This window comes from Ursus americanus, chromosome 11 (assembly GCF_024610735.1).
Source record: "Ursus americanus isolate L20-20 chromosome 11, mUrsAme1.1.p, whole genome shotgun sequence".
NCBI lineage: Eukaryota > Metazoa > Chordata > Mammalia > Carnivora > Ursidae > Ursus > Ursus americanus.
In genome coordinates, this window is record NC_142137.1 from 7,961,396 (window position 1) to 8,033,484 (window position 72,089).

At 36.2% G+C, this 72,089-nt stretch overlaps 1 protein-coding gene across 2 annotated transcripts; it reads left to right on the forward strand.

The window, feature by feature from the left end:
* The first annotated feature begins 16,895 nt into the window (after positions 1 to 16,895).
* Positions 16,896 to 37,285, forward strand: SPACA1 (sperm acrosome associated 1). Of its 2 annotated transcripts, none has more exons than XM_087865293.1 (7): positions 16,896 to 17,121; positions 22,388 to 22,444; positions 29,000 to 29,101; positions 29,783 to 29,889; positions 30,553 to 30,688; positions 36,471 to 36,591; positions 37,129 to 37,285. In XM_087865293.1, exons 1-7 carry the CDS (start codon positions 16,896 to 16,898, stop codon positions 37,283 to 37,285), a joined length of 906 nt encoding a protein of 301 aa, XP_087721419.1. The 2 variants fall into 2 exon arrangements, with proteins under 2 accessions (XP_087721419.1, XP_045663038.1); XM_045807082.2 differs by having other exon boundaries at positions 16,896 to 17,115.
* The last annotated feature ends 34,804 nt before the right edge of the window (positions 37,286 to 72,089 follow it).

A 72,089-nucleotide genomic window follows, 5' to 3' on the forward strand; every position in this document is an offset into this window, starting at 1 on the left:
TGATGGACTAATTCTTCACATCATAGAAATGACCAGTCATGAGGAGTTGCTAAAATCTTTATTCCACAGTTGAACAAATGAACAAGAGTGAGGGTAAAGTTTTAGACTCCCAAGTTGCTTAGCATATCTAAGATACTTTTCTGCAGTTCTAATATTGATCTAGGAGTGTTTTTAAAAATTACTATGGCAACAATCCCTATTCAGTGGGGGAAAGCAATGCATTATGTATGCAAAGAAAAGTGAGAAGAGTATTTCAGATGCTGCCTTTTTACACCCTGCAGATGTGCCCTGGCCTCTCAGCATTATTTTTGCTGAGGACAGTGTCTGGAAAAAAAAATCCATGAGAGTTACTCACTGACTCTGGAAGATATTAGCAATTCAAGTGCTATGTCATAGAAAACAGCATCTCACTGATTTAAGATTTTCCACAAAATGAATACTTTCATTATACTTGAAGTCTATCAGGTTATCATTTGAGAACACCATGAAAAAAAAGATGTTTTTAGCCAGTAGCTGAAAATTGCTGCATAGGATACATACAAAGATATAGCTGTAGGTGTTCATGTGGCATTCACTGAACAAATGTTAATGGAGCAGAGTCTATGAGAAAGAAGAATGCTAGATGTCAACTCCATCAGCAAGAGTGATAAGAGTCTACTGATGCTTTTTGAACATTTACAACCAAATTTGCTTTTATCATTGAACAAGTCAAACCTCTGCCAAGAATGATCTGACTCAACCACATTTCATTTCTCTTCTTTCCACAGAATTTAGGGATAGTAGGTAACCCACTATTTATTATCTTCGCTTAAAAAATAAGAAAACTAAGGTAACTAAGTTGTCTAGATAGCATTAATTGCAGTGTAAACTGGGCAATTTCCAAAATTTGCTTGATGTTGATGGCCAAACCTACAGAACACTTAAAATATACGTGTATGCATGCATAGGTATACACATATACATAGATACATATATAAACATATATACATACATATATGTATGTATGTAAGTACATGACTTATCTGGATGAACTAGGTAAGTAAATTACTCAAATGCTTTATGATTTGTTACTCAAGAATGGTCCTTGGACCAGCAACATCACCTGGAACTTGTTAGAAAGGAAGACTCTCAGGCCCCTCCCTAAATCTACCAAACCAAAGCACCTTTTAACAAGATCCCCAGGTGATTCACATACAATTAAACTTTGAGAAGCACTGTTGTAACATATTTTAACCAGCAAAGTGAGTTGAGAGTTGAGACAGTTATCTATGGGGGAGAAAGCCTGTTTCAATTATCTGTAATTTTTAAAAAGTGGTGGGAGGGTAGATGAGGGGACGGGCAGGATGTTAAATGATCTGAAAAAGTACCTCAGTTTTCTGGGTTTTTTTTTGCCAGTGTTGGTATTGCCATGATAACTGTTCAAAGGTGATCATTCAAGTATCTTTAATCGCTAATGGACTGGGAGAGTGCTATGCTAGATAGCACTACTAATCATTTAAAGATAAATTATTTATTATACAAGCAATGATAAAAATTTAAAAATTAAAAAGAAAACCTAAATCTTACCATGTGGCTTTTCAATTTCAAATACTTGTTGGTATTTGTATATTCACATATGATGTTTACATAGTTTTATTGTACACTGATTTGTTTATTCCAAGCTAAGGGGTGAGCGTGGACAAACGTGGAGGTTCAATGAAAAGAATGCGATATTTAAAGTTTTTGTATTTATACTTTTTCATATACTGCTATGTTGAGCTAATTGTAATCATGATTATTAACAATTCCAACTATAATCAAACTTCCTAATCATGATTTGTAATGGCTGTGTCATATTCCATTGTGTTGATGCACAAAGATTATTTAATCACTCTCCTATTATACGGATATTTGGATAGTTTCCATGTTTTGTTATAAATAATGTAGTAACAAACATCTTCATACAATAATTTAGTTCATTAAATTCATTTCCATAGCATAAATTACCAATATTGGAATTACTGGATTCAAGTATATACAATATTATAGGGTTTTAAAAACTTGTGGATTTTAGAAAAGGTCTAAAACATTTTGAAACCTACATTGTTCAAGCATTCCAGATTCACCATATCCTGCCAGCAAGAGAAATAATTATTTCCAAATTTGCTAATTAATCAGTATGCAGCTCATAATTTTTCACAATGATAATTAAGACTATCATCAAAATTCACTTTTTCTCTCATTTTCTTAGAGCAAAATTTCCCAACAGGTGTTCTGCAGCCTAAGCCATAAATGCACTGCAGGTGTGTTGACATATTGTGATCATAATTTTCTGAGTAAGGCTGGAGGTAGCTAAAGCCTCTTGGATAGTCACCCCCTACCATGAACGGGTTGAGAAAAGTTTGGGAAGTATAACCTATGCTCACTGTTTTCCCTACTTTGGCTCTCTTTCTCACTCTTCTTTTTAATAAAAAATTAATGTAATTATCTTTTGAGCACTTTTAGGTTTACAGAAAAATTGAGCAAAAAGTATAGAGAGTTCCCATATGGCAAGGGAAACTCCATCCTTCCGCTCACTCTCTACCTCCACTTTCACCTATTATTAACAGCTTGCATTAGTGTGGTACATTTGTTAAACTGAAGAGCCAATATTGATACATTAGTATTGACCAAAGTCCTTAGTTTACATTAGGGTTTACAGTGTTTGACAAATAATGCCACATATCCACGAGTGCGATAGCATACAGAATGGTTTCCCTGACCTAAAAATCACCCGTGCTCCCCCTATTTATCTCTCCCTTCCTCTGAGCCTCTGGCATGATTAACCTTCTTATCTTCATAATGTTATATAGTTGGAATTATACAGTATGCAGCCTTTTCAAACTGGCTTCTTTCATTTAGCCATATGCATTTAAATTTCCTCCTTTTTTTTTTGGTGGCTTGATAGCTCATTTCTTTTAATTGTTGAATAATATTTCATTGTATGGATGTACCACAATTTGTTTATCTATTCACCTCTTGGTTGCTTCTAAGTTTTAGCAATTATGAATAAAGCTGCCATAAACACATTTTTGTGAAGGTTTTTGTGTGGATGTAGTTTTCAGCTCATTCTGAGAATATACCAAGGAGTTCAATTGCTGTATGATACGCTAAGAGTATGTTAGTTTTGTAAACACTGCCAAACTGTCTTCCAACGTGACCATACCATTTTGCATGTCCACCAGCGATGAATGAGAATTTCTGCCGCTCCACATTCTTGCCAGCATTTGGTGTTTCAGTGTTTTAGATTTTAGGTATGTAGTAATATATCATCGTCGTTTTAATTCACAATTCCCTAACAACATGTAGTGTTGAGCATCTTTTCATAGGCTTATTTGCCAACTGTATATCTTCTATGATGAGATGTCTGTTCAGATATTTTGCCCATTTTTAAATCAAGTGGCTTGTTTTATTGTTGAGGTTTAAGAGTTCTTTGTATAATGTGGATCACCAGTCCTTTACCAGATATGTGCTTTGCAAGTATATTCTCTCAGTCTGTGGCTTGTCTTTTCATTCTCTGTTTAACAGTGTCTTTCACAGAACAGAAATTTTGAAATTTCAATGAAGTTCAACTAATTAATTTTATCTTTTATGGATCAAGTTTTTTGTGTTGTATCTAAGAAATTATTTTCAATATTTTCATCCAAGTTCCCCTAGATTTTCTCTTGTTATCTTCTAGTGGTTTTATACTTTGCATTTGACATTTAAGGCTAAGATCCATTTTGACTTAATTTTTTTGCATGTGGATAACCAGTTGTTCTAGCACCATTTGTTTAAAAGGCGATCCTTTCTCTATTGGATTACCTTTGCTCCTTTGTCAAAGACCTGTTGACTGTATTTGTTTGGGTGTATTTCTGGGCTCTCTTCTGTTCCAGGAAGGGTGAAGCCAATCAGAGCCTAGTGGACTCCCTGATTTGAGGAGATGGAGTTAACATTACATAATCATTAACAGGTCAATCTACCACAAAGACACTGCAATTCTAAATGGGTACGCACCAAGCAAGAGTTGCAAAATGTGTAAAGCAAAAGCTAACAGAACTGAAAGGAGAAAGAGATGACCCAACATTATAGTTGAAGACTCCAACACCACTTTCTTAGCAATATATACAACAACTAGACAGAAAAATTAGCAAGGATATAGAAGAACTCAACAGCACCATCAACCAACAACATATGATTGACATTTATAGAACATTCCACCCTACAACTGAGTACAGATTCAAGTACCAGTACAACATATACCCAAACAGACCATATCCTGGGCCATAAAACAAAGCTCAAAAAGTTCAAAAAAACTGAAATCATACAGAATGCGTTCTCTAACCACAGGGTAATAAAACTGGGACTCAATAACAGAGAGGTAATAGGAAAATGTCCAAACACAAGGAAACTAAAGAATACATTGATAAATAATCCATGGGTCAAAGAGGAAGTCTCAAAGGAAATAAGAATCTAGAAAAGATAAAATAAACCTAAAGCAAGCAGAAGAAAAGAAATACATAGGAGTAAAACTCAATGAAATTAAAAACAGAAAATAAAATTAATGAAACAAACAGCTCATTCTTTGAAACGATCAATAAAATTGACAAACCTCTAGCAAGACTGACAAAGAAAAAAAAGAGAAGGCACAAATTATTGATATCAGGAATAAAACAAGGGATGTCATTACAGACACTGCGGACATCAAAAAGATAATAAGGGAATTCTTCACCCATAAATTTGGCAGCTTAGAGAAAATGGGCCAGTTCCTCAAAAAGCACAAACTACTAAAACTTACCCAACAAAGAATAGATCATTTGAAAAGTCCTACAACTATTAAGAAAATGGATTTCAAAATTTAACAATCCTTCCCCCCAAAGAAATATCAAGGCACAAATGGTTTCATTGAAGAATTCTACCAAATGTTTAAAGAATTAACACCAGTTTTATAAATCTCTTCTAGAAAAAAAATACTTCTCAATTCATTCTGTGAGGACAGCTTTACCCAGATACACCAAAGACAAAGACGGTACAGAAAAAGAAAACTATAGGCCAATATCCCTCAAGGATTTCAATTTTTAAGTCCTTAAAATACTAGCAAGTAGAATTCAGCAACATATTTAAAAAGTATATACATTATGATCAAGTGAGGTTTATTCCAGGAATGCAAACCTAATTCAATTATCAAAAATTGATCAATGTAATCCATCATATTAACAGGCTAAAAAGAAGAAAAATCACATGATAATATCAGTTGATGCAAAAAAAGCATCTGACAAAATTCAGCACTCATTCATGATAAAAATTCCCAGAGAAAGAGCACTAAGGGAAACTTCCTCAACTTGTTAAAGAACATCTACAAAAACCTATAGCCAACATTATATTTAATGGTGAAAGATTTCATGCTCTCCTCCCAAGTTGGGAACAAGGTAAAGATGTCTGTTCTCATCACTTTTATTCAACCTAGTACTGGAAGTTCTAACCAGTGTAGAAAGGCAAGAAAATAAAAGCGATACAAATTTGGAAGTCAGAAATAAAACTGTCCCTACTTGCATAATAATGTGATTATATAGAAAATTACAAGAAATTCGCACAAAATTTCTAGAACTAATAAGTGAGTTGGCAAGTTCATAGAATGCAAGATAAATATACAAAAATCAATTGTATTTCTATACGTGAGCAATGGACACACAGAAACTTAAATTGAAAACATAGTACTATTTAAAATCATTTAAAAATAGGTATAAAGCTAACAAAATGTACATATCATTTATGGTAAAAACTACAAAATAAATAAATAGTAATTGGAGATAAATACCATGTTAATGATCAGAAAATCCACATAGTAAAGATGTCAAGCCTCCTCAAATTGATAGGCAGGTTTAACACAATTCCTATCAAAATTTCTTATAGATACAGATTAATCTAGTATTTATATGAAAAGGCAAAGGAACTAGTATAGCTAAAAATAAATTTTGAAAAAGGAAAATAAAGTGGGAGAAAACAATCTATTCTATTTAAAAATTTATTGTGTAGCCACAGTAATCAAGACTGTATTGTTGGCAGAAGGATAGACACATGGATCACTGGAATAAAACAGAGAACCCAGAAATAGACTCGCATAAATTTGGCCAACTGATCTTTGACAAAGGTGCAAACACAATCAATGGAGCAAGAACAGCCTTTTCAACAAACTGTACTAGAGTAATTGGATTACTCCAAAGGCAAAACAACAACAACAACAACAACAACAACAACAACAACAACCTCTAAGTCTCACACCTTACACAAAAATTAATTCAAAATAGATAACAAATGTAAACACAAAATATAAAGCTGTAAAACTTGTAGAAAAAAACATAGAAGAACATCTTCAGGATCTAGAGCTAGACAGTTCTTGATACCAATAGCATGATCCATCAAAAGAAAACTAATACATTGAACTTCATTAAGATTAAAACTTTTGCCCTGTGAAAGACTCTATTAAGAGGTTGAGAGGTGCCTGGGTGGCTCAGCCAGTTGAGCATCTGCCTTCCTGAATGGCCAGTGTCAGGCTCCCTGTTCAGTTGGGAGCCTGCCCCTTCCTCTCCCTCTGCTGTCCCCCCTGTTTGTGCTCTCTCTGTCACTCTCCTGCTCTCTCGAATAAATAAATAAAATCTTAAAAAAAAAAGAGTTTAAAAGACAAGCTACAGACTGGAAAAAATATTTGTAAGCCATATATCTGACAAAGGACTAGCATCTAAACTATATAATACACCAAAGTGTCTCAAATATTTTTTTTAAAGTGAGGTTTAAATGTTGGTGAGGATGCAGAGAAACTGGATCACTCATACATTGCTGGTGGGGAGGTAAAATGGTACAACCACTCTGGAAAATAGTTTGGCAGTTTTTTTTTAAACTAAATATGCACTGAGGTGCCTGGGTGGTCCTGTCAGTTGAGCAGCGAACTCTTGATTTCAGCTTAGGTCATGATCTCAGGATCCGGAGATGGAGCCCCACATGAGGCTCTGTGCTCAGGGGGAGTCTGCTTGAGATTTTCTCTATCCCTTTCCCTCTGCTCCTCCCCCACTCACACACATGCTCTCTCTCTCTCTAAAATAAACATTTTTTAAAAATAAAAAAAAGTAAATGAAACATGCACTTCGCATACAACAGCAATTGTGCTCTTGTCATTTATTCCAGAAAAGTGAAAACTTATTTCCACACAAATATCTACACCCAAATATTTATACCAACTTTATTTGTAATAGCTAAAAACTAGAAATAATCCAGATGTCCTTCAATAGGTGAATGTTAAATTAAACTGTGTTATATTCATACCATGGAATACTACTCAACAATAAAAAGGAACATACTTTTGATATACACAGTATACTCAGTAAGAAAAAAGGTTACACACTATATGATTCCATTTATAGAGCATTCTTGAATTGACAAAATCATAGAAATGAACAACAGATAAGTGACTGCCAAGGGTTAAAGGAGCAGTTTGAATAGCAGAGAAGTGGGTGTGCTATAAAAAGGACAACATGAGGGCTTTCTCAGGTGAAGAAAATGTTCTATATTTTGACTGTATAAATACTAAATTATGATTGCTATTTTACTGTAGTTTTACAAGATGTTATCATTGGGGAAAACTGGGTAAAGAGCACATGGAACTTCTCTATATTACTTCTTACAACTACATGTGAATCTACAATTGTCTCAAAATAAAAAGTTTAATTTAACAAATAGCAACTATGTGTTGCCTATCAAAAACACAACTTAAATATTAAGCCACAATTAGGTTAAAAATGAAAGGATAGATAAAGATATACCATTAGTCTAACGTTAGTCAAAGGAAGCTGGCTTAGCTATTTTAACATAAGAAAAAGTAGATTTCAGAGAAAAGAATACTACCAGGGATTAAAAAGGTTATTTAAGAAAGTAACTGGGCCATTAATCATGAAAACATAAAGATCTTAAACATGTATGCTCCTAATACTGGAGCTTCAAAATACACAAAGCAAAAATTGATAGAGCTGAAAGGAACAAAGGGAAAATTCACAATCACAGTTAGAGATGTCAATAACCCTCTCTCAATAATTGGTAAAACAAGTAAACATAAAATCAACAAGGATATAGTTGATTTGAGAAACACTATCAACCAATTTGACCTAACATTTATAGGACACACCACCCATCAAGAGTAGAATACACATTCAAGTTCACATGGAAATTTACCAACTTAGACCATATTCTAGACCATAAAACTAATCTCAATAAACTTAACAGCATTCAAGTAACACAAAAAAATATGTTTTCTGACCATTATACAGTTAAATTAGAAACCAATAATAGAAAAAATATCTGGAAAATTCCCAAATATTTAAAAACTAAATACCAAACTTCTAAGAACAACTCATGGGTCAAAGAAGAAATCAAAATAAAAATTAGAAAGTATTTTGAACTAAATGAAAATGAAACAACAGCATATCAGAAACAGTGAGCTAATGCTAAAGCAGTACTTGGGAAGAAATTTAGCACTGAACACCTATATTAAAAAATTAGGAAGGTCTCAAATCAATGACCTCATCTTTCGTCTTAAGGAAGTAAAAAAAGAAGAACAAATTAAATTCAAAATAGGAACAAGAAAGAAAATAAAGATTAAAGCAGAAACCAATGAAATAGAGTATAAAAATCATAGTCATTGTAATCAAAAGCCAATTCTTTGAGAGTATATTAATAAAACTGATAAACTTCCAGCCAGACTGAGAGAAAAGGCATAAATTACTAATATCTGAAATGAGAAAAATGACATCACTATTCTACAGATATTAAATGGATAATAATGAAATATTATGAACACTGTAAGGTCTGTGAAATTGACAACTAAGATGACATGGATTCCTTAGAAGATACAAACTGCCAAAGCTCACTCAAAAAGAAACAGATAACCTGAACGGACCTATATCTATTAAAGAGATGGAATTTGTAGTTAAAAATCTTCCCATGAAGAAATATCCAGGACAATAATTCACAGGTGATTGAACCAAATATTTGATTTGATTTGATTTTAAGATTTTATTTATTCATTTGAGAGAGAGAGAGAGAGAGGCAGAGAGAGCACAAGCAGAGGGAGAGGCAGAAGCAAACTCCCCGCTGAGCAGGAAGTCCGAATGCAGTGCTGGATCCCAGGACCTGGAGATCATGACCTGAGCTGAAGGCAGATGCTTAACCGACTGAGCCACCCAGGTGACGCTGAACCAAATAAAAGACAATAATTAAAATTTACCAAATTTTCCAGAACAGTGAAGAGGAAAGAATATTCCCCAACTCACTCTATGAGCCCAGCATTGCACTAAAACTAAAACAAAGATATTACAACAAAAGAAAACTACAGACTAATATCCTTCATGAACATAGACATAAATATTCTAAACAAAATATTAGCCAACTGAATGCAACAATACATAAAAATGATAATACATTATGATCAAGTAGGTTTCATTCCAGGAATGCAGGGTTGGGTTAACATTAGGTAATCAAACAATATAATTCATCATATTAACAAACTAAAAGCAAATCACCTCAATGACACAGGAAAAAACATTTGACAAAACCCAACATACAGTCCTGATTAAAAAAAAAATATTCAGCAAACTAGGAACAGAACCTGATAAAGAGCAACTGTAAAATATGTACAGCTAACATCATATCTAATGGTAAAAGACTGAATACTTTCCCTCTAAGATCAGGAAAAAGACAAGGAGGTCCACTTTCACTACTTCTACTTAACCTTAGAATGGGGGTTATGGCTATTTCAATTAAGCAAGAAATATATCCAGATTGGAATGGAAAAAGTAAATGTGTCTATTCACAGATGGCATGATTGTCTATATAGAAAAGCCAAAGCCATGTACAAAAAAAATCTATTAGAACTACTAAGTAAGTTTAGGAAGATTGCATGATATGAGATCAATATACAACATTAGGTTTATTTTTATATACTAGCAATGAACAATCAGAAATGAACAAATCAGAAACAATCAAAAATAAAAAGGAATACCATTAACAAAACCATTATATATGAAATTCTTCGGGATAATTCTGACAAAAGATATAAAAGGTCTGTATGCTAAAACTATAAATCACTGCTAAGAAATATTAAAGAATATCTAAAGCAATTTACTATGTTCATGAGTTTGAAGATTCACTAATTGTAAAAGGTATATTATCCATAAATTAACGAATTCAATGCAAGCCCAATCAATATCTTAGTAGACTTTTTGTTGGGACAGGTTGACTTTAAAATTCAGATGGAAATGCAAAGACCTAGAATAGTCAAAAAAATTTTGGAACAGGAGAACACAATTGGAGGACTAAAACTACCTGATTTCAAGATTTATTATAAAACCACAGTAATCACAACAGTGTGATATTGGAGTAAACATAGACATTATCAATGGAACAGAATAGAGTGCTGAAATGGACTCACACATATACGGATAACTGATTTGTAACAATAGTACAAAGGCAATCCAGTGAAGATTTTTTCCCCCCAACAAATGGTGCTGGGATAACTGAATATCCGAATGTTAAAAAGTGAAATTCAAACCATACCTCTGCTCATAAAAAAACCTAACTCATGATTCCTGTACAAATATTCTTTAGATAGGATGCCCAACAACATCCATAAAAGAACAAACAGATAAAATGGGCTAAATAGAAACTTAAAATTTCTGCTCCTGAAAAGACACACTTAAAAGAATAAAAAGCCAAACTCCAGACCAGAAGAAAACTTGGCAAAACACATAATCTGACAAAAGACATTTATCCCAGATATATAGAGAACTCTCAAAAGTCAATATTAAGAAATCAATTTAAAAAATGGGCAAGAGACTTGAACAGACACTTCACAAAAGGCCAATTAACACAAAAAAAGATGTCCAACATCATTAGGCATTAGAGCAATGCAAATTAAAACATTAAGATATTTCTTTATAACTATTATAACGGATAAAATTTAAAAGCCTGACCGTACCAAGTTTTGGCATGGATGTGGAGGGATTACAACTCTCCTACACTGCTGGGGGTCATGTAAAATCATACAACTACTTTGAAAAACAGTTTGGCAGTTGCTTACGAAGTTAAACATACATTTACCATACGATTCAACCATTCTACTCTTACTTACCCAAGAGAACAAAGCATATGTCCACGTAGATATATGTACCAGAATGTTCATAGTAAATTTATTTGTAATAGTTCTAAATGAGAAACATCTCCCCAGTGTCCACCAACAGGATTAACAAATGGTGTTAAATCCATACAATGGAATACTATCCAGCAAAGTAAAAGAATAAACTTAGTAACATACATGACAACACAGATGAATCTCAAAATAATATTGCTGAGTGAAGGAAGCCACACAAAAGAATACATACTCTAAGACTCCATTTATATAAAATTCTAAAATAATACAAACTATAGTGACAGAAAGCAAATCAGTGACTACCTGGGGACGAGGATACGGATACAGGGAAGTGGAGGTGATTACACAGGGGATGAGGAACTTTTTGGAGTAATGACCATGTTCACTGTTTTGATTGTGGTGATAGTTCACAGGTATATACATATATCTCAAAATCTCTCAAAATGTACACTTTTGATATGTGCTGTGTGTATTATATGACATATCGCAATAATGCTAATTTTTTAAAATCTCATTTTGGGACAGATTCTTTACTAGCATCTCAAAGCCCTCAGTGTATTTTTAAGGTGAGTATATGTGAACTGCAAAACTTCAATTTTGGTAAGTGTAAAACTTATTTTTACCTGCTTTCTCAAGCTCTCTTCCCCAGAATACCCATCCTCTGTCATTAGCCATGTGAAAGTAAAGTGGAAACCCTAAGATAATATCTTAGGTGCTTAAGATATTTAGTGGTCCCAGGCAAAAATTTCCTACTAAAGACTCTAAAGATACCCAGTTTTATGTTCTTCTCAACTTACATGCAGAAGGGTATAATAGCTCTGGTATGACTGGGCCTGAGTATATCAAAGACTAGTATACGTATTGTTAACATATATCCTGAAACTATGGGATAAAACCATAGTTACAACACCCTGTGCGGTTTGTGCTATGGTAGTGGTAGGGAGTCAACTTAAAGGTAGAACCATAAAGAAAGGAAACTACCGTGGGGGGTAAGCTTTGAGTTCGGAAATTAGGACAGTTTAGACTTGTCACAAAGAAGTCTGTATTCAAAACGCAGAGTGAAAGGCACATCTATTTTGGAAGAATTCAATGAACAAAACAAGAAAGAAGTTGAGTTGGGTTTGGAGTGAGTGTGAGTAAAACAGTACTGAAATGGGATTGTGGGACAGACTTTGTTCCTGAGTAACAAAGGGAAATGAGAGTACTGGTTCTTACCATGGACTCAAAAGTAAAAGAAAGAGGCACTCTACTTACAAAAATTGCAGGGGAAACCCAAATCAGGGCAAATTCTAAAACTGGTTTATGTCTTAATTTGGGGCACATGTAGCTGAGTGGGGCTGTGCATCTACGAGTTGAATAATCACACACAGGGCACCTTTTTTTAAAAAATAATTTTTTATTATGTTAGTCACCAGGGCACCTTATTCAATAATGGAAAATGTGGTGACAAAGCCCTACAAATAGAGGAATTTGAGAGTACCATCTACCTTCTATCAAGACTTATTCACAATGCAACACTTACTTTCACAAAATGAGACTACATTTTTATAGAATATGATTTAATTTTCAATGGCCTTTTCAACCCTTGTTATTAAAATAGAGAAAGAACATCTTTTGGGTTCTCCTCTTTCCCTGACACCTTGTAAGTTCTTATTGCTTTAAGAAGGCCTTTAAAAAGAACGGCCTTTGTGGGCAGCTGCATTAGATGAGAAAATAAAGGGGGAGAGGCTGACGCTGGAATAAGAGCATGAAGCTACTAAAACGAACATGTGATAGTTTGAGACGATGTGACTTTTTGAAACCACTATTCCTACACACAAAAGTCCAGGGGGCTTCCTAGAGTTTCTACCACAAAATCCCTCCACTGTGTAACAATACAGGTCTAACTGATGGACAGAGAATGAGATCACAACAAGGCTAAGGGTGCTGAACAAAAAGGAGAGAAGTTCTGTTCTTAGGAACTTGCTTCAGGAAGAAAAAATTATTCTCTTTTAAAAATGGTAAATAGGATGAAAGTGGTTTGAGGGCCTTCTCTCTGGGGGATTATTATGCGGAATGCTTTTTACCAATTCAAGCATATTAACGCAAAAATAAATTTATCTCCCAGACACCTATTTTCATAAATACAGTAATGTTAGTAACTTTGTAAAGTAATGTAATGTTACAACAATACTTAGAACATTATATTAACTGGAGGTACATATGTATTTTTCATACCCATCTTTTCACTGGCAGTGGTTTTTATCTTCTGGTTGTGTGTGTATGTGTGTGTGTGTGGTTATTTCAAGTTGGCCACTGGACATTTCCACTTGACTTCCTTTTGTACCTCCAACTTAACTTTAACCTTAACCTTTAACCTAACTTAACCTGTCTAAATAAAACATCTACTGATTTTCCTAATTCCCTTTACTTGGCTCCTCTCCCTCATCTCTTTTAGGCAGGTAGTCACTCCATTTTGTGAATCCTTACTTTGTAATTTCATTCATTTCTTTTTTCATTTTTATGGTGATCCTTTATTTAGGGCTTTGTTATCTTGTGTTTATAGCACCACTCTTCAAACTGGTGTTTCTTTTCAGAGCAGAGGTCCTCTAGGGAAGATAAGAGTGGAGATCAGATAAAAGAATTTTACTACCTTGAGGGTATGCCAAGTTTACTCACACAAAGAAAGTTCAAGGCAAAGTCAAACCAATAGAGATGAGATACATTTGTTTGGGTGGAGTAGGGAAGAGGAGTCACAGAAGACTGGCGCAACCTCTGCTCCTTGGAACCTGGAGCTAGGGGTAAAGATGTTTAAAGCCAGGCAGGCTAAGAGGAGCTGAGTGAACTCAAGTGGGGCAGGTCAGAAGACTGAGGATGTAATTCCTGGTCCTTTGTATACAAAGGTTAGAATAGGGTCAACTCCTCTCGATAGTGGGTCTTCAATATTTACCTTTCATTTATTTGTGGCTTCAATGGGAGATGGTGTAAATTTATTGAGGACAGATATACTTTTTCCTGTAATTTAGATGAATAACACAATATTCACAATATTTTATAAGTGACTTGTATTGTTGCTAACAGATAATATTTTAACATTCTTTATTTCAGAGTCAAGTCTTTCAGCTCCTCTTTGAGACCTTTAATTTCCAGTTAGATTGTCTTTGAAACTGTTTATTTGGTCATTAATTTTTCCTTGAGTTAAATTACATACCTTTGAGTTTATGGGACTTCCTTTACCCAAAAAGAATATTTTCAGAAAAATGTGTCCTAAATTGACTTTCGAAGCACTCAACAATGTTGCCTGTGAAATACTATAGACCTTCTTCTCCTCCTCCCCTCCTCCTTTTTTTTTTAACAGAGAGTGCACAGGGGGGAGGGGCAGAGGGAAAAGGAGAGAGAGAGAAAATCTTAAGCAGGCTCCACGCCCAGCGTGGGAGCCAGATGTGGGGCTCAATCATAGGACCCTGAGATCATGACCTGAGCCAAAATCAAGAGTCGGAGACTTAACCAACTGAACCACCGAGGCACCCCACTGTAGATCTTCTTTTTAAAGTTTGACTTGAAAACATTATTTTTCTCAGAATTTAAAAAGGAAAAATTTTGACTTATTAATTTGACCATGACACAAGGATCTTTGTCTCTCAAGATCATTTTTAAATTTCCCATTTTAATTTCCCTCCTAGTCTTGTCAGGCACTATAGTATTTTATGGTATTTTTAGTTAATATAAAATATTACCAGAGACTCCCTCCCAATACCAATTCAAATTTTAATACTGATCATTTTTAGCAGTTCTTGTCTTTTACTTATTTCAACTAGAAGGCTTTGTGAGAAAAATTCAAATAAAAATTCTTGCTTTTGTTTCAAGTAATCAACCCTCCTAACACCTTTCTCAGTTGCTTGCTTATCTGTTAGTCTGCCTTGGCTGGCTATACACATGTTCCAAAAGCCAGAGTGTATGCCTTAAGTTCACTTAAGCTCATGTCCCATAGGAATTGATATTAAACCTCAAAGTATGGGATAATATCATCTAGAAACATAGCCAAATGAGCTCTGTTTCAAATTGCACACATAAACCTATTGAACCATCTATTCATCAATATTCTCTTACTACCACATTGTAGCTATTAGATCTAATCAAACTTGGAATAACAAGATAAAAAAATTTCAACCCTAATTTGTTTTTAGTGCTTGAACTCTTGACTCTCAATTACCGCACTGAATGCTTCTTCATTGTTAACTTTAAATTATATGAATCACTAAGCACTGAATGAGCATTCAGGAGATGTGGTTGTGAGAGCCTGCTTTACAAATAATTTGCCGGATGATCTTACCTGAGCCATTTACTGGAGAGTCAGTTCCTAATCTCCTCACTTAAAAATGAAGGGATTGGAGTATTACAGGATTTCTAAACCTCTGACTCAAAAAGTCTCTGTTTCTATTCCTAAAGAAGGCTGAATTATTTTAAAAAGACTTGTTGAAATTACCACTACCAATGGAAGGAACTTAATGGGATTTCACTTATTTCTATGATATATTTGGGCATATTGATACTGAATACCATTAAGAGGATGGGGGAGATTACACTTACCTCTAGGATTTTCTGATTCAAGTGGCAATGCCAAGGTATTCTTGCTTCTAGTCTGATTCAACCTTAGCAAAAGACAGGATTTCTTTTTGGTAAAATAATTGATTCTTGGGTTAAATCAATGTGTTGATTAATGGATTCTTGTCAGAGAGTGGCCTCTTAGCCCTATTCTTGGCCTGTTACCCTTTCTAACATTTGTGTTAGTGACCTGAAAGAGACATATTTTCCAAATCAAACTTGGGTGAAATACCTAATACGGGTAAGACAACAGAATGAGAGTTCAAAAAAATCTCAATGAGGCTAAAAAATAGGCACAAAGTAAGAAGACAGAAATTAACAGGACAAAGGTTCTAGGTTTGGTTCCAAAAACATCAGCTATCCAAAAAAGGAATGGAGTACAAAAAGCTTGGGGATAGTTGTACCTTCCCCTCTTCCCTTCTCTCCCCATCCCCCACTCTAGCATAAAGAAGCCCCACATGGAATTGATGGCACAGCACAAAATCTTAAAACAGAAATACACACTCAGGTGTATTATTAACAAAAGATTCAGATCCAAGAAAGAAAGCGCGTTCTTCTATCCTCCGCAAATCAAGCCTCACCTGCAGCTATGGATCTAGTTTGGGGCACCATACTTAATAAGGCCATGACAAATCCTTCTTGATACATGCCGGGTTGGATAATCTGTGCGAGGAATTTGAAACCAACTCACACGAAGAGTGCTTCAGGGTCTAGGGATATGGTTTGGAGAGGAGTAAACGTAGGAAGGACGAAGATCTTTCAAAAGAGAGAAGGATGAGCAAGAAAGGCCAGAGGCTGTGGCTAGCGGGTTGCTTAGTAACGGAGGAAAGGCGCGCGGCCGGCGCCTCCGCTTGCGCACCTGCAACGCCGGAAAGCGAGCCGCGCGGCCCAAGCGCCGTCGGAAGTGCCGAGTGAGGTGCGACAGGCAGCCGCGCGCGCGTTCCAGCGGCTCTGGGAGGTCAGGTGGCCTTCTGCTCGCCGGTGACGAGCCGTGACGCCTCAATGGTTGCCCGGGCGCGGCTCGGGGGTTCGGAGTCTGGCGGCTACTCTCTTCGACGCACCTCTTGTCAGGAGCGGGCGGCTGCGACTGCGCCTTGGTCGGCCGTCGGGGCCGAGAACCATGAGCCCCGGGGGCGCGGGCTGCTCCAACGGGCTGCTGCTGACGGTCGGCTGGCTGCTCCTGGCGGGCCTCCAGTCCGCGTGTGGGACGAACGTCACCGCCGCCCAGGATCCCGGCTTGGCCCATGAGGGCGAGGGCGAGGGCGAGAATGAGGGCGAGGAGGAGGCCGAGAGCGAGAGCGAGGCTGAGAACGAAGCCCAGTCTGTGCCTGAGGAGGATGGTGAGGGCGGGAGGCTCCTTGACGTGGGCCAGTTGAGGGTAAAGCCCTGCCCTCCGAGGACAATGAGAATTATTAACCCTGTTAACATCTGTAGAGCTCGCTTGCAAACAGCCTCGAATTTATACTTTTTTCCATATGCCTAATGGCTTTGAAGAGAATGTGCTAATTCTCCAAGGCCATAGCAAGAAAAACAAATAAGCACGTACATAGGAGTTGTTACCGAATTACTGTTAAATATTGCTCTGGACAAGAAAAGAGATGCCCTCCCCCCACTTTTTTTTTTTTTTTTTTTTTTTTTTTTAGGGGTAGGAGTCCGGGAGTAACCTCTCACCAATGGGAATTATTTTGACTCCTTGCAGTTACATGTTTTTCTTTCCCATTGTAGGTTTGTTGTTTTGTTTTGTTTTGTTTTTAAGTTCCAAATTGCTTGAGGTCTTACTCCTTTCCACATTTGCTTTTTAGGTTGGAATTCAAAAGAATTAAGAATGCCCCTCACTGTGACACATCTTAGACCAAAATGCTGACAAAACTGCCCAGAAGCCCCATGTCAGCTTCATGCAGCTCTACCTTGAGCATCTCTGTAGCGTGGTGGTGTAATATTTGTACATTCAACTTCCATCCACAGAGGAATGGTGGAAAACACCTATCAAGAGATCCAACTAGTGGTTTTGTTGGATACCTGTTAACCAAGGGAGAATGAGCCTGTGCTTGGTCCATAAATTTGCCTCATTCTGCTGGCTCATTAAGCAATAAAACCTGACAAGCTATTATACATGTTATATTGGTTAGTAACTCACATGCTGGTAGGTAGAAGGCCAGTTGCTGGTTTGCAGCCATCTAAAGGAGAAATGATTCCCTTTCTCTATAAATGATCCAGCCAAGAGTCTTTTAATGTCCTTGGCAATCTCCTTTCTCCTGTACGTGTAGAATAGATGCTGTATTTATCTGCCTTTCTTTTATTTCCTGATGACAGATAGTGACCTTAAGCGATGGAGAGAAATTAAGTATCTGAGGTTAATGGTGGGATGGAGGTTTGCATTGCCTTCATAACATTGCATTACAGGGAACTTGGAGAGGTCCCTGACTTTGGAAATGTGAAAGAGACTAGACAAAATATGTTCTAAAATTTAATAACTGTTGCTTCACAGTTTTAAAAGTAATTGAATTAATTTTAGTATTAAACTGTTCAAAGGATAGTTCTACCTGTAAAATGCTAAATAGAGTTTAAGCTAAACCCAGGCAATCAAGTTATAATGCCTTAGATACAAATTAAAATGTGAGCAAGTTACTTATTCTCTCACGGTCTCAGTTTCCTCATCCTTGAACTTTAGGGAGTCTGTGTATTTTTTGGAATTTTATTTGTACGATTTCATGCATAGTTGCTTTTTCCTGGGGACAGTGAGAATTCAGAACTGTAAACAATTGGAGGTGTCTAAGATTGGAAAATTTCCAGAGCCATTATAAAAATTTGACAAAGCCCCTTACCCTCAGTGGACCAGTAAAAACATTCATCACTATTTGCTATCCAATGGCCTTTTTTTTTAAATTTAAAGCATTTTACAAGTAATTTACAAAAGTAAGAATAAGGGTTACTGAAAACAACTAATTTGAAATTTTAATAAGAGTGTAAATATGGAAAACTCCAAACTTTTATTCCATATTTCCTGGTTTTGAAGATGTATATATCCCAAATGGGAAAGATACTTCGAATGCAACTAAATGCTCACTAACCATTAGGCATGAGTCTGGATTGTATCCATCTTTTAAGTACTGATTCCAGATTTCAAGTACATCTCTAATAGATTCTAGTTTATTACTTTGTGCATTGTCAAAACACAATACTTTTGAAAACTGTGAAGCCACATATTTTGTTAATGAGAAGACTACCATGTTATTTGTTCCATAATTGCAAAATGCTTTCATTTTAGGTTTATAAACACCAATCAGAATGATTGATCCAATTAATTTTATTTATTTCTACATCATCTATTTTCTTTTTAGTCACCTTTGAATACATACCTGCCATCATGATCTTTCCATTTACAAACCTGTTATCAAGTAAATTTTGGTGGATAAACAGCTTTAAAAAAGAAAGCATGTTGTCCACATCTTTTTAGCAAAGCAGTATGGTCCAGCTTCTTTTCACAAAACATTTCAGGATCAAGTCCTTCCTGTTGAAAGACTAACTGGATGAGAATACCATATATCCTTTTCATCCTTAGAAATGTAATATTAATTCATTGATTCTTGAGTTAGAGAAAATTCATCTAGGATATTCATCTAAGTTATCGTCATCTCTCACTCATTTTGCTTATGCAATCAGTTTCACCATCATCAGCATCTAAGGTGCTGCTGTCTATGTTCATCTTCTGATTCATCCAACAATTGTGGAATTTTTTCTCTGTCAATTTTCTTCTTTTTACCTTTAATGGACCAAAAAGAAAAGATAAAAAAAAAAGAAAAATTAAAAAATCTCAAACTGTGTCCAATGCAAGCTGAAAATAGACTACCAGAAAGGTGCCTCTAGAGTTCTTTTATATTTTCCTGAAAGATGATGCAATACTTGAGGGAAGGAAATAAGAAAACAAAGGATAATATAATAGCTATGATTTATTTTACAATTGATCATCCTTGTAGGCAGTTCCAAACTTTCTTCCATTTCATTATCTTAGTCTTTTTCTAAAAACACATAGCTGGGAATAATCAATAAGAAATAATAAAATCCATCATTGTAGATGATGAAATAACAAAATGTTTAAAAATATAGGAAAAATTACTAAAATATTATGTTAGATTTACTTATACTCCTCCATACCTTTTTTGCCATTTATATACTCATACCTTTTATAAATCTAAGGGTATACCTATACCTAGACCCTTAGATTTATAGTTATCCTATACCCATATCCTTCCTTAAATTTGTAAAAGGGACCAACAATAGATCTACATAATAATTGCAAAATAAAATGAGTTTCATTCCTTAAAATAAGTTTTATCCTATATAAATATAACTGTATTTTCTCTTTTTCTTTGGAACACCTCTAAGAAAGAATAAAAGTTATGAAATATCAACCTTATATATCAACTCTTACAAAAGAAATTCAAAAATTAAAATTGGACTCTGATAGTATATACCAAGTTAAAGTGTACTGTCCAGAATTGAAGAGAACATTCCAGGATCTGGCCAGAACAAAAAAGAGTAGGATCGTTATCTGCATCATTGTGGATGACAGTGGTTTTTATCAGTAAAGTCTAAAACCAAGCAGATTTCTGGGATGGCCTCAGCACAGTCTTGACTGCTATTGAACTTACTATTGAAATCTTCACTCATTTTCACCTGTTCTATCAAATTAAGACAGCCTATCATATTTTGGGGACAGTTACTTTTCAGCTCTACGTGCAAGACTTACTTCTCTAAAGGTTTCATTTTGTTAGTCTTATGTAATATTCCATCATGGCATTTTTAGAGCCAGATTTATCTTCAAACATATTTGCTATCCTTTCTACTTTTTCAGAATCTCTGGATTCAGTCAGCATGATACCAATATTTTCTAGGTCATTAATGAAAATATTAAACAGGACAGAGTCCTGTGACATAATTCCTTACACATTGATACCAACCAATTAGTTAGCATCAGTGGATATTACTGTTTAATGAGTTACACATAAAAGTTTACTGACAATCAGACCATATTTTTCCTTTCTACTCAGGTAAATTTTGACAAATAACACACTGAAGTCCAGATACATGTAATTTCTCTGACCCATCATTATAGGATTCCCATAAAAAATGGAAGTCGTTGAATGACCTAATGGGCACTCAAAGCCAAAAAGGACTTTAGAGATCATCTTATTAACTCCAATCTTTTTCTGAAATTAGGAGAACTTAAGTAACTTTCTCAAAGTAGCATAGGTAGTGAATAGTAGGGCTGATTGATTAATTGATTAATAATATTTTAATGGTTTCTGGAAAGAGGTCATATTTAAAAGTTTAAAAGTATTAACTCATTCTCCTACCTGTGTTTTTTATGTTCAAGATTTGGCTTTTAATTTATATCTCATAGTGTGCCAGCACAAAGTATCCAAGCATTTCAAGCAAAAACATCAATTCAAAATTGATCATGATAGTCCAAATAATTTAACAAAGTCAATATTGATTTACTTAACATACATACATCAAGAGCATACTCTGTATTCAGGGAACTGTATTTGGTGCTTGTAAGTGTGGAATAGCAATGTTTATGAAGGTATTCTCTTACAGTAATCAGAACACGAAAAAAATGTGATGTGCACTGAGTGTGAATGAAGTTATGATATCTTAAGCATGTTTATAGCACTAAATAAGTTACAGAAGGTTTTCACATGTATTATTTAATTTTTAAAAATACTCTCATTTAATTCTTAATCAAATAAGATAGGTTCTCCCTTCCAAATTTTTGCAGAAGAGCTAACTAGGTCTGACAGTTTACGTAATTTGCTCAAACTCAGCTGATTAGTTGTAGAAGCAGCAATTTGGACTCCAGTTCCATTGTACTTTCCCATGTAATATTGTTAAATTAGGATACAATGCTTAAAAAAATTCTAACACCTCATGTAATATTTTTTATATTGAGATATTAGTCCTCATCTGCTACGAAGAATTGGTTATATCCTATAGCTGGTGGAAACAATGCCAAACTTCAGAACAATTAGAAACAGAGAAACATGATTTAAAATCAACAATATTTAACTACTCAAATATATGTATATTCCTAAATCATCCTGCTAAATAAATTCTTGGGAATAATTTATCATCTTAACCTAAGAATGCATAGAACCATTCTACAACATAATTTTAATGAACATTTGGTATAAAGACTTATTTTTGGATGTAAATGATGCACTCAAATTTTTTTGAAAAATAGAGAATAGAAAAAAATTGAGCCCCGCAATTGGCAGACTTTTGTTTTGTTTTTCTGACCTGTAAAACTTTAACTCACCATGTATTGAGCTGATGAAAAAAATTATTTTTAATTTATGTAAAAGTTTAAATATAGACCTTTGCAAGGTATTTCCTAATTTAATCCATTTCTTTAAAAGTTTAGGCTTCTTTTGATTTAAGCAATAATAGAAGATGGACTAGGAATGACATTGCTTTTCTGATTTAATAAAACTTAAAAACTATCTGCTTCCCGTATGATAAGTGCTTGTATCCCTCATCCTCAAGTAAGAGTTTTTCCCTTTGAGAAGTTTTCATATGATTAAATAATGTATCTTTGCACTTTATGTTTAGTTTCAAATACGACAGTAGTCAAAGAAGTAGAATTTGGGATGTGCACCGTTACATGTGGTAAGTAGCATAGAGCAGATAAATCAACAATATTGTATTTGGGGGGAAGGAAAGGTAAAAACGGGCAATTTTTATTTGTAATTTGTGTACTTTCATTTATCTCTCAAACTATAATTTACACACAAAACTCAAAAGGTAAGATATTTTCAGTGCATAACCTCTTAAGTATTATTTTAAGCCAGCTCCATATATATATATATGTATATGTATATATATTTGGCATAAATTGCCTTCACCAAGTAAAACTTTATCTCACAGATGTTCACAAGATGAAAGATGTGATGCATCTAACAGATGTCTTCCCACACACTGTGTGGCAAATCAACAAATTTGCCTATTTGTAATAGTCTATTCTAAATTCTACGTTTCTTCAATTCATATGTTATGTCTTGGAGAAAAGAGGTATTAGCTTTGGGGGGAAGACAATATTCAAAAACTATTACTTCCTTGTATCATTCCATGAACAGAAATTGGACACAAAATCCCTTACACAGGGGTGAGATTAAGGCTGCATATACTATAATAGACCAGTGTTTCTCAAACTTAAGTGTTCACCCTAAGCGCCTGCAGGGCTTGTTAAAACACAGACTGCTGGACCTACCCCAGAGTTACTAACTCACTGGGCCTTTGGAGGAGCCTAAGAATTTGTATTTCTAAACAAGTTCACAAATAAAGCTGATGCTGCTGGTTAGAAGACCATCTTTTGACAACCACTATAGACTAGCATGCTGATAAGACAGTAGATAATTCACAATAAAATTAAGTTTATTCTAAATAGAACTGCCTGGAAAAAAAAAGGCTAGTGAAGGGAGGGAAAGAGAAAAACCAAATGGTAAGAAGACAGAAAATCCATGCAGACCTATAGCAGAATGATTTTTTAAAAAAATTACACTTGAATTATTTATAATTGAGTTAACGTATTTTTATTGTGGCAAAACAAACCTAACATAAAATTTACTACTTTAACCATTTTTAAATGTACAACTAGGTGACATTAAACATGTTCACATTGTTGTGCAGCCATTACCACCATCAATCTCCAGAACTTTTTCGTTAGCCTGAAGTGAAAACTCCGTACCCATTAAACACAACTCTCTGCTCTCCCCTCCCCACAGCCCCTGACAATCACTGTTCTACTTTCTGTCCCTTAAGATAATTTTAAGCCCATGTTTTACTTTAACTTCTTAGTGCGTCAGAGTCACAAATCAGAGGAATACATGTAATAAACTTGTGAATATTCATTTGTAATTTACATCTTTCTTTTGCTGCCTTGAGAAATTTCACAGGTAGAGAATTATTTTTATGGCAATTCTAGTAATTTTTGTTGTATTATTCTATTATTTAAAGATGTGTTTCAGAAATTACATATTTATTCATTCATCACATGATTTTTTGAATTTTGCCTACTATGTGCCAGGCACTGTTATAAGTGCTAGAACAAAGCAGAAGAAACTCCTTGCCTTCAAGGGGTGTATATAGGGGCAAAGAAAAAAATAATATTAAAACTGGTCTCATAGAACAAGTTTGGAAGTTTTTCTATTTTTTGAAACAGCTTCAGTAGAATAGGTATTATTTATTCTTTAAACGTTTGGTAGAATTCCCTTGGGAAGCCATCTGGCCCTGGACTCTTATTTTTTGGGAGGTTTTTGATTACTACTTCAGTTTGCTTGCTGGTTATGGTCTGTTCAGATTGTCTGTTTCTTCCTGTTTCAGTCTTGGTAGTTTACAAGTTTCCAGGAATGCGTCCATTTCTTCGAGATTGCTTACTTTGTTGCATATAGTTGCTGGTAATAATTTCTAATAATTGTTTCTATTTCCTTGGTGTTAGTCATGATCTCTCCCCTTTCATTCATGATTTTATTAATTTGGGTCCTTCCCCTTTTCTTTTGGAAAAGTCTGGACAGAGGTTTATTGATCTTATTAATTCTTTCAAAGAACCAGATTCTAGTTTTGTTGATCTGTTCTACTGTTTTTCTGATTTCTATTTCTTTGATTTCTGCTCTAATCTTTATTATTTCTCTTCTCCTGCTTGGTTTAGGCCTTATTTGATGTTCTTTCTCCAGGTCCTTTAGATGTAAGTTTAGCTTGTGCATTTGGGATTTTTCTAGTTTTTTGAGAGAGGCTTGGCTGGCTATGTGTTTCCCTCTTAGGACCACCTTTGCAGTATCCCATAGGTTTTGGACTGACGTGTTTTCATTCACATTAGTTTCAATGAATTGTTTAAGTTGTTCTTTAACTTCCTGGTTGACCCAATCATTCTTTAGCAGGATGCTTTTTAACTCCCAAGTGTTTGCGTTCCTTCCAAAAAGGATTATTCACTATAAGCAGGTAGGATTTATTCCTGGCATGCAAGGGTGGTTCAACATTTGGAAATCAATCAACGTGATAGAGCACATTAAGAAAGGAAAGACAAGAACCATATGATCCTCTCAATTGATGCAGAAAAAGCATTTAACAAAGTACAGCATCCTTTCCTGATTAAAACTCTTCAAAGTATAGGGATAGAGGGAACATACTTCAATACCATAAAAGCCATTTATGAAAAGCCCACAGTGAATATCATTCTCAATGGGGACAACTGAGAGCTTTTCCCTTAAGGTCAGGAACACAATAGGGATGCCCGCTCTTACCATTATTGTTCAGCATAGTACTAGAAGTCTTAGCCTCAGCAATCAGACAACAAAAAGAAATAAAAGGCATTCAAATTGGCAAAGAAGAAGTCTAACTCTCTCTTTGCAGATGACATGATACTTTATGTGGAAAACCTAAAGACTCCACTCCCAAGTTACTAGAGCTCATATAGCAATTCAACAATGTGGCAGGATACAAAATCAATGCACAGAAATCAGTTGCATTTTATACACTAACAATGTAACTGAAGAAAGAGAAATAAACGAATTGATTCCATTTACAATAGCACCAAAAACCATAAGATACCTAGGAATAAACCTAACCTAAGAGGTAAGGGATCTATACTCTAGAAACTACAAAACACTTATGAAAGAAATGGAGGACGACACAAAGAGATGGAAAAACATTCCATGCTCATGGATTGGAAGAATAAACATTGTTAAAATGTCTGTGCTGCCCAGAGCAATCTACTTTTAATGCAATCCCTATCAAAATACCATTGACATTTTTTACAGAGCTGGAACAAATCTAAAATTTGTACGAAACTAGAAAAGACCCTGAATTACCAGGTTATTGTTAAAAAAGAAAACCAAAGCTGAGGGCATCACAATTCTGGACTTCACACTCTATTACAAAGCTATAATCATCAAGACAGCATGGTATTGGCACAAAAACAGTCACATAGATTGATGGAACAGAATAGAGAGCCCAGAAATGGACCCTCAACTCTATGGTCAACTAATCTTCAACAAAGCAGGAAAGAATGTCCAATGGAAAAAAAGAGTCTCTTCAATAAATGGTACTGGGAAAACTGGATAGCCACATGCAGAAGAATGTAACTGGACCATTCTCTTACACCATACACAAAGATAAAACTCAAAATGGATGAAAGACCTGAATGTGAGACAGGAATCCATCAAAATCCTAGAGGAGAGCATAGGCAGTAACCTCTTCAACATTGGCCACAGCAACTTCTTTGAAGACATGTCTCTAAAGGCAAGGAAAACAAAGCAAAAATGAGCTTTTGGGACTTCACCAAGATAAAACCTTTTGCATAGCAAAGGAAACAGTCAATAAAACTAAGAGGCAACCCAGGAATGGGGAAGATATTTGCAAATGACATTTCAGATAAAGGACTGGTATCCAAGATCTATAAAGAACTTATCAAACTCAACACCCCAAAAACAAATAATCTAGTCAAGAAATGGGCAGAAGACATGAACAGACACTTCTCCAAAAAAGACATACAAATGGCTAATAGACACATGAAAAAATGTTCAACATCATTAGCCATCAGGGAAATACAAATAAAAACCACAATGAGATACCACCTTACATCAGTAAGAATGGCACAAATTAACAAGACAGGAAACAACAAATGTGGGCAAGGATGTGGAGAAAGGGGAACCCTTTTACACTGTTGGTGGGAATGCAAGCTGATGCAGCCACTCTGGAAAATGAGATGGAGATTCCTCAAGAAGTATAGAGCTATCCTATGACTTAGCAATTGCACTAGTGGGTATTTACACCAAAGATACAGATTAGTGAAAAGAAAGGGCACATGCACCCTGATGTTCATAGCAGCAAAGTCCACAATAGCTAAACTGTGGAAGGAGCTCAGATGTCTTTCAACAGATGAATGGATAAAGAAGATGTGGTTTGTATATACAATGGAATATTACTCAGCCATCGGGAAGGATGAATACCTACCATTTGCATTGACATGGAGAAAACTGGAAGGGATTGTGCTAAGTGAAATAAGTCAAGCAGAGAAAGACAATTATCATATGGTTTCACTCATATGTGGAACATAAGGTATAGCACAGAGGACCACAGGGGAAGGGAGGGAAAACTGAATGGGAAGAAATCAGAGAGGGAGACAAACCATGAGAGACACTTGACTCTGAGAAACAAACTGAGGGTTACAGAAGGGAGGTGGGTGGGGGGATGGAGTAAGCAGGTGATAGGTATTAGGGAGGGCATGTGTTGTGATGAGCACTGGGTGTTATACGCAACTGATAAATCATTGAACACTACCTCAAAAACTAATGATGTACTTGCTGTATGTTGGCTAACTGAACATAATAAAAACAAAAACATAATATTAAAACATGTAATATGTCAGGTGGTGATAAATTCTAAGGAGAAAGATACCTTAAAAGGCAACATTTTACATCTAAAATATTTTAAAATACTTACAAATATTTTCAGTTTATAACAATGATTTAGAGGAACAAAAGCACTTTGGTGAAAATTGTATTGAACTCTCAAAACGATATTTTAGCAGTCAAAAAGTTTTCATTTTCTGGAATACCCAGGCAGATTTTTAGTGTTACTTCGACTTACAGAAAATCTCACACCTATACACATCATCACAATGAACTGTATTTGGCTAAATAAATTCATAAATAAAGTTGCTTGGAAAATATTTATGCATTTCAGAAGAAGGCTGTGCATCTAGAGAGGTACCTTTTATAAATCCAACAGAGCTCTACTGCAGCCATTCTTAGGCATCTCTTTTAATCAAAAGAGATCTTTCTTCAAAAAGTACACTTACGATGAACACTGAGTAATATATAGAATTGCTGAATCAATATATCACACACCTGAAGCTAGTATAACACTGTATGTTAACTATGCTGGAATTAAAATTGAGAAATTAAAATGAAAAGAGATATTTCCTCTTCCAACCTTTCATCTCCTTATCGCATGTAGAGTCCTCTCCCTTGCTACTCAAAGTTTGGTCCACAGACCAGCTGCATCAGCATCGCCTGGGAGCTTGTTAGAAATGCAGAATCTCAGAACCTACTCCAGACCTACTGAATCAGAATTTGCCTCTTAATAAGATTTCCAGGTGATTGTATGCAGTCTAAAGTTTGAGAAGCACTGTTTTAAGTCATCTCTAGACTTCAACTCTCCCTTGCTGTTGAGAATGGCTTTATGATTAACATCTTCAGGGACTGAAAAAGGGAATCTGGTAGACAAGGAAATCAAGAGGGACTGTTCCTTAGCCTGTGGCTACACAGTCTTATCACAGGTCACTTACCATAGGACATGTTTCACATGATAGAACATTTTATCATGTTCCTCAATTCTGGTGATGAAAAGCAAACCTAATGGAGGTCTGAGATCTGTTAGTAAAGACTTGATTTCTTTTTGTAAAAAAGTGCGGTAAATCTCAAGAGAGTGTCTTGTTAGAAATTGAGATTTGGTCATTAATAGTTTGTCCTCCTATATTTAATACAGAGAATTTACTAATCTAAATATTAAAAAGCATCATTTATGTTTTAAAATGTGATTTTTGGAATGTCCTCCAGAGCTCCAAAACCACTTCTAAAACTTCCATGGCCAGACAAATTTGGGAGACCCTGTGTCCTACTATATTTCATCAAATCTAAGACTTTTGTCAGCTATGAGAAGCATATGTTATGCACCTCTATAAAGGAAAAATGCTGCCAATTTGGCACATGCTGTCAATTCTAAGATAAATTCTGATTTCAAAGATGTTAAAATGTAAAAATTTTACATCTTAGATCTATGAAACTTTACACACAATAGCTCATTAATTTACTATCAGCTCATTAATTTACTATCATGTTAAAAAAAAAGTTCCAACAAAATTCTGTAATAAAGAGGAGACTTTAATTTTATTTAATGTATAATTTTCAGATGTGTATAATTTTGGAATCCTTTTTTCTTATGTTAACAACTAGAGGAACTAGTGTTTATGTAACTCACTTTGGGAAATGCTATTTTATGAAATAATTCAAAATGAGGGGCATAAAAATATTCTAACCGTTATCACTCTGAATTTAGGAATTTAACTTCTGAAATTAGGAGAAAAGCCTCAAAAAAGACCTAGATGGAAAAGTAAAGAAAGTGGAATGAATTTTTCTTAACGTTTGCTGATTTCTTTTACCAAAGGTGTTGGTATTAGAGAAGTTATACTAACAAATGGATGCCCTGGAGGTGAATCCAAGTGTATTGTACGCGTGGAAGAATGTCGTGGACCAGTAGATTGTGGCTGTGAGTTGAACTCTGTATTGGAGGGAGATGGAGGGGAAGAGTTTACTCTGGGGAAATAGCCTTAACCTCAAGTTGCCATGGGTGGAAGGAATTGATCAATTGATATACTGAAAGGAAATTATAATAAAACTTAAAATTCTACTTCTTTGCTTTACATTTGTCTAAAATTTAACATATATTCTCCCTAATACACTGGAAACTTATTACACTCAGGGTCTGTGGTCAAGGCTGTCCTATAGTGAAACACTTTTGACACTTTGGGAATGACAATTTATCAGTAAATTGGCAAACTTTAAATTGGAAACTTTGAAAACTGTTCTATATCATATTACAGTACTTTGAGATTTCATCATCTCTAGTGGGGGTTCTCTAACCAGTAAATTGAAAGTCACTAGCAGATCTCAAAGTTTAATCTAAAACATCACTAAATTGATTGCCCTTGCTATTTATTCTGCTGAAGGAACACACAGCTATGGTATTTCCCAGCTGCTTCTTTGGTGACTTTACATTGCATCCATTACTCCTCTCTGCTCTTCTACTCTCATACCCTCAATAATAATTTTGAGAACTTCCAACATATAATTGATTTTAAAACCGAAACTGGCTCTTAAAAGTAGCCTTTGATTAAAGCTATTTATAATGCCTAATGGTATCAATGTATTTAATTTTTCATATTTTTAGGGGGTAGACCAGTTTCAGAAAGTCTTGAAAGTGTTAGACTGGCATGTATTCATACATCTCCTGTAAATCGTTTCAAATATATTTGGAAACTTCTAAGGCCAGACCAAGTAAGTAATAAACATATGTAATGTGGTGCTTTCTATGAGTGATAAAATTTGTTTCCCAGTGCTTGGCGGCTATCAGAAAACTCTCTTTAGAAGCAGTTTGCATAAATGTGAAGTTAAAAATCTTACAACTTTGTCATTATTGAGATTTAAATTGAATTGAATTTTAATGCAATAATAATTACATTATTAAGTGGAGCTAAAACTTTACATATGTCTTGGGGTCAGCTATTATCAGAACTTAAAAACATCCCTTTTATATAAAGTAATCTATTTTGGAAGCAAAGCTTTCATTTGTATGTATGGGAATTGTATGATGGTAATAGTAGCTAACATTAATGGAGGACTTATTAAATATCAGACATACATCAAGCGCTACAGTTTCTTTCTCCCACATAACAATCTATAAGGTAATCCTTATCATTATACCTACTTTACAGATAAGCAACTGAGAAGCATAGAGTACCTTGTCCTGGGTCACACAGGCAGAAGTGGTAGGGTTAGAACTTGATGTCTGGATTGTCTGACTCTAAAATCCATGTGCATAATTTATTATTGTCCTACACTGAGAGACAATGACTATTATTTTGTTATGGGAAATAAATTGTTTCCTGATCTTAAGTTTACATGAAGAATGTTGGTACTTTTTGTTTTCCTTTTAAATAGCAACCCATTATCCTTGCAAATGATTCAGCAGTCCTGGAAGTACGCAGGGAAGTTCATCCCTTGGTTTTTGAGTGTATCACCTTGGATAATAATGAAATAATAGCATCTGTTAAATTCACAGTCTATACAACAAGTGGTAAGTGCCCAGTAATGTTTCGGTTTGCTTATATCAAACTTTAAAAAGCATCAAAATCATCTGGAGGGCTCATTGAAACAGATTGAAAGCCCCACTCCCAGAGTTTCTAATTCAGTAGATCTAGGGTGGGGCTGACATAATAGTTTGCATTTCTTTTTTTTTTTTTCCCTATTTAAACTTTATTTCTTGTCTTTTTTTATACATAAAGATTTATTTTATTTTTTTTATTATGGTATGTTAGTCATCATACAGTACAATATTAGTTTTTGATGTAGTGTTCCATGATTCATTGTTTGCGTATAACACCCAGTGCACCATGCAATTTATGCCCTCCTTAATACCCATCACCACGCTAGCCCCCCCCCCAACCCTAAGATTGTTTCCCAGAGTCCATAGTCTCTTGTGGTTAATAGTTTGCATTTCTAACAAGTTCCCAGGTGTTGCTGGTTCGGAGACAACCTTTAGAAAACCACTGGTTTGTATCATTTAGACTTCCTACAAGGTAGTGCTAATTTCTTTTTCACAAAATAGAGTCAGATGTGTTTCACTTTGGGAAACGGTGCATTCCTGAAGCATCGCCAAAGAACAGTCCTCTAACTTGAATTACATGCTCTTACTTCTATCACAAAAGTGAAAATGGATACCGGAATCCTCATGTGTGCTTATAAATTTTTTGATACGATAAAATAATAAAATTAAGAAACATTATGTCAAAGCATGTTTCTTCAAAAATTATTCATTTGAAGAAAATATTTTTTGATGAAATAATACGGCAGTCCTTAACATATGTCACAAAAGACAAATCTTGTCCTGAATGTAATTTTACATGTTAGAAACTGTGCTCTGGGAAACAAACCGAGGGCTTCAGAGGGGAGGGGGGTGGGGGATTGGGATAGGCCGGTGATGGATATTAAGGAGGGCATGTATTGCATGGTACACTAGGTGTTATACGCAAATAATGAATTATGGAACATTGCATCAAAAACTAGGGATATAATGTATGGTGACTAATATAATAAAATAAAAATTATAAAAAAAAAAGAAACTGTGCTTCCCTTGCAAAATAGATCCATGTGCATGTCCTTTCAGTTTAGACTATGATGTCTAATATATCCAATTATTTTTTTGTTCATTTTGCTCTTAACCATTTTATTATGGTTGTCATTATTGTTGAGGATATGAGGGGGTTTGGTCACAAGTTCTTTTGAGAAACCAATCAAGGCTCTGGAGGCTTTTCCCAGAAAAATACCCACATAAACAAATATGCCAAAAGCTACCTGATATTTTAAGAGAATTCATGGATTCTTTCTCTCAATCCCAAGTAAAGAAGTTATGCTATAGTTTAGAGATACCATACAGCATAACACTGTTTATTAAAATGGAAATAAGCTAAAGTGTTTCAGGGATGACTTTTAAAAATAAACTATAAGTTTCTTTAATGTCTTTACTGTCTTTAAAAAAACATTTATGGTGAAAGCTAATAATCTGACTCTAATGCTGAGATATCAAGTGTTATTAAAAGGATAATTTCAATAAACTGCTAAAAAAGGCAAGAAAGGACCAAACCTCATGAAACTAAAAAATAGCTCATTGAGTACTAGTTCAGGGTATTAAAAGTTTTGGGGGACCATTCTCAGGTTTCGTCCCCACAGCCTAGTCCTTGTTAGGACCATAGCTCTTCTTGTGACTAGAAATCTTTTTTAAAATTTTTATTTTATTTTATTTAAATTCAGTTAATTAATATATAGTGTATTATTAGTCTCGTAGTGTTGAGTGATGCATCAGTTGTATATAACACCCGGTGCTCATTACATCACATGCCTCCTTAATGCCCATCACCCAGTTACTCCCTTCCTGCCACCCCCACCCCTCCAGCAACCCTTAGTTTGTTTCAGAAGTCAATATGCACTTGATAGTGTGTAAGCTAAGGGCTAGAACACAGATCCTGAAATGTTAGCCCTTAAGTGAGACAAAGTTGACGTCTCTCTTGTAGCAGTCCAAGGCTGGCGGGTTAGCTCTGCCTTCTCAGTACATGATCTGGTTAAATGACAAAATGTTTTTAGAACACTTTGATATCAATTAGTTTCTTTTAAACATAACAATTGGGAATACCACTGTGACAGACCCTTTTGGCTGTTTGGATATCAAACAAATATTTTGTCTATAAATGTCAACACAATATGGCACCAGCTTGAACAATACACAAGTGAAATATCTTTAGGGTAAATATGGTTTAGTTAATGAAAATTTCCCATCCATCCCCTATACATCAGATTTTTCACTTCTACAATAGTTGTCTTTATAGTTAGGCATTGTTATGGATTGAATTGTGTCTCCCTTCTCAAGTTCTAACTCCCAGAACCTCAGAATGTGACTGTGTTTGGAAACCGGATCACTGCAGATGTAATTTGTTCAGTTAAGATAAGGTCATACATACTAGAATAGAGTGGGCCTTTAATTCACTATGACTGGTGTCCTTATAAGAGGGAAATGTGGACACAAATACAGAATGAGAGAGAAGAGAAAGTCATGTGAAGACACAAAGTCACACAGGGAGCAGATAGCCATGTGAAAACAGAGGCAGAGATTGGAGTTACATTGCCATAAGCCAGGGAACATCTGGGGCCACCAGAAATAGGAAGAAGAAAGGAAGGACCGCCCCCAGAGGCTTTGGAGTGAGCATGGCCTTACCAATACCTTGCATTCAGACTTTCAGCCTCTAGAACCATGAGACAATAAATTTGTTGTTTTTAAGTTATCCAGTTTGTGGTACTCTGTTATCATGGCCCTAGAAAACGAATGCAAACATAGCTTAGTTTTTCTAAGAAGTGAGAACATCAAAATTTAGTGTATTTTTCATTAAGAAATTTCAATAGGAAATGCAGCCTATTTTTTTAGATATAAAAGTAATCTAGATATAAAAATAATCCTTGCAAGAAGACTACCCTTGAAATAAAGTAAAATCTTTATACCTCTCACTCTTTATCCTCTCTTGGCTAGTATTGCAGGGTAGTGCATAAATGGAAAGGAATTTGGCATTTCTTCTTCTCAGGTTTTAATCCTAAAAGGTGTCTTTCATTTGAGCTTTAAAAATCTCACTGCTTCTGTAAATCTAAAATTATCAAAAACAAAAAGATTTTTAAAAATCCAACAGTGTTGGAATATAATTAAGATGTGATTTCTCCGTCACACTTGGAACTATTTAGAGTTTACGTCACTGGAATTACTAAGGAAAATGAAAAATTGTACTCCATGGTGTTTAAAGAGTAGGACGAAAATCCAGACAGATAAGCAGTTGAGATTGCCCATACAGGAAACTACTTCTGATAGAGTGGTACTTACAAAAATTAAAATACTGCAATATACAAAATATAGTTGCACAAATCATTAAACGGCCCTGAACATTGGTTTACTTATCTGTGTAATTCAGTAGTTGCACGTGGTGATCTCTCTGTCCTTTTCCACACAAATTCTTTATGATCTTATGATTTGGGGGACTGGGAAGAACCACAAAAAGCTATATAATTGGTAAAGTAAGTAATATTTGATGTAAATTGGCTTTTCACCAATTTACAATGTAGGAATGTTATAATACATACAGTAGACTGGCTTTGTCTCTTTGATCGTCTTGTTTGCAGGAAGAGCAGAAAGGTATGAGAGAGAATGTCTAATTTAAAAGTGTGGTGCGGATATTTGCATAAAAAATAAACTTCAAACCGTACCTCACAACATATGTAAAAATGAGAGAGATGTCATAATCCTAAATGTAAAAACTAAAAAGAGCTTTAAAATGGAAACATAGGAGAAAATCTGAATGATTACTGGAGTAGGCAAGGGTATCTTAGTTATGACTCAGAAAACAATCACCATAAAAGGGAACATTGATAAATCAGCCTTCATCAAAATTAAAAACTTTAGCTCATTAAAATAAATCATTAGAAAAATGAATAGGCAAGCCAAAACCTGAGAGAAAATAATTCACAAGACATGTATAACCAGTACAATCAGTTTGGGCAAAGATCTTTTTTTTTTTTTAATATGTGTAGCTGTATCTAGTATGAATGCATAATTTGTTGACATTTTTTAAATATTAAATACAATTTTTGGATATCACCACACCTGACTTCCCATTCTTTTTTTTTTATTTTTATTATGTTATGTTAGTCATCATACAGTACATCATTTGTTTTTGATGTAGTGTTCCATGATTCATTGTTTGCATATAACACCCAGGGCTTCATGCAATTTGTGCCCTCCTTAATACCCATCACTGGCCTATCCCAATCCCCCCTTCCCCTCCCCTCTGAAGCCCTCAGTTTGTTTCCCAGAGTCCATAGTCTCTCATGGTTCATTCCCCCTTCTTCCCCCCCCTTCATTCTTCCCTTCCTTCTACTGATCTTCCTGCTATTTCTTATGTTCCATAAATGAGAGAAATCATATGATAGTTGTCTTTCTCTGCTTGACTTATTTCACTTAGCATAATCTCCTCCAGTCCCGTCCATGTTGCTGCAAATGTTGGGTAATCATTCTTTCTGATGGCTATTATTCCATTGTATAATATGGACCACATCTTCTTTATCCATTCGTCTGTTGAAGGGCATCTTGGCTCCTTCCACAGTTTAGCTATTGTGGACAATGCTGCTATGAACATTGGGGAGCATATGGCCCTTCTCTTCACTACGTCTGTATCTTTGGGGTAAATACCTAGTAGTGCAATTGCTGGGTCATAGGGTAGCTCTGTTTTTAACTTTTTGAGGGACATCCACACTGTTTTCCAGAGTGGCTGTACCAACTTGCATTCCCACCGACAGTGTAAGAGGGTTCAGTTGGGGCAAAGATCTTAACAGTTTCTTGGAAAATTAAGTGTACCTCTACCTTATGACCTAGCAGTTCCACTCTTAGGTATTTATCCAAGAGAAGTGAAAATGTATGTTTGCAGATGACCTGCATAAAAATATTCATAACAGTTTATTTATAATAGCTTAAAGCTGCAGCAGCCTAGATGTCCCATCAGTAGAAGAATGAATAAACAAATTGGAATACTAGTCATTAACAAAAAGGAAAAACTATTGTTACATGCAACAGTATGGGTGAATTTTTTAAAACAGGCTGAGTAAAAAAGCCTCACATGAAGGAATACATAGTGTATGTTTCCATTCCTATAAAGTTCTAAAGTAGGCAGAACTAATCTGTGGTGGAAAAGAAAATCAGTAGAGTAGCTGCCTCTGGAGGATGGGTCAGGAATTAGCTGTGAGGGGCTCAAGGGAGTTGATGGGTTATAGCAATGTTCTGTGTCTTCATAGGGTTTGAATTATATATGTGTGTTTGCATTTGTCAAAACTAAATAAATGTACATTTAATATCTTTGTGCAATTCATTGTAAATTTTACCTCAAAATAAAAAATATAAACAAGTATTGAACTTGTTTGATATGCCTGTTGAAGATTTTTATGGGAAGTGTGCAAACATTAGCAATTTATGTTGAAATGCATTGAAAAAATAAGATGGATCAATGAATTTGTAGAAGGATGGAGAAATGGATAGTAAAATGTTGATGGTAGTATCTAGCTAGTGGGAATACAGGATGTTCATTGTTAAATTCTTTTGACTTTTCTGCATGTTTGAAAAGGACATTTCAAAGGTCACAAGCAAGTTTACTAATAACTTTCTTTCCACTAATTCTTTGTGTTTTTTTAGAGTTGTTTTTAGATATAGTTTCCATGTAGATATATCTCTTTTTTTTCCAGTAGTAATAATCATCAGGTGTGTGTTTTTTCTCTAGAATTGCAAATGAAAAGATCAAGCCGACCAGACACTGATGCAGTCTTAGTTTTTGTGCTGACCATAGGAGTTATTATCTGTATATTTGTGATCTTTATACTGATCTTCATAATTATAAACTGGTAGGTGAAGGGCTGAGCTGAGTCATCACCCTTGCTTGATGTCCTCCTTCTCGTCCCCCCTTCTTGTTTGATGAACCCAAAGCCCTGCCCATGATGCCTCCCATATGCGTCTTGAAACAGTCTAACACCTTGTATACCTCCTGCAACTATTCTACTTCAGGTTACCTGAGCTCACAACTTGCTTCCCGTCACAAGAGAGATTTAAAGCAATTTTTATAATTTTACATAGTAATTGCTTTAAAAAGAGTGTTTTGAATGAATATGTGTATTGTTCAGTTGTAGTTCTCACAACTCTAAAACTTGGTTAGTGTAACCTACTCTAATTCGTTTTTTAAAAGAATATTTCTAATACTTACATGAGTTTACACCCCTGGAACAGTCTGCAGACTCATCTACTATCATAAATGTAGCAGATACACCACAAACTAAAAATAGATTGTGACTAAGGAGGCACTTCTAATTATAGAAAATTATATATATCTATTTAGTTTTGGTTTTCAGTTCTTGACGGGTTTTTGTTTGTTTTTGCTTCTTCAGGGGGGCAGTCAAGTCTTTCTGGGGAGAAAAAGCCTCAACAACTGAGATACAGTCTGAGCTCAGTTCAACGAGATACAAAGATTCAACTTCTCTTGATCAATCACCAACAGAAATACCTGGAAATGAAGATGATGCTTTAAGTGAATGGAATGAATGACATATGGATGATATATAAGAAACCAAAGGAGAGGAGAGCATATCAGATTCATTACTATAAAAATAAAATATACGGTGAAATACTTTAATAAGATTGCAAGTGATTTCCCACGGTCTGAAGGTAATGTAATATGAGAAGGGGCTGTTTTAATCAGTGTATCTTTGTGATGGTATTATCGAAAATTATCTTAATTTGTTTCAACATTTGCCATTTCAGATAATTACTTGGTAACATTTATGAGAGGTACACACACACACACACACACACTATTCTAAACACATTTTTGATCAGTTCAGTCACTTCTAAGGTGATTTGCCTGTTTTGTCCCAAATAAGAAAAATGTAAAATAGAAGATGCCTTGCATATTAGACTTTCTCTATTCTGGGAGGACTGGGTTGAACAACTAAAACAAATCATACTTTAAGAATTCCTGCAGGGCATGTGACATACAAGGATTCACTTGTAAGACATGAAATAATAATAATAATAATAACAGCAACAACAACCACCAACACTTAGTAACTACTCCATGCCAAGAATCACACAAAGCATTTTACATTATTTTAGGTAATGTAACTATGATTGTATAAAAGAAGTCTGTAAGGAGGAACTGGGGTGGAACTTGGAGATGGCTGAGTAAATGATATAAATTTAACATGCCCTGTATTTCTCACAGAAAAAAGTAAATTAAGGACTTTTGAATGTCCACTGATAAGAACCTTCATTGTGTTTGGTATACAGATAATGACATCTCAAAGCCATTATTTCTTATTTCTGAACGTCATCACTGTCATTTTGTGCTGTGTCATTATGTGATACAGTTATGGCCAACTATCATGCCAGATACCAAGGCACTAGACAGTTTGATTTGGTGGACTTATCAGAAATTAATTTTCAGAGCTTATGATAGTAGCACAAAATAAACTTAATTTTTTATAGATGAATTCAATGACAACTTTATTGCTCTTATTACAAGATTTACCTGATGACAGCATTAACTCTGCCTATCTGTGAAGAAGACACTGTAAATGGGCATTATTGTATACATCCCTCTAGTAGCCTAGAAATAGGCTGTTTTGTGGAATTATCCAAGCTTCCTATTTTATATTTGTATTTGAGAGAAGCAATGGAGAATTGGCTGGAAAATGATTGTTACCTGTTGTGGGAATTCCACGAGAGACTTCAAAGGGAAAAGAAATTGTTTTAATAAAATCTTCCAAAATAATTGTGTTTTTTTGGTGACACCCCTCTTCCTCCTAGATAAATGTGGGGAAAAAAAGTCAGCCTTCCTTATTTCTTATTCCTGATTAAGTATGGCATAGGTGTTGAACATTCTTGAATGGTTATTATTATCCTTATTTTTAGAACCATGAATAGCTGTGGTTTCTAAATTGTATTTCAATTACCATGAATGTTCAGTCAGGTTAACAGGTTTAGTTGTCAGTGCTGTTCACTGAGTATTTCTGACCGTCTATTCTCCAGCCATATGGTCGGGTAGGGGCCATGTAACTAGTTCTGACCAATGAGTTGTGAGACAAAATTCCAAGTGTCACTTTCAGACTAGAATATTTCACTGTGAAAACATCTCCTCTCTGCTAGACCAAGCAGCAATGCTTACATGGTGACTTCTCACACCTTGGATCCCAGAGTGAGGCTCACATGGCACAGGATCTCCAGTCAACCAACAATAGATATGTAGCATGAGATAGAAGAAAACCTTGGTATTTTAAGCCACTGAAGGTTAGAGATTGTTTGATACAGCAGCTTTACTAAGACTATCCTTATTGAGACATAAATGTCTTCCGAAAAAAAGTTTTCATGGTCATATGAGTTGAAGACTTCTTTAGCACAGCACTTCCCATCAATATGCTATGCACATTGTGACTCTCCAAGAAAGGGATGAAGGTGTAATATTTTTCAAATTCACTGGCGGTCTGTGGAACAAAAGTGAAAGCATACATGAATGTTAATACTATACCAACTCAGAAATGCAGTTTTGGGGAGCAGAGCTGTCTGATAAGTCTATTTACAAGGAGTTAAGACTCAGTGAACTAGTCTTTCATAATGTGTAACACACTGCATATCAGCAATGTATCTTGATCATAGTAGCACTTTCTCTCTTAGATCTATCTAGGTGTTACTCAGAACTTCCACTCGTAAAGACTTACTTTGATGGCCTTTCCTGAAGTCGTCCTATTCCCAAGAGCAGGGGCTCCTCTCTTAAGTACTATGACCACACTGCACTAGTTATAATAATCAACAAACTTTATATTGAAGTAGATTAAAATATGCTTGAGGTGTCAATGAAATCACTCCAGGTCTCTCGAAGACCTTCTGTCCTCTGCCACTTGGTCATAGTCCCTGTGTTGGAGGTGTTCTAGTTCTGCCATGGTGCCTGAGGTCTCCATTGCACACCACTAAAGATTTATGGAGCCAGTCACTTCCCTCTCCAGGTCGACTAAGCCAGAGGCATCTTCTAGTTCTTATCTACTCCCAAATTCTGGGCACTTGTTACTTTCCTTGGTCATCACAGTATCCACAGGGAAAGCCTTGAGGTTTGCATTTGGGTCCAGGAGGTAAACGAAGCAAAACAATAATACATCCAAAAGAAGCCTTCCTTTTGTACTGCAAGGCATCTCTGCATACATAGCAGCAGGATTCTTTGAAGTGTTCAGATAGCACCCTACTCACCAAAAGAATCTTCCATTTGTCCTTTCATTCAACTAACCTTCATTGAGCCATTCCTATGAGCCAGGTACTGTACTAGGCATTAGGAGTACAGTTTGTGGAAAAAAAAAAAAAAGATAGGTTCCCTCTTCTTTTGGAGTTTGTCATTTACCCAAGACACAGACATTACAATTAATCACAACTGGGATTAACATATTGAAGAAAAGCTGCAAGCTTCTGTGAAGTTGTATTAGGGGAAATAACATTTAAAGGAGACTTGAAGCCTGAATAGGCATTACCCTGGTTAACAGGGAGGAGGGCCCAGGCAGAGGGAGGAGCAGGTGTGAAGGCTCTGAGTCAGGAAAGAGCATGACACATTCTGAGAGAAGGTTAGCTAAGCTGAAATGCAGAAATGGGGGAAAAATCGGTGGCAGATGAGGCTGGGAATGTATGCAGGAGCAGATGATGTGTGTGTGTGTGTACATATACATAAAAAATAATATAGCCAAATGACCTGAAAATACATAACGGATTCAGTATTGAAATTGGTACTCCCGATTTTTTTGCAAAGCTATATATGCCCATGCCTTTCTGAACATTTATTATTGGCTTTTTGATAGATGATGACTGTTGATCATTACCTAGATAAGGTGGTCTATATTTTAATCTGGGTTCATTTGAGTCCTACTGAAATGCAAGATCTCCTTAATTAGACCTGATGTTTTCCATAATAATTCCTAATTCACTCTCATATTATTCAGCTAAGATCTAGAAACAGGAGATTAAGAGCTCCCAACAATGACTAGGGCTGTTGGGCATACCTCTGGGCCAGCAGCAAGTGAGAAGGTGGTTGATAGACATAGTAGGCTACAGTTTCCTACAATTTTGGACATGACATATAATGAAGAAGATAATGTAATTCATCTTGTTGAAATACATTCCAACTTCCTTCTGTTAACATATGCATAATACTTCAACTCAAAATGATTTTCTTCCCAGAGTAGTTCTAATACAAGCTGTATGTTCTCTGTTTCTGTCTTCTTGATCTCTTGAAAATTGATGTGATTTTTCTATTTTGGTTCCACTTTAACTATATTTTAAATCTACTTCTCCAGTTATTTTTTGTTATATCCTGGAGGACAATCTTTTTGGAATTCATAACCCATCTCTGCTGTGATCCACCATCTGTCTCAAAGAACAGAGAACCCGTTTACATGGTTATTTAGGCTTTGAGGTTACCGCAATTTTATTATCTGTGATCAAGTCATTTGTATGATGGAAAACAGTTTGTCTTTGACAGTTTTCTGATTCTTGTTGAAAATAAAACTTGGATGTTGAATACAGGAGGTGGTTTTTTTTCACCATTTAAATAACATGCAAAAAAGGGACACATCTTTCTTTGATATTCAATTTTTACATTTTGTAAAAATATCAAGTGCATTTAAATTAATGACAGGTATTCAAGTCTTTTTTCTTGATAAGAATTTTAGGCTTAAGCAACAATCATTTAAATTATGCTCTTAGAGACATGTATACTAGTTTATTATTTTTTGTACTTATGTATTTATAAATGTAGATCTTTATTTGAAATTAATTCTCTAGGCTCTATAGTGAGTATTTCCATCAAAAATTAAGTTCATTAGTATCTCTGCTAAGTGAAACTTGCATGAGCAAAGGTTCAAAGATGGCAATTAAATTGTTGCATTTATATGATGACAGTGCAATATGTCCTTGAGAAATGTTTCCACAGCTGTAGAGGATTTTATGCTGAGCTATCTGTAAGGCCCACTGAATTTCTTTTTCACTCAGATACATTTTTTTTGCTGTACATTATTTGTTGAGGACAATGGAAACATCACAGCTTCCTTTCTGTACATTAATCTTCTCCTTTTTCTTGACAGATATGGTTTTCTTCCAGGCATTGCTGAGATAAAACTCAAGGTGCTTTTGGACACACTGGTTGGGTTTAAGCCCTCTCATCAAAGAGGCATTGTGAGATTTGTATTATTTACACAGTACCCCAAGGTAACACCAATAAGTGCTTTACAAGGAATAGAAATCATCTGACAGTAATGAAATCATGTTCTTCCAGAACAAACAATATAAGGCCCTAGAGGTAATAGGGACAGGAAAGAGTACAGTACAAGCAATACTCTTTTGTATACTCTGGGGGAAAGCACACAGCATACAGTTATTAGAGCTAGCAAGCTTCATAAAGGAAGTGGATATGCTGGGTTTCTTCACAGCAGGACTAGAAGCTGTGTCGATGCACACGAGTTGGGAGGTCTGTGGGGGAGGATGACGTAGGGTGCTGGCCTGAAGTTATGAGTGCTGGAGTCTGATGGTTGAAGATGGCAGAGTTGGTGACAGGGCCAGAGGAAGGAGTGGGGGTGGGGTGTGGACTGCGGGCTTATAGGAAGGATGAGGAAGAATTGTAAGCAGGTGGAGTCGTGGAAAGGCTGGAAGGTGAAGAGAAGCCAAAGCGGAGTGGGAGAAACACAGTCTGAACAGCAGGAAAGGAAAATGGACTTGGCAGTAACATTTGGCAGAGATTGGAGTAGGGAACTGATGAGAAAGAGGCCAATGAGAAGGAGTTTGTGTAAATCAAGGCAGGATGTGATGAGTGTCTTGGCAGCAGAGAGAATAAAAAAGAACAGATTTTAGAGAAAAAATTTTTAAGTAAAGCTAGATGTGAGGATATACAGATAAAGAGAATATGAACCCAGGAGCCAAGTTCAGTCTATTTCTGTAGTTACCTTCTCTCTCACCTACTCTCATGTCAATTTATCCCTATTTTATAAAATATCTTCCCCTGACCTTCAATAACACTGTTCTTGTTGTTGTTGTTTTTTCATCTCTCTGTCATTCTTTTTTTTTTTATGGCTTTAATCTCTCTTTTGGATGCCTCTAATTATGTATCTCCAGCTTGAACAGATCCCCAGAGCTTTAATTTTGCATTTCTGCTGTTGGATATTTCCTCATGGATTTACTGCTATCATCTTAGAGTCTGTAAAACCAAAGTTTCCTTTATATGTATATTTTTAAAGTACCTCCTCTGTGGTATTACTATCCTCCACTCACTACACTCAAAATCTCACCTCTACATACCTAAGTCGTCACCAAGGCCAGCAAATATCTCCCCAGAATCTGTTCTTTCTTCCCATCCTGGTTCAGATTCCCCTTCCCTTAGCCTTCCTAGGGCATCTCTGCTAGCTGCCCCTGGCCATTCAGCGCCCTTCTATTAAAACATTGGTCCGTTTCCTATGTGAAGAGTTTTACTTTATTACTTAAGTGTTTCTATAGTTTGGCCCAAACCCAACATGAACTTTGTCTTTTACCCCTCCTGTATGTATATCTTTACCTTCAACAAAATTGATCCGTCAACTCCTCCTCGAGCATTCCTTGTGCTGCATCCACATCTTTGCTCTCATTTTTAAATTCAGAACTCTTATTTTCTTACTCCCACCATCCCTCTTTCTTTCACTTTCACCCCTTACTTTCACTTCCCTTTTCATTTAATCCTAGCCACACTTCAAGACCTTTCATCAAGACACTTCCTTTTTACCACTGTACATGTTAAGCTACTATAATAAAGAGACCACAGTATTTAATAACTCAAATAAGATAGAGATTTACTTCCCTATGCAATAGTCTAGGTAGGCAGGCAGCCTGGAATGGCGAGGCCACTCTTGAATATGAAATAAATTAGAGATTTTTCTATCTTATTCTACTCTTCCAAATGGTAAGAGCTTTAGTAAGGGCAAAGGGTACAGGTCCACGTACCAGCCTACAGTAAAAGCAAAAGAGAAAATGGTGGATAAAGTGGATTTTATTGAAAGGTGTGACTTGGAAGTTGCTCAGGCCATTTATCATTCACATCTTACTAAGCAGTACTTAGTCACATGATCACAGCTGCAAGGGAGGCTGGGAGATGTGGCCTGCATCTGGGAGTCTGATCCCAGGTAAATTCAGGGCCTTACTACTAAAAGGAAGATGGGGAAATGCTGGAGGGCGGGAGGTGCAGAGAGTGTTGGGGGCAGGGGAGGAGGTATTAGCATCCTGTGCTACAACCACAAACACCTTGTGAGGATCTCTACTACCTCTAATCTTCTGAACTTGTCTGCTTATATTGAAATGCTTCTTTCTTATTCTTTTTCATTTTTCTTACCTCTCCACCTAAATTATAAGCTTCTTGAGGACTCTAACAGCATGATATAGTCCTTGTGTCTTACATGTCTAGCATAGTACTTGGTACATAGTGGGTGTGTAAAAATGGTCATTCTCACAAATTATGGTGATGATTATGCCTTTCAGATCTGAAAATGATTGGAATTTATGAGCTGAGAAAGAATAATCTATTCTGAACAATACATTAAAACTTTTTGGTGGGCAGAGTGTCCCAAGCTCTGAGAGGCCTGCAGAGTGAGTGTGTGGCTGCTCTCTAGAGGTGCATACTCTCATAAAATGGGGCTGAAAATTGGAAATGGTGGGACCCAGAATTCTCTATGTTTCTTGATTTCTCTGTGCTCATTAAGAAGGTTTTCCTACATACTTAAAAAGTACAAATATAATGCACTCTTCTGGCTACCATGTCCAAACCAAGGGTTGTCTTGGGTGGTCTATGGAATGCCTGACTTACAAACTAGAGGTAGTTCCTTCTCTCTTCTGTACCCAACCAGTGACAGCACCAAGGGGAAGACTAGGAGTTAAGTGAGGGCAGTGGGGCTTTTAGATTCTCATAATTTCACCAGCTTCAATTCTTTGATATGAAAAATACAAGATTTCCCAGTGCTATGCAAATGTAGCGCTCCTTTTCCTTGTACTATACTAGAATGCTGCACCTAATTCCTGCTTTTACAGAAACTCTAGAGCTAATACGCCCAGATAAGCAAGGCATTAGTGCCTTCCCAGATGCAATGGTTGGAAAGATAACAGAAGAAAATGATCTAATTATGTGGCATATACTTTGTACACATATTAAAATTTTTACCTAAAACTGCTTCAACATCATTTGGCTAATCTTCCCGATGCTGTGTGAGATGTTCTTGAGTAGACTTGTGATCTAATTGAATCCCTGTCACATCTGTGTGAGGTAAGCATTAGCCTGCTTTTAAAGATGAGGAAACCTAAAACTTAGCGGAGGTTGAAGAACTTACCCAATACATATGAGTGTTAAATGGTAGATTTTAGCTCTGGCTTTCTGACCTCAAGTCCAGCTTCCTTCCCACACATCACTAATTTATGAGTATGCTACATTTAAGATGGCGATAAGATAAACAGAAATTCTGAAATAAATAGGATTGATTTTTTAAAAAGGAAAGCAGAATTTAATAGGCAAAGGCATGGAACCCAATGAAATCATGCAATCAACTGTACTCAGGTTAGAAATTGGGTGAGACCTAACAGAAGCCATGTTGTAACATTTTAATGCAAATAGAGTTCAGACTCCCTATTACTTCAGAAGGCTAGTCATGGTTCTAGATGCTAAACTGCCATAGGCAAATTTCAGACCAATATATTGACCCTGTCAGCTATCTAGAAAGCTAAAATGAGCAATGGAAGATGGCTGTGAGAGCAGAGTGAGGGCTGAAGGGTTTCAGAAAAAAAAGAAAGAAGGGATTACATATGAATAGTTGGGGCTATCATCCTGTTGGTTAGGGATGAGGTCAGGATGCAAAACCCTATAGAGAAAGGCCAGGGTGTGTATGAGAGAAGTCCTATAAATACAAGGAAATTACCATCTCAGCACTGAAAATAGAATCTAGGTGCATGAGAAAATAACTGACTACAGATGGCCAAAAAGCCATTTACATCATTCAGTAATAAAGGTGGCTATGTTCAATGAAATTGGCAAAACTTAGCACCAAGATCATTTCATAAAGAACTAGAAGAAATGTAACATACTGAGATAATCACTTAATAATTTAAAGGCTTCTAGCAAAATGGAGGGCTCAGATGAGGCTGGGTGACAAAAGAAATTTCTGAGGTGGCAATTTTAAACAAGGGACCATGACCATGGGTAGTGTTAATTTCACTAAGGAGACCCAACTTGATCCCATCTCCTCTGCTGTGTTGGTAGAAGCCCATAGAACCTTTTATTACATGATTAAGAATGGTTCAAAGTATGCTTTCATGGGACTTCTGGATGACTCAGTTGCTTAAACCTCCTACTCTTGATTTCGATTCAGGTCATGATCTCAGGGTAGTGAGATCGAGCCCCACATGGGGCTCTGCGCTGGATGTGGAGGCTGCTTAAGACTCTCTCCCTCTCCCTCTCCCTTTGCCCCTCCCCTCTGCTCATTCTCACATGTACTCTCTAAAAAAACCAAAAAACAAAATATGCTTTCACTAGGAAAAAAAATAAGAGACTTTATGTTATTAAATTGTTTATTAGTACATTGATACAATTCCATAATATATAAGAAATCTGACATTATTCTGGTCCAAAGTATGCTCCACAGAGATTTGCTCTCCAGAAAGAAGGATATTGGGAGAAATATATCCATCAATATATATATTTTCTTTTTTTAGAAAATCTGATACGATCAACTGCTTTTTGTTTTGTTTTAACAGTGGAATTGATAACATTTATGGTAACATCATCAGCAATATATTGCCTATGCCTCATTTTTCAGGGTGCTGTACCTGAGACTGGATCCTCCATTTTTTTGACAGGGTGGGGGATAAGTCTGAAACTTCTATTAGAGGTGAGGATATGAGTTTAACTTTTAAGAGAAAAGTGCCTCTTTTTTGTATTGGGAAAACATCTATTTTAACTTTATGGTTAAGCAAAGATGAAGCAAAAAAAATTTTTTTTTGTTGTTTTAAGTAGTAAAAGTAGGAGAGACGAGTTCCATCGTGCAGTCACAAGTTTGTCCTCTTTGTGAAAGGAGTTATATCTCAGCAGAGGCTTCTCTGGGAGTGAGAGGAAGCCTCTGAGGGGTCAAGGGCTTAGACTGGGTGAGAAAGAATGCTCAGGTTGGCACTGTTGTCTGGAAAGAAGGTCATGAGGCTCCAGAAGTGAGGTACCCATAAGGGGACCCTAAAGGTGCACAGTCTAGGGGCCTTGGGCGTATTTTAGTTTTATACCAATTGTCAAACTTTTTGTAATTTCTTTAATTACCTTTTGTGATTCCTAAGCCAGCAGTAAGATTTGGCTAAATGTGATGATCTTAGCGGAGCTTTGGAGAAGTGAGGGATAGATCAGTACCTACACTTGGAAGAAGTAGTAGAAGGAAGGGAGCAGCAGTGTGAGGGGACACGGGCTGGTCAGGGGTCAGGAGGTGATAGGGTACAGACAGGTGTGTGCACTTTGCAACATTTCTTATAGAATCAGTGAGGGAAGCCTTGTAAAGGGCTTGATTCTTGTGGTCAAGTGGATTGGGAGCTTGAGCTGTCGCTATCCAGGCCTTAGAAAGAAGCACCATCTTTGAAATGTGGAGGGATATGAGACAGCTGGATTCAAACTTTGACACAAAAGTGCCAAAAAGTTTTCCTCTCTGTAAAAATTTTACACATAAATATCAGTTCCAATTGCCAACTAAATAAATATCAAAAATTCTTTGTTCCTGTTGATTGGTTCATGCAATATCTTGATACAGTTCTTCTCCCATCGATCTTTCTTATTCTGCTCTATCCAAACCAAGGGGCTCATCTAGGTATTGACTGGAGTCAAACTATCCTCTCTCTCTGTGCGGCCTGGAGCATCTTCCTCTGCAACTGGTGGGTTTCCCTTAGGTCAAACGGGATACCTTCACAGCTGAGATCTCTAAAGCCAGGTTCCCCCTTCACCAGGACCCCTAAACCAATATAACCCTCATCTCTCCTCTGCCATTTCTTCAACATTCTAGAGAGCAATCAAAACTGGTAACCCAGATGAGGCAGTATGGGAAACTGTTGCAGCTCAAGGACTCAACCCTCATTTAGTAGGCTTTTGGGGAGCCTGGGGTAAACTTTATAAAAGATAAAGCGTTCTTGGTGAGCTAATTCCTGGGAAGTTTTATTGCCCAGATGGCATCTTCCATGCAATGTTTTAGTTCAAGGGAAGCTCAAAAAGGGAAATCTTCTAAAAGAATTGTCAGCCAAAAATGTCACTGTATTTTGTCTTGGTCTCTCAGCTCATCAGTACATTAGCAAAAGGGACCAGCAGAGGAGGGCTGTCAGATGCTACCTAGGTCAGGAGCTTTGGTCTCTGTGATCATCTGTGATTTATACCACCACAGACGGGTTCCTCACTGTGCTTTGGAGAAACTTACTACCTAAATTCTACCCCAGTGGAGCTAGAAATCTGGAGGAAAAGAAAGTCATTCTAAACCAATTAGTTGAGATAAGCTAAAAGAAAAAAAATGATGATAACAAAGTCATTATGCAAATATCAGGTAACCCAATAAATTTCAGATTAAAAAAAAAAACCCTATATGGGGAAAGGAGGCAGTCTCAAGGGGTTTTGTGTGTGTGTGTGTGTGTGTGTGTTTAACAAAAATGTAGTTTCTATGCAATCTTTGCTGCTGCTACTGCTATTTTTAGTATTTCCTGTTCTGTTAATAGAAAATAATAGGTTTCTGAAAAATTATTAACATTTCTCAACTTAAATGATATGGGATTTGAGTTAGAGAGACATGGAAACATATTGTGTCTCTGCCATGTATTTTGTGTGCGAGCTTGGGGAAATTATGTACACTCTCTTTCATTATCTGTAATTATATCTACCTTCCCGGGTTCTGAGAAAGGTAAAAGACGCAGGGATAGAGCACCTATATGTTGTGTGGTGCATCTTAGACACAATACACGGCAACTGTTATTACTATCACGACTATAGTTTTTGTAACTACTGCAGCACAAAGCCCACATTCAAAAATTGTAACAGCAGATGCATAACGTAATGAAATCTTGGAACCACATTTGCTCATTGTAGCAACTTATAAGTATCAATTTTATTTGCATGATTCCAGTTCCTAAGGAATACTAGAAGTCCCAAAACACAATACACAGACATTCATATTCACAATATAACTTTCCACTACAGACAATTGAGGACGAGGACAGCAGTCCCTGACACCAGGCCGTGGTGTTCTGCCAAAAACAAATAATTTCATCGAAAACCATCTTCAGACAAAAACATGAACATGGTCCAAACCACAAAAATCATCAAATATCCCCCTAAATTGTCTAGTCTGAGTGATGGCTGATTCTTTATCAATCACCAATTTAGCCTTGCTAAATTCTTCTCACCTTTCAGATAAGAATTATTAGGGTGCTCAATCACAAAAATACTGCTGCTTCCTGACAGCATTTAATCTAAAGAAAAGCCCCACTTCCTTTAGAATTTCCCTTAGAAGTTTGTAGAGACTGATCTGTGATTTACAGCATTAATTGTTACCGAAGTCTCTGGGATCCACTTGGTTATTTCTCCCTCCTTCGGAAACTTATTTTTCTACTTGTGGGTAAACTCAAAATTCCCATTTTGTGTTCTTGAAGATCAGTAATCTTATCAGGATATAGCTTGGTATTGATTATTCTGTATCATTTTTTTCTGGGTCAAGGTTTTTCTTTCAACCTATAAATTCAGTTCTATCGATTATTCCAGAAGAGTTTTCTTCCATTGTATTGTTGGATATTTTTCTCTGTTTCGTATGTTCTGTTTTATTCTTCAGAAATTCCATTCATGTGTCTGTCACATCTTTTCTGTTCGGCAGTTTGGCTCTCATGTTTATCCCCTCTGTCAAATCATATTACTTGCTTCTACTGTAACCACTCCCAGCTGCCTGATATATAACCAAATCTTGCTCTTCTAATTACAACATCCTCGGATGGGGCTTTTTGGACAGTGACACTTATTTTAGCTTATCAGTATTTTGCCAGAGGTCTGAGGAAGTACATGTTGTCTCTCAATACTGTTATTTATTTTGACCCCAATTTTATAATATTTGGCAGATATTTATAGTGTGTGATTTGAGGTTGTGCCCGCACCTTGTAGTATCCCTTTTGCTATTTTGGGTAAGTTTCAAAAGAGAGAAGTTTCATTTTTAGCTGAAAGTATCAGAATTGTTTTTAATAGTTGTCCTGTAGTCCTGGAACACTGATGGTCTGGTTGGAAATGACAGTTTTCTCCTCGATGCCCATTTCATGCCCTCACTTTGTACAGACGTCCTGTGATTGGGAGGGTGACTTCAGGTTCAGGGCGTGGCATATTCCTGATTGGGCGTGTGGCAATGAGATACGACACGAAGTTTGCAACACAGCTGGGATATACTTTTTCCATCTTAAGCAAGAACACAGCAAAGAGTAGCTCCCCCCCCACCCCGTTATTACCCTGCATGGTTGTGAGGCCCAGAAGTGATGCAGCCACCCTGACTTCATCTTACGGATGAGGCGAACATAGAATATATTTAGAGACATAAAAACCAAAGGGCAAAAAATTTGGATCCACTAAATTAGCTAATCCTCAAGCTATCCGACCTTTGGACTTTTGTATTCTTGCCAATGCCAACATATTTCCTTATTGTTTAAATGTGTTGAGTTTTCTGGTACTTCCATATTAAAACCATCCTGACTAAAAAGTACAGCAATGTGGTTCTTGTTCTACCTCACCTGGGCATGCATTGTGTGACTGGTGTTTCGCCCCTGTAGTCAGTTCATCTAGAAATAGGCCAAAGCAGTTCAGGTCACTACACTGGCAACAAGTGCAAGCTTACCTTGGATGCCTTAACCATGGTATGTGCATTGAAATGTCTCAGTGACATTGTTCCATTTCTTTCCATTGTAAAAGTTACAAACAAAGTAATCATAGACCGAAGACTCTTCGGCTCTTTGTGATTTTTCATAACAGCTGTGATTTATTGCCTAGGAAAAGTAATACTTTCAGAGTATTATATTGAAGTATAATGCAACCTACTGAACATGCTTCTTGATCACCTTCCGGAAACGTTCAGTGGAAGTGATGCACGATAGAGATATTTGGGAAGTGTAAAATGATTCAAGGGGAGTAGAAAGGACCACATATGGATGGAATAGGGTCTTTATACCAATCTACTTCTTTGCATTACAGTAACCATATACTGAGGATAATTTTTTTAAAATAAAATAATTTGGGGTGCCTGGGTGGCACAGTTGTTGAGCATCCAAATTTTGGTTTCAGCTCAGTCGTGATCTTGGGACTGTGGGATCAAGCCCCACATTGGGCTCCATGCTCATTGCGGAGTCTGCTTAAGATTCTCTCTCCCTCTCCTCCTGCCCCTCCCCACAGCACACTCTCTCTCTGTCTCTCTCTCTCTCTCAAAGAAAATAAATAAATCTTCAGAAATAATAAAATAAAATAATTTAAAATAAAGTTGACTTGTTTATGATAAAAATGGTATGTATGTATGTATGATATTTTACTTCCACTCCTGAATTTTTGAATCAACTAGCTATATTTTAATATTTAATTATTAATTCTTTCGTTCAATAACCATTTATTGAAAACTATTTGCTTGCCATATTGCCAGACATAAGGGGGTCAAGGGGAAATAAAGACAAGAGGATATAGAGATGGCTAAGGAGATTCTCAGTCTTTGAGGAGTTCCTCGTCTCTGAAGACATGGACACAAAGAAACAACCCTTTAGAAGGTAGTAAGAAAAATAACATAATTAAGAACCCAAAGGTGAAAATGGTAACTAATCTACAGCCAACTAATTTATGCTAATGTGTTAATGCTTTACTGTGTCTATTCTCCTAAGGATATCTTTTTTTGTAAGAAGAACTTTGTGGATACATGTTTTAGTTCCTAGCAATGGTGGATAGTGACAAAGAATTTTGAAGAAAACAATCCTCGAGTAATATGATGCACAGAGGTACTTCCTCTGTCCAGGTAGACTACAGGTTAGACAAAAACATTTGCATTAATTTTTTAGCAAGTGGAAATAACAGTAAGTTTGAGTTACTATTTATAATGACAGACATTTTGAACTAAACTGAGTTTTCCTATCACAAAACTTTTCTCAACCCTTAGATAAATCTGGAGGTTACATTTATTTCTTAAGGTTATGTAAGTACTGGTCATTAAATTAAGGCTACAGTGTCATATTCATTTTTTTAAAGATTTTATTTATTTATTTGGCAGAGAGAGACAGCCAGTGAGAGAGAGAACACAAGCAGGGGGAGTGGGAGAGGAAGAAGCAGGCTCCCAGCGGAGGAGCCACTTATGAAATTGTAGAGGAACAAAGGAAATCCTGATGTGGGGCTCGATCCCAGAACGCTGGGATCAAGCCCTGAGCCGAAGGCAGACGCTTAACGACTGCGCCACCCAGGTGCCCCTACAGTGTTGTATTCAAACACCAGAGATCCAAAGGTGTTAATTCTGCTTCAGAAGGTACCTCTTATATTCAGGGAATAACTCAGAATATCTAGTTCATATTTATGCATGTGATTTGGAACTCTTTTTGACAGGTTAGAATATATCTTCAAACTCTATTATCATGAACACAAGTGACTGTTAGAATGGAATTTACAGGGCAAAGATTATTATATGTCTAGCTTTTGGATTATTTTTGTCTTAGAAACTAGCACAGCTTTTCCTCCCACGATTAGCAATGGACATAAAGCAATAGCGTTCTGGAGAGGAATTAGCATATCTCTTGGTAACATCTTGTAATGGTAACTGGCATTCAGGGCAATTGATTCATCAATAAGCAATTTGCGGGAATTTTACCCTGGAGAAGTAGTTAGAGCCATCACTCACAAGTTACAATACCAAGCCCTTTTATTTTGATGATCCTAGGCTGCTATAGAACTTTCAGTCCTAGCCCCAGATTTTTCTATTGAAAATGAAAACTCACAAAAGGAGTGTAGAATTAAAGCTGGGGATAGCCCAAGAATGTTTCCATGGAGGCTTTCTTTGTGGCTAAGCTCACGGGCTTGCATCATTCCCCACTCCCATGAAATTAGGTACAAGAAGAGAGGAGGCTCTTGTTTGGGAGTTTAATGCCCCTATCTGCTGCCATATTTTCCATTCTCTTTTACTGATACAATTTTTCAAATGTTTCATTTCTGGGCATACTCAGAGCCAACTCCAATCACAAAACCACACAAGAGATCTATTAAATACAGGCTTTTTCCCACCTAAGATGATTTGACACAGAGCTGTCTTCTTGTTAGTAAGTCTCAGGAGGTCATTAATGAACGTGGTTACCTGTCTAGGAGCCACATGGAACACATTTGTGTAACTTTTAAACCAAGTGTTCCCCAATTCCTAGCCCTAGCCCAAAAACTCTTGAAAAGCATATTACGCTGAGACTATTTATTTCCGCTTTAACACCTCACCTCAGGCTGTCTCTGGGGATCTCTGTGTTCTGCTGAGGAATGACCCCTTTTGACTACCTGTTAATTTTACTAACAGATGGTTAGAAAACCATCTTTTCCCCATTGCTTATCAGCCTTTGTCATATAGACCAAAGAAAACCTGGAGTTTGTCTGAAAGACTGTAGAATACAAACAGAGCCTTTCTATCCCTATAGCTAGATCGAGCCTGTGTGCAGAAAGACAACCAAAACTGCTTTACGTGGAAAGCATTATAGGTCTGACTTGGTTTGGGCAAAGGCTCAGGAATAGTAAAGGAATTCTCTATTTAGCTCGGAGATCCACAAATACCACTGATTCATGGTTCATGCAAGCTTGTAGAATATCCAAAGGCAAGGGGCCCAAGATGTGCATATTGGTCCTATACGGCCTATCTTCTTATGTCCCTTACGTCTTGATCCTACAGGATTGGGCTTTTGATGCTTCACTGAACACGAAACTAACTTTTGGAACTTTATGAACTCTATGTCTCTGCTTCTAGAAAATCCCTGTTTTCTTGTTTCTATCTGCTAAAATTATACTCAGCACTAGCATTGCATTTTCTTTGGTAAAGGCTCCTCTGCTCCACCCCCTGGTAAACTCAAATGCTCTTTCCCTTGTGTCTCCTGTAGTATTTTTGCCAAAGGTTACTGCACAGATGTTTTTATGAAAACTCCTTCTTTATTATCTTTATTGGCTGAAAACATTATCCATTGAACCATTCCCTGCTTCTTAGACAATGCCTGTACAAACAATATCTCTGAGTTAGAAAGGACGATAAATTTTATTTCATAAAAAATTGGTATGCTTTCTCCTTTCAAGTATTGTATTTTCCTTTTTGCCCTTACTGCCAGGAAACTTAAAACTAGTTTTTCTAAAAGAGAGAGAGAGAGAAAAAAAAAAAAGCCAAGAACAGACTCTTAACTGTGAGGGGGGGACAGGGACCAGTGAAATAGGTGAAATAGGTGATGGGGATTAAGAGTACAGTTATCATGATGAACACTGAGTAATATGTAGAATTGTCGAATCACTATATTTTATATCTGAAACTGATACAACACTGTATGTTAACTATACTGGAATTAACATAAAAAAAAAAACTTAAAAAAAACACCCTAGGTTTTCTAATCTTTTCCAGTAATGGTAGGGGCTTTAATATCTGCTTTATTATTCATTCTCTATTTTTATTTCTATTCAGTCAATTTTTTTGTATTTATCATTTTTGTGAACAAATTCAAGTAATTTTTATAAGTAGATAGGGCATAAACAAAGTCAAGACTAAAGTGTTACTTTACAGTGATTCTTAGAGAAGGTATTTATGTGAATGGGTGCAGGAATTAGGTGTAAGTGGACAGCTTCCCTAGAACTGAACTTAGCCCACTGAAAGAGCTTTGAGTGCCTAGGGAAGACAGAGACTCTCTGAAATTATTTCCCTTACAAAGTCAATCTCTTAATCAGGTTTTGGATAAAAGCAAAGTATTAGATGATTTAAACTAAGGTATTGGGACCTTAAGCAAGTTGAGTGGAAAAGAACATTGATCTGTGACTTTGGACCAAAGAGGGGAGAAGAGACCTAATTTGGGAAACTATACCTGAGCCAAGTGATTTGATAGAGTGCTTCCACACTAAAGAATCCCTGGATGAACCTTGATTCAGTGGGAGACAGGCTTATGCTGAAAAATCCTTCTTGCTTTAAATTCAGTGGTAGGCTTTGGAAAACAGTGTGGAAGTCCCTCAAAAAGTTAAAAATAGAGCTACCCTATGATCCAGCAATTTCACTACTGGGTATTTACCCCAAAGATACAGACGTAGTGAAAAGAAGGGCCATATGCTCCCCAATGTTCATAGCAGCATTGTCCACAATAGCTAACTTGTGGAAGGAGCCAAGATGTCCTTCAACAGATGAATGGATAAAGAAGATGTGGTCCTTATATACAATGGAATATTACTCAGCCATCAGAAAGAATGATTACCCAACATTTGCAGCAACATGGACGGGACTGGAGGAGATTATGCTAAGTGAAATAAGTCAAGCAGAGAAAGACAATTATCATATGGTTTCACTCATTTATGGAACATAAGGAATAGCAGGGAGATCAGTAGGAGAAGGAAGGGAAGAATGAAGGGGGGTAAACAGAAGGGGGAAATGAACCACGAGAGACTATGGACTCTGGGAAACAAATTGAGGGTTTCAGAGGGGAGAGGTTGGGGGATTGGAATAGGCTGGTGATGGGTATAAAGGAGGGCACAAATTGCATGGAAGACTGGGTGCTATATGCAAACAATGAATCATGGAACACTACATCAAAAACTAATGATGTACTGTATGGTGATTAACATAACATAATAAAAAATTTTTAAAAAATAAATTCAGTGGTAGGTGCAGACTCAAGGGGGAGTTGCAGAGGTAGAGGGGAGAGGAAGAGCTCAGTGGATTCCACTCTGCAGAGTAGAGATGAATAAATGCAAGAGAAGCAAGACTGGAGTTGAACATGTAGACTCCATGCTGGCATTTTTCTTGCCAAATTTCCTAGTGACTGATACCTACTTACTGTCCAGTCTAGTCACACTCAGTCTGTCCCTGAATCACCATATTTTAGCAGGAGCTACCTCCGAGTCCAAAGGAAACTAAGAGCAGGTGGACACAAGTGACCAAGTGTTTCCCATTGTCTTTGTAAAGTTCCAGGTGAATTGACCACTGCCCTCACACCACCCCATTCTGGCCACTACACCTCATCCCTACCAGCCACCTCCAAATCCCCTGTCAGGAGAACATGGGGAGGGGAAAGTAGATATGTAGCAGACTTTTCTCTCTCAGGATTGCATCGTCAAAGGTGGAAGGGAAAATAAGAAGCAAGGAAAGGAGACACAAGTCTTATTCCTAGTGTTGCTTTAAGATTATCCATGAACTCTTAAAATGACAATAATCTTCTAAGGTTGCCAAATGCTTCTTAGAAAAGTAGGCAAAACTAATTTGCTTTTCTCAATAAGTTTTCTGACCAAGACAATGTCAAAAGAAGCAGGTTTGAAGAAGAAGGAGGAGGAGGAGGAGGAGGAGGAGGAGGAGGAGGAGGAGGAGGAGGAGAAAAGGAGAAGGTGAAGCAGCCCCCTTAAAGCAGGGGACTCCCCAGTCAGGAATGTCACTTTCTGTATGCGGAACTTCCATTCCCCTGCTCCCACCAACACCGCCAATGATAGGAGCTGCCAGCTTCTTCACCCTTCAATTTCTGTTTCGACTTCTTATCTCCAGAGGGGACTCTAACACTCTTCATTTCTGCCCATTTCTAGTTCTAGGGGGGAGGTTCCACTAGAGTCCTGACGGAGGAGGTGATTGTTTCAACCCTAGCTTCTGATGGAGTTGATGATCATGGTTCCCTGAAGGATTCCATTTTTATTCCTCCACCTTTCCTCTGCCTGTGTGCCTATCTCCATCACCAGCTGTATCTTCTCCATGTCTCTGGAAGCAATCCTTTCCCTGACAGCTGCTGGGTTTCTCATCAGAGGACAAGCAAGCCCTCTTCATCTGCCACAGAGGGCACCTGGAAATCTCTTCTGTTCTTTCCCCACCCTTTCCTCTCCTCAATAACTGTTAATATTTAAGTGAATTATTTCCAAAATCATCCCAGGTATGAAAACCCTATAAAGCATTTATTATGCCAATAGTGATGCATAAGGGGTCAACTTTTATCATTAACCTCAGCATGGCTTTTTTTTTTTTTAGGAAAACTTTTTTGTGACATATAAAATTAGAAATGTTTCTGAATTAGCAATTTATGTATTTATTTCCTTAAATTAGCTTTCATGTTTACTTTGGATAAAAGAAAGCAGTAGTATCTTGAAAATGTAACATCTACTTAATTAGATACTCGGAAGACAGCCCTCTTCCCTGTTAAACTCAGCCAAGGCAAGGAACTTAAGGTTAGAGGCTTGATAAGGGAAGTAACGAGTCCTAATTAGAGAAAAGACAGATAGGAGGTCACCCTCAAACTGGATATTTATTGCCAATTCTTTATTCTCTTCCTCTGGCATTTTTTCCTGGACTGTATCTTGACATTTTTGCCCAACATGAATGCAAATAGTAGCAATGAGGCATCCATACAGTAATGTTCAAAAATGTCACTGTGGTCGGGTCTGAAAAGCAAAATACAGATGCTGCAGGGGAAAAAACAAAAATGTATATTTATTCTTTGAACCATGGTGCACTTCAGTGGTGGCTTTAGGATGAGTCTCAGGGTCTTCTTCCGTTAATCTATTTATTTATCCCTGAGAATATCTAAGAAGTATTATCATAGATTTCAGTGATGAGAAGCTACTCTGGTTTAACATATTGACATCAACGGAGTTCACTTTAGATAGTAAATAAAACTGAAGTGTAGCAAGACCTCAGAGGAAGGAAAGAAATAAACATCTAATTCTTAAGTATATATTTGCAGTGTATCTCTAACAATGGGATGGATGATTAGATAAACTCAATTTCTTTTCTAATATTGAAAAACATTTCCCCCCAACCACTAGTATACTTTTTTTTCATTCTTGTATAAAGTTTTCCACAGTGACAGCATATAAAACTATAATTAAATACACAGAACAACATTTGGGTGGGCTCAAAATCTGCTGTCCTCAAGTTGTTGCACTGAGCATGACAAGTCATTTTTGCAAACACTCTGGTTTCAGAAACGTGAGCGTCATCTACCGCATACTCAGTTTTGATTAAGATCCTTCTAGTTCTAAAGCAATAGTAAGATTTGTGTCGTTGGCAGGATGCATTCATGTCATACTGTGGCAGATAGAATGAATATCAAGAACTTGGGAAATATGGACTGTAGATCTGTTTTCGCTTATTATTATTTAAGGTAGATTTGAAACACTTTAATTTGTTAAAGAAATAACTTCTTACTTGTTTTCTTTTTTATAATCATTTGGAGTTCGTAATCAGACTGGCAGTCATCTGGGGTTGTTCAATCCCATGGAAAAATCAGGCATTACCTGGTCATTTACATATTTGACATTGGGTATGGAATGAGAACAGAGAATTAGATGGGTAGGAAGGGAAAAGAAATCTTGCTTACTATAGTGGGGATGTCCATGTTCACTATTACTAGTTCTATACATTACTCCTATTAATGTCTTGTTAGTGAAGAACGTGCAGAATGTATAAAGGCATTGAGCTGGTAAAAGGATAGGGTCTACATACTCTGCAGAGAATACAAATCACCAGTTAAAAAAAAATACCATCTTTTTTCAATTCTAAGATGTTTGTCAATTAGTTTTCTTAGAAAATGTGAAGAATATTACATTAAATGAATACATTTATGAGATTATAAGATAAATCTTCATTTCAGAAATGTTAAGATGTGAAAAAATGATATTTTAGAATTCAAAAATTATGTTATCAATCCAACGTCTGGCATTGTGCTAAATAATGTGGGGATATAAGAAATATTAAGTCTATGTGAACACATCTGATATAAATAATGAATCAATTTGCAAAACAAAGCCTCATTTGGCTATTATGCCAAAAAATTGGTTACATAGATTATATCATCAAAATTCTGTGATTAATAAAGAAGATGAAAAGAATTTGGGACTGACTGTAGAAACAAGAGGTAAGAAAAGACATTTACATTTGAAAGGTAAATCAAGAAAAACCAACCCACTGAAGTATCTTTAATTTGTTTACATATTCCTTGACTTTGAAATTTAGAGCCTTTTTGACATAACTTCAGAAAAAAAAAATTCCCCTTAATCTCCTATTTATATCAGGAGAAAGACTTAGTTTCTCAAAGTCACATGGTTGAATCTAAGACAGCCTATAAAATAATTTTGTCTCCAGACAATCATTAAGGCATAGAAAATAAGATTGAAAGGGAATATATTGAATAATGCAAACTCATTATTCTATCTTGTCTCTCTTTCTTTCTCTTTGTAAAAACTGATTTTCTGGGCTTTCTGATGGTTCATAATAAGTATACGTCTACATATCTACATATGTTCCCTTGGGATTAGGCCATCTGGGAAACTCGCATATGTTCTTGGGATACTGTATCTCAGCTGTAGTCTAAAGTATTTCTGTTTTTCTATAACCTACATTTTAAAGTTATAATTGCTAAACTATTCAGCATATTGCCTAATGGTTTTGAAAATATACTTGGCAAGGCAACCAGGTGGCTGGGTGAGGTTGGGAACAATAATGCTGCCAAATTAACTTCATTTAAACTTAAAAAGAATAACCAAAGACAGTGAAATTTCAGTGTTTAGTATTAGAAGACACTGTTGAATTCTAGTTTAGTCCAATAGCATCAGACGAACTGTCAGAACATCTAGAGGTAGGGTCTGACCTTTGGTATTAGTAAAGAGCTGCCTAGGTGCCTCTAAAGTACAGTGGGGATGAAGACTATCTGGTCTAGCCCAATATCCTTCCCTGTACTTGAATTTCTTCGATAACATACATGAAAAATGAGCTTTCATTCTTCTGTTGTTGGTGTAGTATTGGTTTTTTTTTTTAAGTTAGCTTTATGGATGTGTAGTTTACATATAATAAAAGTTATTGATTTTAAGTATACTATTTGATGACTTTTGACAAATTAATACAGTTACATACCCATCCCTGAAATCAAGATACAGGAGAATTTTATAATCCCCAAAACTTTGTGCTCCTTTGTAGTCAGTTCCCTACAGTCTCCCCTGGCTCCTAGACCACTGGTCTACTTCCACAGAATTGACAAGTGAAATCATCTGGGCCAGAAGTTTTTTTGTAGAAAGGTTTTTAACTATGAATTCAAGTGATTGAATAGATACAGAGCTATTCAAGTTCTATATTTTTTCTTAAATGACCTTTGGTAGTTTGTGTTGTTCAAGGAACTTGTTAATTTCATCAAAGATTTGGAATTTATGAACATAAGATTTTTTTAATAACATTTCCTTATTATTCTTTTAATGTCTATAATTTTTCGTGATGATCCCTTTTTATTCCTGAAATAGGCAATTCATCTCTCTCTCTCTCATGCTGCTAAAAGTTTATTAGTTTGCAATTCCTTCAGGAGCTTCCCAGGTGAAAACTGAAATCGACCCCTGTACTCAGGGGGTAGGCAGAGACCAAAAGAAGAGAGAGGAAAGGTCACTCTAGGTTGGTACGTGGCAGTTTTTTAATAAGCGAAGGGAACTTACACACAAGTCTTGTTTTGGGTGGCACACCTGCCCACCAAATCTTAAAAGTTTATAAGAGGCCTTAACTGGATTCAGTTGTGTATACCACGCAGGTACTCTCAACTACCACATCACTATCTCAAGAAGCAGCCTCTGGGAGCAGGAAAAGCGGGCAGAACCCACACTCCAAGGACAGGGGAGAGGGTGAGGAGCCTCTGATCCCCAGGACTAGTTCACGGGTCAACTGGCTGTCAAGTCTTTCCAATGACCATCCTCGGTAGAGGTTAGCAATCTTCTCTATCTCTTCCAATATCCACCTTTTGGTTTTATTGATTTTCTATAGTACTTGTCTGTTTTTTTATTTCATTGGTATCTTTTTCTCTTATCTTTATTATCTCTTTTCATCTGTTTACCCTGGATTTAATTTGTTCTTTTTATTCTAGTTTTGGTGGAAATTTCATTCATTTTGATCTTTCTTCTTTTCTAATATAATCATTTAAAGCCATAAATTTCTTTCTAAGCACTGAACTAGCTACATCTCACACATTTTGATGTTGTTTTAATTTTCATTTAGCTAAAAAGTATTTCTTAATTTCCCTCACGATTTCTTCTTTAACGTAAGGGTTATTTAGAAGTGTGTTATTTAATTTCCAAATATTTAGGGTGTTTTAAAAATGTTTTCTGTTACTGATTTCTAGTTTAATTCTATGATGGTCAAAAAACATACCTGCTGATCTACTATGATTTCAATACTTTTATATTTATTGAGACTTGTTTCATCCCCCAGGATATGTTCTATCTTGGCGACTGATAAATACACATTTGGAAAGAATGTACAGTTAACCCTTGAAAAACGCAGGGGTTAGGAGCCCTGACCACTATACATTTAAAAATCCACATGTAACTTTTGATTCCTCCAAAACCTAACTAGTACTATCTTACTGTTGGCCAGAAGCCAGACTAATAACACATCAACAGTTGATTAACACATATTTTGTATGTTATGTGTATTATGTATTGTATTCTTACAATAAAGTAAGCTAAAGAAAAGAAAGCGTTATTGAGAAAATTATAAGAGAAAATACATTTACAGTACTGTATTTACTGGAAAGGAAATCCATGTAGGAGTGGACTCACACAATTAAACCCATGTTGTTCAAGGTCAACTGAATATTCTTCTGTTTTCAGGTAGAATAGAAATTCTTAAGAAAATATTCACAAGTCAGTATACATGATTATATAACACACAATTATATAAAAAGGATAATATATCAAAATAAAGTGGGATTGATCCCAGGAACACAATGTTGGTTTAACATTCAAAAATCAATTGGTAGGTCACGTTGGTCGGTAGTGGTTGGTAAAGTCTTCTATATTTTTAGTGATTTTCTACAATTCTGTCCTATCAATTACTGAAAGGAGTGTTGAAATGTCCAATCTGATTTGTGGATTTTTCTACCTTTTCTTTGTGTTCTATGTTTTTGACTTGTGTATTTTAAAACCACGTTGTTAGCTGCATACATAGTTAAGATCATGTTCTTCTGATGAAGTGTTACCCTTATGATTATGAAATGTCTTTATCTCTCTTATATTCCTTTTTTTGAAATCTAATTTTTGTGATGTCAATATAGCCACTCCTACTTTCCTTTGATTAGTGTTTACATGGTATGTCTTTTTCTATCTTTTCACATTGATTCAACCTATGTCTTTATAGTTAAAGCTGATTTTTTTTAAAGATTTTATTTATTTATTCGACAGAGATAGAGACAGCCAGCGAGAGAGGGAACAGAAGCAGGGGGAGTGGGAGAGGAAGAAGCAGGCTCATAGCATAGGAGCCTGATGTGGGGCTTGATCCCATAACGCCAGGATCACGCCCTGAGCCGAAGGCAGACGCTTAACCGCTGTGTCACCCAGGTGCCCCTAACGCTGATTTTTTGTACACAGTTTATAGTTGGGTTTTATTTTCTAACGTTACCTCTGCTTTTTAATTTGGAATATTTAAACTATTAACATTTAGTGTAATTCTTTTATGGTTGAAATTAAATTTACTATCTTGCTATTTTTAAAAAATTGTTTCATTGTAGTAAAAAAAAAAACCCACATAACATTACATTTACCATCTTAACCATTGCAGGTGTATAATTCAGTGTATTTAGTATATTCTCATTGCTGTACAACAGATCTCTGGAACTTTTTAATCTTACAACCCTGAAACTGTACCCACTAAACCCTAATTTTTTCTCCCCCACTTCCTGGTCTCTCCTGGCCTTGACAACCACCTTTCTACTTTCTGTTTCAATGCTTTTGACTACTGTAGATACTTCATATCAGAGGAACTATATAGTATTTGTTCTTAGATACTTATTTTTTATTTGCCCCATAAGGTTGTAATTTCCTGTCTTTTGGGGGATTAAGTGAACATTTTTTAATGACTTCATTTTATCTCCTTTATTACCTATTATTCATACCTCTGTATTATATTTAGTTTTTTAGTTGTTGCTTTAAGCCTTACAATGTACATGTTTAACTTATCATAATCTATGTTCATATAATGTCATATCATTTTATATATAGTGTAAATCCTTACGATACACTTTCACTTCTCCCTCCCATCTTTTATGCTCTTGTTGTCATATATTTTACCTCTATATATGTTACAAACTCTGTAATGCATTGTTATTATTTTTTCTTTGAACAATCAATTATCTATTAAAGAGATACATTTATGAAAAAAATCTCTTATTTATCCATATATTTATCAGTCCTTTATGTACCCATCTTGTATCATTTTTCTTCTATTCAAAGAAATACATCTATTATTTTTTGTAATATATATTTGGTTCCAATGAATTTTCTCAGGTTTTTTCCAAAAAAGTCTTTATTTTGCCTTCACTTTTGAAAGATACTTTCTGTGATATCAAATTCTCAGTTGACAGGTTTTTTCTTCAGAACTTCAAAGATGTTGCTCCATTATCTCCTAGTTTAATTAGCTCCTGACAAGACATCTGTTGTCTTTCTTAACTTTGTTCCTCTGTACATAATGTGTCTTTTTTCTCTGCCTGAAATTAAGACTTTCTCTTTAGCACTGATTTCTGGCAATTTGATTATGATGTGACTTAGTCTGGTTTTCTTTACATTTTTCTTTTGTGGTTTATCGAATTTTTAATCATTGGGTTTACTGTTTTCAAGACATTTGGAAATTTCTCAGCCATTATGGCTTCAAATATGTTTTCTACTCCCATAAACCCCCTCCTCCCCCTTTTTGTGACTTCAATTACATGTATATTTACTACTTGATAAAGTCTTATAAGTCATTTTTTTATTCTTTTCCTTTCTCTGTGTGCTTTATGTTGGAGAGTTTCTATTATGTTTTTAGCTTCATTGATCTTGTCTTTGGCAGTGTGTAATCTACAGTGTTTATCCTATCAAGTGTATTTTTAAAAAAAATTTCAGATACCGTATTTTTCATTTCTACATATCCATTTAGGTTTTTTTTTAATCTTTCATTTTTCTCCTTATGAAATTGATTATTTGCTGAAAAGCCTACAGAACACTTTAAATCATGAGATTTAATAAAACCTGTGGAGTCTCTAAATAAATAAATACATTTGTTCATCAAATAAGTGTAAATATTAGAAAGTTCCTTCTATTATGAATCAGACTCACATGAAAACACTTTATAGGTTTGAAGACAATTATAATAGCTGATCAAAAGCTTTCTTTCCTCCTCTCCTTATGTGTCCCCTTCCCCAGACTCTTTGTCCTCTTTTTCTAGGAACTCCTTTAGGTATTTCTCTAGGTTATTGGCAATCAACTTAAAGTAAAAGCTCAACATAGAACACAATGCTACAGGTCTCTTTCAATTACATACAAGCAGAATAGGATTGTCTTCTTCCATATTCCAGACTAGTTACATGTAAATGTAATTTAGGATTTCATTACTTTTTTCCCCCCAAACTTGTTATATTGTGAATCACATTGCACTTAAAATAAACTAAAACACTTTACCCTTTTTCACACATGTAGTTATTTAGTGATTTCTCTTGTACCCTGTACTTGTACTTTTGAAATTTGTTCATTCCGATTAAATTTCATCTCCAATAAGCTCCATCATTTCTGTTTCTGTTGAGATAAATTTTATCTCCAAACACTCCAGCTAAGTTTGGTTCCTGTTATTTGTGATCCCTCATACATCAAATACCATTGGTAGCACAGCAAATTCCCATTTTATCTCAAAATTTATTAATCTGCAAGATCTCTAAAATCAGGAACTGCTCTCTCACTCTCTTTTAATAAACTCCCAGTCCCTATGAATCTGCCAGACATATATTATGTGTTCAATAAATGTTCTTTGTTTACAAATCCTGAAAGTTGAGTCATTCAAGGCAGGGGAAAATATTATTCAAAGCAACTAAATTCTTCTCTTTGTGTCTGTTTGCTTATGTTTGCCTGCAATTCCCTCATATCAATGTTAATTTTGCCCTTTCCCATCTGATTGACATTTCTTCTTGACAGAGAAGACAAGCAAAATAGAAGTTGAGACATTTTACTTCCGTTCTGTCATTCAAGCTATTTCATGTCATTCAACCAGATCAGTGAAACAGTATTTTACTTTGTCTTCTTGCTCCAAATACAACTTTATTTTTTATTTATTTTTATTTAATAATGATTTTTTATTATATTATGTTAGTCACCATACAGTACATCCCCGGTTTTCGATGTAAGGCTCGATGACCAAATACAACTTTAAACAGCCTTTTTGGTTGTTATGAACAATATCTACAAGACTCAACTCATTCCAGTATTTTGCCTTCCTTACATTTGTGGTAGATTAAAGGTAAGTAAATTCTTTGTCAATCCCAGCAAGACCAGGGATTTATTTCTCATAGTGCCAGAAACTGAGCTAGACTTGTGACTGCTTGACTCATAGGGTCCCCATGGCAATGATAGACAACAAAACTGAGAGAGTGTGGATCCCTAAAAATCTTATGGAGCAGATTCACAGGCCCTCAAACCTTTGGACTTTTAGTTTAGAGTGAGCAAACTTCTATCTTGTTAAAACCACTATTATTTTGAGTCTCTGTCACATGGAGCTGAACCTAACCCCAGGGATAGGAAGAAAAAAAGAAAGAAAGAAGAAAGAAAGAAAGAAAGAAAGAAAGAAAGAAAGAAAGAAGAAAGATTCTTTGTTAATCAACATTAGATCCAGAGTAGCAATTTCTAAGTAAATTTCTTAATTTTGAATGCTATTGTTGTTCTTTCATTTAAGTTTGTCATTCAAACATTGAAAGGGGGATGGGGGAGGGATGCACAATTGACTAAGCCACAGGGAAGGTATGCTATGCCTCTGAAACACAGGACTTAAGGTCTACTGTAAAAGTTCTGAGCATTTACTGATTTTCTTATTCTCATAATTATGATTTTTATGTCTTCTTTTCTTTTTTTTTTAAGATTTTATTTATTTATTTGACAGAGATAGAGACAGCCAGCGAGAGAGGGAACACAAGCAGGGGGAGTGGGAGAGGAAGAAGCAGGCTCATAGCAGAGGAGCCTGATGTGGGGCTCGATCCCATAACGCTGGGATCACGCCCTGAGCCGAAGGCAGGCTCTTAACCGCTGTGCCACCCAGGCGCCCCAATGTCTTATTTTCTTTTAACATTTCTCTGGAATCATTAAGTCTTGTGTACAGCACTAGACCCAATAGCACAAAAATTCAGTGTTATATTTTCCTTTATTTCTTATGTGTTAGCCTTGTTTCTTTAATATAGTAATTACTATGAGGAAGAAGAAATATTGTATACTTTCTGTAGTACTCATAGTATTGAGAACCCTGCAAGGCATGTAATAAAACTGAATTATGTTCAAACGTCTGATATAGAATCATTGGAAATATTGTCATTATGTTGGTTTATGTGTTTCCTTTACATGTATCCTTATAATGCTCAATGATTTTTGTTTATGACCTATTCATCATTTGTAGTAATCTTTTTCAAAGTGTATCATACATTTGTTATCCATTTGAGTATTTTTTTGGTGATACTCATTATTATTTTCCCTCTAGAATTGTGAACATTATAAATGGCTACATATGAGGAAGTCATCATAACATGTTGATTAAAAATTATATTTCCTTGAGAGAGGAATTACACTTATCTAAGAATTTTTAAAGATATCATATAAAGTCATATACTTTTAAAGGACTAGGCAACATTAGTAATCATCTAGTCTAACCTCTATATAATACAGACAAGAAAATGGAAATTCAGTATAATTTCCTCCAGCAAAATAAAATATATCGTTAACAATATGTGGAAATCATGTCCTAATCAAAATTATGCATCATTTAAGAAACATTTATGTATATAATTCTGAGTTCATTCAAAGTCTTAAAAAAAAACTTCAATAGAATGAAAAAAGAGATTTGAAAAATAGAATCGTAAATGTTTTGGGTTGCTTCTGGCAAATACTAAATAATAAGATACTGCCTCATGATTAATATGTTAAAATGTACTGCAGTAATGTTAATATTATGACAAAAAACAAGCCTAGCTCATATTCCTGGTTATTATTTATTATTTTTTAAAAATCATCCTCACATCAATAATTGGTAACATGCTAGAAGGTGCTGTGGAAAGATACAGTCCCTGCGTTGGAAGTCAGGTAAAATGAAACCTGGTTCACAGACTTAAGCCTATTAGATATATATGGTAACAGTCAAGTTCATAGAAATATAAAAATTTAAAAAGTTTAAGCTCTTTACCTTTTGACATTGAAGTATTTTTCTTTATGGGTACTGTCTTGAGAATTACTAGATTGTAGTTTGGGAACTAATCCAAACAAGAGATTACACCTGAGAGCTACAAGGTTAAAAAATTAGGTTACTCTTTTCTTCTTCACACTTTTTGAAACCACAAGGAATTTGACTCAATTTCTCTCTGTGCCTCTACTTAATTTCGACCATCCTTCACCTCCTGCTTCCTGATTACCATCTCCTGGGGCTTCCTCTGCTCCAACTGCATAAATCCTGCCATGGCTGCTCTAAGCCAGTGTTATCCTGACCCTTGTGTTTTTGTGATCTGCCAGGAACATTGCTTGTAGCTAACTTAAGAATCTATGTTGTGACTCCAGGCACAGTTCGATTCATTAAATAAAGTTTAACATTCAGTTTCTGCCTCTTTTATTCCCTTTCCTTTTTCACCGTCATCTCTCCTAATCATATTGCCTCCTCTAAGAACTCAGGTCTTCAGGGTCTTCTTATTGTAGACTCATTTTTTCTAGTCAAACAGGGACAGGTATCCAGTTAGTTACATCTTGACCATCTCATTCACACCAAGGGTCATATAGTTCTGCAGGTTAACTCTTTTATCTATGGCAAAAAAATTTGGGGCCTTGGTTAAAGAATTCTACCTCCTTGGAAAAGAGCTCAGGTGTCTTTTCAAGCTAATTAATTCTCCAACGGGTTTTCAAAGTCAAAGCATTTAGAAAGATGGGGAAGCCAAGCAGACTCCTGGTCTCCTTCTTTCCTTGATTCATTCTTCCTATTGCTTTTACCCTATGCTCAGTTTTGACTTCCAGGTACCCATAATCCCAAGCTCAGACTCACTGGCCCTCCTGGCTTTCCTTGTCCGCTTCTGGTCAGCTTCTCAATACAAGCTACCCATCTCCCATTTGAGATCACCTTCCATCTACTGCACTGTCCTGCCCAGAACACCTAAGTTCATGTCCTCTAGCCCAAAATTTCCATGTAGGAATTAAGCAGAGAAGGCTACAGAATCTGTTACGTTGGGGATAAGAGAAGGAATAGTCCTAGAGCTAGGGAAGCCCAGGGTCCTGTATGTAATGCTGTGGTAATGGTGGTGATGGTGGTGGGATGATAATGATGACTATGATAATGATACTGGAAAACCAGAATACATAAATTCTGGAGACCTTTTCATAATAAGGCAGGATAACTGACAACATAAAACAAGAAAAAGAAAACTAAAAATCACTATGGTGGTATAAGAATACAACAAAAACTCACTTATCTGGAGCCCTTAAGGATTCATAGTAATAACTATTTAGTGAGCAATTGTCAATGTGGTAGACATTTTGCTACCTTCAGGATAGAGCAGTGAAGGTTAACTATGTCTGCCTATAGTAGCTTCTCTCCTGCTAATGTGCTAGTAATGTTGATAACAATAATGATATCCGTTGATGTGTACTGCATTTTAATTACGGTATTGAGGTGTGTACTGTGCATTACCTTATTTAATCATAGCACCACAACCTCAGCCATCAGTAAAGTGGATACTATTGTTATCCCCACTTCACAAATGAGGAAGCTGGTGCTTAGAGTTGTTTAATAAATTATCTAATATTTACAGGTAATAAATAGTAGGCCAGGCCTGAACCCAAGGTCTGTTTGATTACATAGCTCATTATGCTCTGGGCTTGGAATGCCACATCATAATCCATAAAACAGCAGGTTCTGGGTGGGTTATATTGGGGTCAAAGACCAGAGGCTACATGATGAAAATGAGGGAGATTGAGAATGGGATGTATGGTTAGAAAACTTGTCTAAGACAAAGTATTACAATAGAGATAAACCTGAATTCTAAACTTTCTGGCAATGAAGTATAAAAGGGATCATAATTATTTTTTTTTTGAGGAGAATTTTTCCTTAATTGACAAAAGCCCAAAAAGCACATTAAAAATTTCACTCATTCAAACATGTTTTTGGTGGGTCTGCACTATGCCCATTATTTTGTGGGGCAGTGGGAATAAATATAATAAAACCAAGTTTCCCATTTTGAAGGAATTTATAGATTAAGGAAAAGATAGCTATGTAAACAAATAGTATCAATATGGTGTGATGAGCCAGCAGTGGTGTTTGGGGAACCTGGAATAGGCCATCCTGGAGGAGTCAGGAAGGTTTTCAGGAAGAGGTTATTTCTGAGTTGAATTATGAACAACCAGTTGGATTTCCAGACAAAGAATGGAGGGAACATTCTGAGCAGAAAAGCCCAAATGAGAAGGTCTGGATATGAGACTGTGGGTTATTCTAGAACATGACAGAAGCAAGGTGTGAGATGAGGATGAGGAGGAAGGTGGGAAGCAGATTATAGAGAGATTTTTATTCGTAAGTTTAGATATTACTCTAAACACACTGGAGGAGGTGTTGGCAGTTCACAAGGGAGTGAATAATCAGGTTTTTGCTTTAGAAAGCTTATCTTAAAAATTGTGGAAATGGGGATGTCTGGGTAGCTCAGTCAGTTAAGAGTCCAACTCTTGGTTTTGGCTCAGGTCATGATCTCAGAGTCATGAGATTGAGCCCCATCTTAGGCTCTGTGCTCAGAGGGGAATCTGCTTAAGATTCTCTCTCTCCCTCTCCCTTTGCCCCTTCCCCCCCACACGTGCACTTGCACACTCTCTCTCTCTCTCAAATAAATAAATAAATCTTTAAAAGAATTGTGTAAATGGATTAAAGAGAATAGAGCCATAAATATTCAGCTAGAAGTCCTTTGCAGGAATCCAGGTGAGAAATTTGAGCCTGAACCCAGGCAATAGAAGTGGGTAGAGAAAGAAGTAGATGTGAGAGGTAGCAGAGGATGATTCCCAGGTTCCCATCTTAGGTAACTGGAGATGCCATTCACTGAATCAAAAGGAGTCTCGGATCTAAGAGAGTGTGAGTATTAACAATGAGTTCAGTTTGCACATGTTGGGCTTGAGCTGCTAGTGGCACAACCAGGTAAAGCTGTGCCATAGGCTCAGGAGAGAGACCTGAGCCCAAGATGCACATTTGGGAGTCGTTGATGTGCAGGTGGTAATGGAAGCCATGTGAGTGAATCCTGCTGAATTCACTGTCCTTCATATAAGCAATATTGAGCCACACAATGGACAATATTGCCCAAAATAGTTTCACAGATGATGTCAAACTGTTGGTCACACCTACATTCACCCTCAGGAATAGGTGGAAACACAATACTAAATCATGGTTATGTAAAGCTATTTCTCCTAGAAGCCAAAATAATACAATTTAGATATGTAGTTTTCTGGTCATATAAAAGTATTTAAAAATGTCTGATGGCCCATTAGAATCACGGCAAGTGTTTTTGAAAAATTTCAAGATGTTTTAATTCAGCTAGTCTGGGGAAGGAGACCAAATTTATTTTATATATATATAGTGAAATTCTACCATGCAGCTAGAAATAAATGATTGTCATGATGTCCGTAGACAATTCCTCCTGAATATCGGTTGTCTCTGCCGGGTTTTGAACAAGAGCTTTAAAGCAAACAATTCAAGACTAGGTGAGTCATACACTTTAGATTCCAAGCATCTTGTTAGCCAAGATGATATTTTTGCATAAAAATTAAATTTCTGCCACGAATTCATCCTTAGCCAGATGGAAAATGTCCCTCTTCTGCATGGAAATTCTGGAGAGCTGACAGACAGACCAAGACAGTTTTAAGAAGCAGCTTTAGGCTACTCAAGTGCTTACCTGGCAGAATTGATGCTTTGTGGCTGTGTTGCATAAGGCAGAGGAAGGAAGACCTTGACAGAATTAATTTATTTTTATTTTTTTAAAGATTTTTTTATTTATTCATTTGAGAGAGAAAGAGAGAGAGACAGAGCATGAGTGGGAGGTGGGGGAGGGGGAGAGGGCAGAGAGAGAGGGAGAAGGAGAGGGAGAAGCAGGCTCCCCTCTGAGCAAGGAGCCTGATGTGGGACTTGATCCCAGGACCCTGGGACCATGACCTGAGCCCAAGGCAGACGATTAACCAACTGAGCCACCCAGATGTCCCCGACAGGAATACTTTAAAGGCAAATTCTCATATACAGAGTTCATAGATTACCTGTGAAATGAATTAAATTCATCAAATATTTTAAACACTTGAATTATTCTTATTTTAGTCTTTGTTGATTCAGAAGACACATCAGGATCAGAATGTCACAGGTTGGTATTACGAACATCAGCTATTATATTGAAATTGTGTGACGGTGCTGGTTAAAAATACCTGGTAACAAAGTTTATTGTATAAATACCACTGAAAATTTTGCTTCTGGCCATAAGGAACTAGCTTGCAGGAGATTGATTCTTCTGCCAAGAACAAGTAGAAAAGCTGGACAAACAAAACAAAACAAAACAAACAAAACAAAACAAAAACCAAACACTCCCAAGCCCCCAAACCAAACCAAAACAGACAAATAAAAAAACAACTATTTGCAAGTCACCAAAAAGGCAGCCAGAACTTAGAGTTCAAGATCATGGAGAAGAGGGAAGTGCGAGGTGGGTTCAACATTCTACATTGTTTTCCCCTTCAGGAATTTGCTGATTCATAAGCAACACTGGGGGAGACAATGAAAAGACAAATAGAAAGTAGCTGCTAAAGGACAGAGAATGTAAGTAGAGCGTTCAGCAGATTCACAGGGCTAAGAAGATTAAACACTGAAGTTCAAGGCTTGCTAGGGGAGCCCTGGAAAACACCCAGGCTTTCAATGGACTCTGAAGGAGTGTGACCTATGAATATGGCCAAACTGGAAATAGATCAGGCCTTAGATAAACCCAGCTTCAATTAGCTCGGTCCCTGATTGGATTAAGGTGATTGTCTCCGTTCTAACTGGATGCTAACACCAGAAGCTAACAAACAAACCAAACAAAAAATTTCCCCGGATGTCGATAACAATCACCTAGG

What these genes read in the sequence shown, in the direction of transcription:
- SPACA1 (XM_087865293.1), top strand. Translation starts at nt 16,896, where the DNA reads ATGAGCCCCGGGGGCGCGGGCTGCTCCAACGGGCTGCTGCTGACGGTC. An exon ending in GCCTGAGGAGGATGGTGAGG is followed by an intron (nt 17,122 to 22,387) that starts GCGGGAGGCTCC and finishes CTTTATGTTTAG; the next exon opens with TTTCAAATACGACAGTAGTC. An exon ending in AACTTCTAAGGCCAGACCAA is followed by an intron (nt 29,890 to 30,552) that starts GTAAGTAATAAA and finishes CCTTTTAAATAG; the next exon opens with CAACCCATTATCCTTGCAAA.